The 70,981-nt window shown below is 40.8% G+C and overlaps 3 protein-coding genes across 11 annotated transcripts; 1 reads left to right on the forward strand and 2 right to left on the reverse strand.

Annotated features, from left to right (window-relative positions):
- Positions 1–6,060: 6,060 nt before the first annotated feature.
- FAM200C (family with sequence similarity 200 member C) lies at positions 6,061–12,850 on the reverse strand. Of its 2 annotated transcripts, none has more exons than XM_059919596.1 (2): positions 12,402–12,850; positions 6,061–8,480 (listed from the first exon to the last, which is right to left on the reverse strand). In XM_059919596.1, the coding sequence occupies exon 2, from the start codon at positions 8,428–8,430 to the stop codon at positions 6,649–6,651; it is 1,782 nt and encodes a 593-aa protein (XP_059775579.1). In that variant the 5' UTR covers positions 8,431–8,480; positions 12,402–12,850; the 3' UTR covers positions 6,061–6,648. The 2 variants fall into 2 exon arrangements, with proteins under 2 accessions (XP_059775579.1, XP_059775580.1); XM_059919597.1 differs by having other exon boundaries at positions 12,175–12,850.
- Positions 12,851–13,320: 470 nt separating this feature from the next.
- SLU7 (SLU7 homolog, splicing factor) lies at positions 13,321–31,629 on the reverse strand. Of its 3 annotated transcripts, none has more exons than XM_059917626.1 (16): positions 31,543–31,629; positions 29,313–29,498; positions 28,290–28,443; positions 27,866–27,946; positions 27,406–27,570; positions 25,255–25,323; positions 22,420–22,467; positions 22,095–22,226; positions 21,734–21,831; positions 21,500–21,567; positions 21,226–21,365; positions 20,220–20,381; positions 17,631–17,735; positions 17,401–17,472; positions 17,173–17,286; positions 13,321–16,523 (listed from the first exon to the last, which is right to left on the reverse strand). In XM_059917626.1, exons 1-16 carry the CDS (start codon positions 31,578–31,580, stop codon positions 16,344–16,346), a joined length of 1,812 nt encoding a protein of 603 aa, XP_059773609.1. In that variant the 5' UTR covers positions 31,581–31,629; the 3' UTR covers positions 13,321–16,343. The 3 variants fall into 3 exon arrangements, with proteins under 3 accessions (XP_059773609.1, XP_059773610.1, XP_059773611.1); XM_059917627.1 differs by having other exon boundaries at positions 31,324–31,616; XM_059917628.1 differs by having other exon boundaries at positions 31,530–31,611.
- Positions 31,630–31,658: 29 nt separating this feature from the next.
- Positions 31,659–40,690, forward strand: PTTG1 (PTTG1 regulator of sister chromatid separation, securin). Of its 6 annotated transcripts, none has more exons than XM_059919598.1 (7): positions 31,675–31,727; positions 32,503–32,543; positions 36,174–36,274; positions 36,625–36,809; positions 38,155–38,248; positions 39,680–39,838; positions 40,588–40,690. In XM_059919598.1, the coding sequence occupies exons 3-7, from the start codon at positions 36,184–36,186 to the stop codon at positions 40,665–40,667; spliced, it is 609 nt and encodes a 202-aa protein (XP_059775581.1). In that variant the 5' UTR covers positions 31,675–31,727; positions 32,503–32,543; positions 36,174–36,183; the 3' UTR covers positions 40,668–40,690. The 6 variants fall into 6 exon arrangements, with proteins under 6 accessions (XP_059775583.1, XP_059775581.1, XP_059775586.1 ...); XM_059919603.1 differs by having other exon boundaries at positions 36,628–36,809; XM_059919600.1 differs by lacking the exon at positions 32,503–32,543 and having other exon boundaries at positions 31,659–31,727.
- Positions 40,691–70,981: the final 30,291 nt, after the last annotated feature.

Here is a 70,981-nt window from a genome sequence, read left to right on the forward strand (position 1 = left end):
AAGACTTAGAAGACAAGTGACAAGAAGGTCTGGGGGTGAGATATACAGAAGGACCTCTCACGATGGGCAGAGAATTGAAGATAATTGTGCTCTGGGAGAATGCTCACCAAAGGACTCTGTGCAACCATGAGAATATACTCTGAAGACATACAACTACAGGGAACACAATTAACCAAAGCCCCAGCTGCTGCCCTCTGATGCTCACGACTGCGCCTGGGCAGGTTCACACTTCCCATGGGCTGCTCCCAGAAAATGACTGAGAGTGGCAGGCATACTAGGGCAGGCCTATTCCTGGGATATGTGGGTCTCTGTGACAGCTGACTTGGCTTGAGGACTTCCTGATGGCCTTGCTGAACCTAAATTAACAAAGAGGAAGCTCTCAGTAATCAAGAGGACAAGGTGATGTACTTCGCAGCTATTAGCCTTTCTCTCCAGTCATCCTAATGATTGCCCTGTGGACCCACGTACAAGAATGGCCACATTGGCAAGGATGGAGGCTCAACAACATGGACTTCCCTCCACCAAGATTGACCTGCTGAGTGCCTGACCTGCCAACAGCAGAGACCAAAGCTTAGCCCCTGTTATGGGTACTTGGTGGCAGATTTATTACATTAGAACCCTTCTATCATGGAAGGGGCAGCTGTTTACTCTCACTGGAAAAGACACAATCTGGATGTGGCTTCGTCTTTAGTACTTCTTCCAGCCTTATTAAGTGTCATGGTACCCTGCACCACACTGCATCTTATCAAGCAGTAGCAAAGGAGTGTATGTTAGTCTGCTTGGGCTGCCATAAGAAAATACCATAGACTGGGTGGCTTAAACAGCAGAAACGTCTCAGTTATGGAGGTTGATAAATCCAAGATCAAGGTGTGGTAAGGTAGGTTTAATTCTGAGGCCTCTTTTCTTGGCTTGTAGGAGGCCGCCACCTTTCTGTGTGCTCACATGACCTCTTCTTTATGCACCAGAGAGAGCAAGCCTTTCATAAAGGCATTAATCCCACTGGGCCAGGTTCCCACCCTCATAACTCCATCTAAACCTAACTACCTCCCAAAGGCACATCTTCAGATGTCACACGTTGGAGCTTAGGATTTCACCATATGAATTTGGGGGTGAACACATTCAGTTCATAATAGAGTGTGGCAACAGACTGACACCTATGGCATTTATTGGTCTTGTCATGTACTTCATCACTCAGAGGCACCTGGTCTGTTAGAATGATAGAATGAGCTACTTAATACTCAGTTACTTGCAACTGGGAGAAAAGAATCTAAAAAGATAAAGTTCTATCTTGTAGGATGCAAGTGTGCTTTGAATTGGTAACCTATGAATATACTTTTCTTTTTTTTAATCCCCCAAGCCAGAATACATTGGTCTGGGAATCAAGGGATGGGCACCTAATAATTCACAGTATTTTTGCTTCCCATTGCTGTGACTGTGACTCTTGATATTTTGGAAGTCTCGGTTCCCAAGGGAGGAATGCTTTCACCAAGGGACGTAACAGTGTTTCCACTGAACTGGGAGTTGATACTGCTGCTGACTGTATTTGGCTTGTGCTGTGGGGTTAATGCCAGTGGGCCTGAAGTTGGTCTGGTCAAGGCATGGCGTGTCCTGATGAATAGTGTCGCTTCCTAACCGTGTATCTGAGGAGTTTCAGGGTGGTTTGTATCAATTTGTTATCATTGTTTACTGTAACAGTGAGATAGATGTGACTTCTGGAGACTTCTTCTATACCCCTCAATCCCACACAAAAAAAAAAAACCTTGGTAGTTGGGGCTAGTCATTAGGCAACAGAATAATTAATGGCACTGTTACTAAATTTGAGGACCTGAGACTGTGTTTCCTCACTCTGGAGAGAAGGTAAGAGCATCTGTATCTGTAGAGAGGATAGTTACATCTTAAGAGAACCACAAACCTATGTTTATTGTATAGAAATTCAATTATGGATAGAAGGATGACTGGCCAAAGAGATGGGCTGTGCTGGTTACCCAAGCTCTTGTCTTTCAGCTTCAGACCCACCCTCTATATGTCCTGTAATCTGCTTTGTCATGCTGGGGCTGGGACCTCACAAAGTATATTTCTTTGTCACCTAGCTTTCTGTTAGGCTCTGCAAATAAGGGGTGCAAGAGACATGGTGGAAACCTAGAGGAAGGACCAGGGATTTACTCCCTCCTCATTTGCTTCCTACTGCTGACAGTATACTCTCTGCAGTGGTTCTTCACCCTGGCAGTGAGTTAGTTTAGGAGCAGCAGTTGGTTTAAGTGTTCAGTGTTTTCACACTTCCAGAGCCAGCCTCATCCTACATGTTCAGAGACGGCAGCATCTGCAGGCTGGCACCCATTCTTCAGACTTCTGAGCTCCTAAGACAGTAATACCAGTCAGGCAGGGCCTCTTCCTCAGACACTGGAGTCTCACTTCCATGGGACCCCCTCATCCAAGCTTTCACATTTTAATAATGCCAGCCTCTTTTCTTGTTCATCTAGCCCTAGTGATGCTGTTTCCTGCATTTACTATCTCTGTGACACCTCAGTATCCCCCTTTGCCTATTAAGTTCTCCAATACCTGGCCAATGATTCTTCACTGTAGATTCCTTTTATTTAAAAATTGGTACAGTTTCTGATCTTACTGGACCCTGTTTGATACATGGATACCTATACATTTATATAAACAGATAGCTATAGCAAAATGTTAACACTTTTTGAATCTAGAAAACAGCCATATGGGTGTTCATTGTATTACTCTTCCAACTTTTTGGTATATTTGAGACCTTTCATAATAAAGCATTAGGGATAAGGTCTCCTGAAAATTTGGATAAATATCAGTACCAGAATAAAAAGCCTGATAAAGGGCGAAAGTCTCCAAAATTATAGTAGAAGGAAATGATACATAGAACTGTGATTGCTCCAGAAACCAAGCTGATGCCATTACAAAAAAAAATCGAAACAAAACAAAAAAATAAACAACAAAAAGTCTATTTTTCTGTTTATATCTAGGAAAGGTTCTACTATGTCACACCACCAAAATTAAGCGAATGAAATACGACCTCTGTAGAAAAAAATGAAAAGGTTCTCTAGAGAAAACTTGTCTAACTGTTTCATCTTATAGGGGAGAAAAACTGAGGCCCAGGACAGGTAAGAGTTGTCCAAAATCACACAGTAAAATTAATGGAGTCAAAACTTTCCCATTAGCCATTCATAATAAGTAAGATTGGAAATCAAGTATATGAAGTAAGTCTCTTGGTTGCATGTGACAGGAAACTGCAAAAGAGGGAATTAGCCCATATAACTGAAAAGTAAAAAAGTATGACTGCATTTAGATGTGGAAGCAATGTCATAAGGAATCTCTTTCCCTTTCTTGGCTTTGTCTCTGTTGGCTTCACCCTCTGGCAGCAAGGTTGATCACTGGAAGCTCCAGACTCACATCCTGCTAGTTTAGCAAGTATAGCATCTTTCCCATTAATTCCAGCAAAAGTACTGGAGTTGACTCTAATTAGCCAGGATGGGGCCATACAGACTGACAGTGGGGTAAGGAAAGTTCCTTAAAGAAAAATAAGGGTGCTATTAAAAGAAGCAAGTGAATGATTGAATCAGTGCTGAGCAGGGCAAAATAAGAGATGGGTCTGCCAGACCTCTTGATTCCTATATGCTGAGGGCTATCGAGTTTAACCTGCTAGTAAGTAGCTGAGACAGGACTGGAATCCATTTCTGTGTTAGAATAAGACGTAGACAAAACTGTGAAACGAAAGGGAAATAACCTTAGGTTCTCAGAAGGTACTCTCAGAAGATAAAGTACAAAATACAATGAATTTGACAATTACCTTATACAGTCCTTCAAATTAAGGTAGCCTTCGAAAGCTTCAAATTTTTCTAAATGCTTGGTAGATATTAAAGCCAAGCTTACAATATTTTGGTATAATTTAATGCTAAAGACTATAATATAAATAAACTATAGTTTAGTTAAACTATAAATATCCAGACCCTACTAAAAAAAAAACTGAGATATAATTTATATATCATAAAGTTCACCCTTTAAAAGTATATGTCTATTTGGTTTTGATTCCCATTGGATTGTCTGAAAACACTGACCTATCCATTCACTTCAAGTGGCTTTTGGTGGCTTAGGAAAGCAGCCAAGATGTCAAAAATCCACGTGGTCAAGTCAGTTTAAGGCAAAAAGCCCTTTTTATCTTCTCTTTCCCACTGTTTCTCAATGATTTCTTGCAGTCTGGTAGTTATTGGCTCCATGAGAGTTGTCACCAATTTTGTCACCACCAGAGGCTCAGGTGGGGCATTTTTAATTTGAGCTACTAATTCCTTTTCTAGAGATGTTTAAAATCAGGTATTTGGGAAAATCTGTAGTGAGAGCAAGTTTGCTTTCAACCAGTCATGCACTGAGAGTGACATCTTCTGGTCATAAAGATTATTATTTATACTGTCTTGACTCCTTTTTGCAATTTATCGACGACCTCATATTATGAAAATATAAGAAAAACAATTATGTCTTCCTTGGAAGAAAAAGAAACGAACACATAGGACTTATATATGCCAATATATGTACCACTGTGGGAGATTTTTTAAATTAAAAAAAAAAATCTCAGTTTCCTCTTCATTTTATCAGACACAGCAGTCTCATTCATTTGATCAGGGGAAAATGAACTGTTGTAGAATTTGAAAAAGAATTAAAAACTCGGTTAGCCATTTCCTTTAAAGTGTCCTTTGGGTTTTTGTTTCAGAGCAGAAACTAATGAATTCAGTCTAAGAGAAAACTGTAGTGGACCTAACAAAAGACTGGCTATCTCGGGTCGTTTGCTTTTGGCATTTCATCCTAATCTTGCTATTGTATTGTTAGGTCCCAGGCTTCATTCATACCCTTGCTCCCATTCCTACTTCTTTCCTATCTTTAGATATGCACACATATTAAACTTTAAACATACTCTTCCAGACTTATTCCTGTATTAGCTTTGGAAATTTCCTCCACTGCTCTTGATGTCAGATTATACTGGGAAAAATTAGGACTTACATTTTCTAACTATATTTTTATAGGAAAGAAGGCATGTATTTATATTTATTGATAAAGCATTTTGATGGACAGTGATAAAGTTTAGTTTTGTGCAGGAAATATAAACTTCAATTTGTGTACTCAAGTGGCATCTAAATTTGATAGTTGGACTTCATTCCCCTTCAAGTTTAAAAAAAAAATTTCAAAAGTGCTATGACTACCCACCTTATAAACTTTGTGGATACCCCTGATTCTTTCCATGTGATAGATTCCTAGAGGGAAAAAATCCTCAATCAAAGGGCTATGAAGAATCAACAGAAGAGTGAAAATTAGTACTATCATAACAAAAAAATTGGCAGTAGTAGGAGAGGAGATGGATGTTTTATAAATTCAGTCCTTACCTGTTATCTAGAGGAGTCAACACATAACTTCTAAATCTGATAAATCAAAACTGGCCTATGTATTTGGTATAACATATTACTTAGATATATGGGTGGGACCATAAAATGTTAAAGCAGAAATGGTTAAGGTAACTGGGTAGGAAGGGGACTGTGGCTTTTCATTATAGGACTCATTTCATCTCCAGCCTTGAGCATATTGTACTTGGATAAAACATTAAATTTTGAAATAAAAAATGTTAGTTTATTTACATTTAAAAATAAATCTAGCCAAATTATCATCCAGGAAAGTATATTAACCTAGATTCCCATGGGGAACTTTTTGGTGGCCCTGAATTACTACAGTGACTTCATGTCAATTTCTTTATTATTTATATTCTGATCCATTCAAAAGTTTTGAACTACCTTAGAAAAATGCATACAGCATAAGGTGTAAAATAAGTGAGGAAACTGGGGTAAAGGAAAAATAAGTGTAGGAAAAATAAGATGAGGTGAGAGGATCAAAGAATCCATCGGAACCATATGGAAAGCTGGTTAAGAATGAAGATCCTTGATCTTGTCCAGACCAGTTAAATTAGAATCTCTCAAATAGGGCTCTGGGATCTCCTCTTTAGCAGCCCTGATGACTTGGAGTCTGGATGTAATTTAAAAGAAGACAAAGAGTGACTAACAGGGTATTAGGATGTTTATTAAAGTCATGGAATTTAGAGCATAGGAACTAAGAGGAATGGACATTGTGAGACTAACTCCAAAGAATACATTTAAAAATAAATCTTACATTAACTAGGATCATCCCTTCTCTCATATAACATTTTATAATCCTCTTCTGATTTCATTAACCTCCCCAAAACAACTCTCAAGGACGTGGGAGGACTCAGTCTGTCATTTCATCCTTTGACTTTCAACATGAGATGCATGTTCTGGGAGGTCTTTTTCTCTTGGCTCTATTCGTAGCCTGTTGTACCATTTAGCTTGGATATTCTAGTGCTCGAGTGTCTTTTTTTATGTATCACATCAAAAGGTTAAACAGATACTTAGAAGAATCCTATGTATCAGCAGCACTTAATCTTTTCCGCTGCTTGTGGTTTTATTCTCAAAACATATTTTCACGTCTCACGTGAAAATTAAAAGTTAAAAATGCTAAACTTTTAAAGGATTTGGTATATCATAAATATAAAAGAGACAGAATTATAACTTAATTTTACAATGGAATTAAGAATATATTAAAAATGATACATTAAAAAAGTCTATCAGCTTACAGTGACTTCTGTAGCTGTAGTTTTTGTTCAATGATGTCTGAGAAACGAGGAACTTTTTTTGAAATAGCCACACGGATGTCATCACTCATATTCAAGTAGCCTCTGGACTTTGTTTTAAAATGCAAAAGTGATGAAAATCCCAACTCACAAAGATATGTAGTTGCAAATGGTATAAGGATTTTTAGAGCTGTCTTTGCTAGGCTTGGAAACACTGTGAATTGAGCACACCAGAAATCCTCAAGCTTCATTGTCTCAAATTCCATTAGGATTTGGCCACTAGCTCGTAATTCAGCAAGATCATTTTTCATTAAATAGCCATCATCGACAAAGTCCAAATTAAAAAGAAATGGATCCAGTATCCATTTACTTGCCTCATCAAGATCTCCAACAGAGAAATATCCGTGGAAGAAGTTGCTCATCTGTTGCAGGTGCACTGTTATTTCAGCTGCAATGCATAATGCTTCATTATCTGAAACAACGATTTCTTCAAGAAAAGGAAAGTTGGTAAAATTTCTTTTCTCAATTCGCTTTAGCCAAAATGGAAACTTCCTAACAAAAGCAGACAACTTCTCTCTAGCTGACACTGTGTTCATTCCAGTCCTTTGCATAGATGCACTAAGTTCATTTAGGTGTTTGAATAAATCTGCAAGGTATGCTAGGTGAATTTTAAACTCTTTGTTTTCAAAGCCATCAACTAAATTGCTGCTTTGGTGGTGAAGAAACTGATTTATTTCTTCATACATTTCAAAAATATGAGTAAGTATTTGGCCTCGGGAAAGCCACCTCATTTCAGTATGGAAAAGGAGAACACTATACTCTATTCCAATTTCTTCAAAAAAAGCCTGAAACAGGCGATGATTTGGAGCTCGCCCTTTGATAAAATTTATTACCCTCACCACAGTAAAAAGAGCATCCCTCAGTTTTGTAGGCAATGTCTTTGTGACGAGTTCATGAGGGTTCAACAAACAATGTGTGATCACGATATGAGGTACCTCTTTTTTCATACAGGAAACAAATTCTGAATTTTCTCCTAGGATAGAAGAGGCACCGTCAGTACAAACAGAGCCACATACATCGAGTGCTATCTTATGCTTCAAAAAGAAGTCTCTGAACAGATTGAACACATCTTTTCCTTTCACTGTTAACTGCAATGGTTCACAGAACAGGAATTCTTCTACGATCTCTCTTTCCTTTATGTATCGCACAAATGCCATTAGCTGACTGCAGTCATCCATGTCTGTTGTCTCAGCAAGCTGAATACCCACTTTAAGAGGACTGGCTTTGATATCTTCTAGAACTTGCTGTAAGATATCCTGGCTCATTTCATCAATTCTAGAATGGATCACATCATCTGATAAGGATACCTGCTGAAGCTTCTTTTGTGCATCTGGTCCCAAAACTATTTGTGCTATTTCCAGTGCACAAGGTTTCACTAATTTTTCAGCTATTGTATGAGGATTCTTCTCCTTGGCACATAAATACGCAAACTGATATGATGCCTGTAGTAAGGTATCCTCCTGAGATGCAACTCCAAACGCTTTCAGGGTTTCACTCTGATCAGATGGTGTTGGCACATGTTTCAGGCTATTGAGATCGTGCCCACCTATACCACCATGCTGTCTGTTAAAATGGTCAGACAGTTTTGATGGTCGGAGGTCAGCGTTTGAAAATACAGAGTTACACAATACACACTGTGGGCGCTGAGTTCCATCAACCTCCGTTGTACAGGTGAACCAGTAACGAATATAGTCATCGTCCCATTTGCGTTTCTTCGACATGGCACCCCAAAATTCTCACGTAGTATTCCAGAGGTGTCGCAGATTTTTTGCTTTGGAAGTAAAATATAACCCAGACATTAAAAACCAGTGGCTAACTGAATTAAAACAAAGCCACATCACATGCCATCCTGTCATCTGTGTACATGTCAAGAAATATCCTGCAACATGTCAATTCAAAGTAAGCCATGACAGCATGACAGTCCAACTTAAACATAGCAAACTCACAGCTAAAGCCCTGGAATAAATACCTTGCCAGCAAGTTACATACCAGAGATTAGGGCTTATGCAAATTGTGAATACCCATAAATTCTCTATTGATGAATTGCAGTTATGGCTTAATTTGTTTTCAATGATGTATGTTCCAAACAAATCTGGTACATTTTGTATCCCCAGAAAAGGCATCTCACTACCACCCCTTCCTTGCATCTTATGCCAAGGATGTATGCACACCCCCAGTTATGAACTAGTGAATAGAGAAGGGAGTAATTCACTAAATACTGTAAGGAAGGGCAGATTTTGACATGGTGGCCAGTTCTTTCTAATAGTTAAGGATTAAACAGGTCTATAAAACTATTTGATCCTTGAGTGGCTTTGACTACAACTTAAGCAGAGAATTTCAAACAGGTCTGACCAAGCCACCCTTGACACAGAAGCAGGATACACACTATCAGTCCATGATTCACACTGTCCATATAAAAAAGCAAAACAAGTTGCTCAGGAGAAACACAACTATTCTTGTTACTGAAACTTCAGAAAAAGCTCTCTCATAGAAGAAAAGCCTTCATTACAGTACAACAGGATGTAGAAGGCAGTGGTTCTCTAGTTTAGTAAATGGAGGAATCATATAAGTCTCTTGCTAAAATGCAGATTCTTGGCCCCCATCCTGAGATATTCTGATTCCCTAGCTCTGGAGTAGGGGCCCCAAATCTGTATTCTAAATAATCATTTTAGATAATTCTTATGAATAGTACCTAGAACAGTAATCTCTAACAAGAGATGCCTATCACAATCATTGGGAGCCCCTTTGAAAGTATACATGTCCCTATACCACCTCAGAATTAATAAATCATCATCTCCAAAAGTAGGACAAAAGAATCTAAAATAAAGTTGTCCAGGTGATTCTGATACACATCCTAGTACATAGACAGATTTAGAGAAATGAAACATATCCTCGGGCCAATTCCTAGCTTACAGATATTCTAGGTTGCTAAGTAAACACTAAATGCTTTAACAGGCAGTTACGTTTTCTGAGTTGATGACAACTTCTTATGAAAGTTGAAGGACCTAACATTTCTCCAAAGAAGACATATGGATGGCCAAAAAATACACGAAAAGATGCTCAACATCACTAATTATTAGAGAAATGCAAATCAAAACTACACCTCACCTCACACTGGTCAGAATGGCTGTCATCAAAAAATCTACAAATCTGCTAGAGAGGGTGTGGAGAAAAGGGAACCCTCTACACTGTTGGTGGGAATGTAAATTGGTACAGCCACTATGGAGAACAGTATGGAGGTTCCTTAAAAAACTAAAAAGAGAGCTACCATATGACCCAGCAATCCCACTCCTAGGCATATATCCGGAGAAAACCATAATTCGAAAGGATGCATGCACCCCAATGTTCATTGCAGCACTATTTACAATAGTCAGGACGTGGAAGCAACCTAAATGCCCATCGACAGAGGAATGGGTAAAGAAGATGTGGTACATATATACAATGGAATATTACTCAGCCATCAAAAGGAACAAAATAGTGCCATTTGCAGAGACATGGATGGACGTAGAGACTGTCATACAGAGTGAAGTCAGAAAGAGAAAGACAAATATCGTATAATATTGCTTATATGTGGAATCTAGAAAAACGGTACAGATGAACTTATTTGCAAAGCAGAAATAGAGTCACAGGTGTGGAAAACAAACTTACGGTTACCAAGTGGGGTAGGGAGGGTGGGATGAATTGGGAGATTGGGATTGACATATATACAGTACTATATATAAAACAGATAACTAATGAGAACCTACGGTATAGCATAGGGAACTCTACTCAGTGCTCTGTGGTGACCTAAACGGGAAGGAAATCTAAAAAAAGAGTGGATATATGTATAACTGATTCACTTTGTTGTACAGCAGAAACACAACATTGTAAAGCAACTATACTCCAATAAAAACTAAAAAAAAAGTCATAAATGAAACATTAAAAAAATTTTAATTAAAAAAAAAAAAAAAGACAGTTGAGGGACCTAAAAAGGAAGACATGCCTTTTTTTCTTTCTCCCTCCTGAGCAATGAGTAAAGGTGTAATCCACAGGTAGACTCAAATATACCTTAGAAAACATTTCTATCTCCCACGTAAATAAGTGATCCCCTAAATTTCCAGAGTCTGTGCCACAGAATGTGGCTGAAATAATGTAACAGGAGTACATTTAAATCCAAATGCCCACTTTGGCCATTAAAAAAAATCACAGTAAGTAAGCCAAGAATATTAAGGCACTAGCTTTCTAGAGGCTCTGCCAAGAATGACTAGTTGTAAAGTGCACTTCTATGTAACTAGGAAGTTGATCTGCCATATGGTTGTTATCAGTCAGTTTAAAATTGGAAGATGTCTGCCAGGCAGTAAAGACAGTTTAAAGTTTAGAGTTGATCTTAAGCGTTCCTTTATCAAGTGATGAGACTATGGGCCAACTGTGTTTAGAACCTCTCCTAACTGATAACAAAATGATGATATAAGCATAAAAAATGCTTATCTTTCTGTATTCTGTTATGTATATTTTGGGGAACAGAGGGAGTGAAGGAAAAAGCTTTACTTCAAATGATTTCTCACTAGAAATCATTATAGGATGAGTTTAGAGTCCATTGTTCCCCTCTCTGACTATGCTACTCATGCTACTCAAGTATCTTCTGATTGAAGATTAACCTGTTTGGAAAAGAATTTTTAGAAAAATTCATTTATAGTATTCTTCTCCATCCCCCTCAAGAAGGGAGAATAGGTAGCAAGAATTTTCAAGATCCTCAAAGATGAACTTACCGCCCAAGAGGCTTTCTTGTGTTTTAGAAACTCACAATTTTCACTTGCTCCTTTGTGGTATTTAGCAATCACAATATTCTAAAATATGTAAACATTAAAAAAGCATCATCTTATTAAGGAATTATTGTTAACTGAAACTGTGATAATGGTATGGTTGTGTTAAAAAAAAAGTCTTCATTTGTTAGAGATACAGACTTAGTTATTTACAAGTGAAATGATGTCTGGGATTTCCTTTGAAATACAGTACTTCAGCACACATACACAAACACACACACACACACACACACAATAGAGTGGGAACAGAATAGGATTGGCCTTGAGTTGGTAACTGCTAAAGCTGGATGATGGGTACACATCATTACACCGTTCTCACTCTACGTATGCTGGAAAATTTCCATAATAAACAGTAAAATAAACAAAAAGGTTTACTTACTAAGATAGACATAATTAGTTTTTAGAATGATTCTTTTGAGAGTTTGTTGAAAGCTATCTAAAGATGCAGAATGAAAGACCAGATGTAACAGAGTAAAATGTTTTGCAAATTTATGAAGGGTAGATACGAAAAAGCATCACAATTTAGAGGAAAAACAGTCAGTTACAAGTGAACATTAACATAACAAACACCTGAGGAAGGCTAAAACATCTATTTCGGCAGTGACAACACTAAAGTGCAGTTGTAAACCTAAAACCCCAAACCAAACACAATCCAACTTGTACCTGGCCACCGCCTATGCCCGTCCATGGTAGGTGCGGGTGTCCAGGGAGGCAGAGAATTGAATCATTACATTTTACATAGTTAAGAGCAAAAGCCAGGAGAAAAGGGACGGGAATGCAATAGCTGAGCAAATGCGCCAGAGGCAAACGCCTGGGATCCTGGCTTTGTCACTTAGGCTGGGACCTGTCCAAGCTTCAGTCCCTCAACCGGGGAGGACAATGGTACCTACCTTATAGGGCTGTTGGGAAGTTTAATTATGAGAATGCATGTAAACAACACCAGCTCGTAACTGGTAGGACCTGTTGGTGTATTATAAGGACGGAGCGTTTAGGAGGCGGCCCGGGCGAGCTAAGGACGCCGGCGGCGCGGGAAGAGGACTCTGCTCGGTCTCCACCCGACGTCTCCGAGCCAGAGGAGCAGGCCCAAGGGATGCTCGGGCTTCTTTTAGGCGCCCGTTCAGGCTACACTTCGCTCTCCGCTCAGGCTGGGGCCCAGCCTCCGGGCGCTGGAACCAGTCTAGGCGGCGGTTCCTCGTGTCCGACCCCCGAGCAGGATCCTGCGGGGCGCGGTGAGACAGCAGCACCCGCGGCGTCCCCCCCGCCTCCAGCCGCTCCAGCCGCGCCGGGTTCCATCCGGGTTCTCCGGGGGGCTTCCCGCCCGCAGACCGGGCGAGGCGGATCCCGGCACGCAGGCGCACTGGCAAGCGGCTGAGGGCCCCGCCGCCCTGAGTAAGGAGCACGCGCGCTGGTTTTCTTTTCAGATGGGGGACTTGGAGCTGGGGATTTTTTGCTTATTGTGTCTGCTAGAAAGGATGAATCGAAGAATCTCGGGAATGGAAGGCCCTGTAAAGCCCACATAGTTCTACTTTTTAAAGCACTGCAGATAAAATTTTATATTGTGTCAGGCTTTGAGCTTGGCGATTGTAAAGCTTCAATAATTAACCATTTTCTATGTGGAATCAATGAGGAAAAAGGGAGCGCATTCTACTTACAAATTAAACATTCAGGCAAATGGGACCAGCTGTACATTCCATTAAGATACTAACGGTGGAGGCTGAGCTTGTGTCCTCTCGCCCATGCACGTTGCCCTCCCCCCACTTCCCATTAATTGGAGCATGTGGATGAATTTGCTAAGAATCATCATTCATCTTAGAGAAACGATTTTAAATTTTATTTAAAATTCTTTTTAACAACAGACTCCTAGAGAAATAAACCCATATTAGAGAGATTTCAGAGAAAAACCCTAAAGTAGAAATGAGAAAAAGTTGAAAGAAACAAACTTAAATATAGCCCACTTTCCTATTTTGAGGGTATTTAATGAAATCACATTTTACTCATTTTTGTATAGTTAGTCTTGGGAGAAGCATCCCACAAGGCTAGGAGAGGGGGAAGTGGCAAAGAATGTGGGACAGATACTTTATTTTCAGGTATTGAGGGTGAACCTGATAAAAAGATTGAGAGCCTGCTTAAAGTTTCTGTCAATGAGAGAAATTGCAAAAGACCAGCTTGGCCCAGAAACCTGGGCCTTAAATGCTAGAGAAAGGAGTAGGCTTTAGAGTCAGAGACTTGGGTTTATGTTCTGGCCCCAACACTTTTTACTGTTAGGACTTGAGCAAACCATCTGGACTCATTAAGTCCTTATGCTTACTGTGAAATATGGATATCATCCATTACTCACCCCATGAAATTCTTTTGAGGAGATAACATGTGAAAATTACATTACATAGTTCCAGCACTCAAAAGGCAGTTATAATTGAGATAATAAAATCAAAGTTCATATCTTGAGTAATGTCGTAGATGTTATCTTTTATCCAAAAGGAAACAGAAATAAGACATGATTTCATATATTATAGAATTCTTCCTAAAATCAGAGTAAATTAGGTTTCACAGAAGAGGGAACAGAAGCCCAGAAATGTTAGGTGACACATTTTTTAAAGAGTCCTGAAATTGTTTAAAAAAAAATTTTATTTATTTATTTAGGCTGTGCTGGGTCTTAGTTGTGGCACACGGGATCTTTAGTTGCTGCATGCAGGATCTTTTTTTTTAGTTGCGGCATGTGGAATCTAGTTTCCCAACCAGGGATCGAACCCAGACCCCCTGTATTGGGAGCATGGAGTCTTACCCACTAGAGCACCAGGGAAGTCCCTCCTGAAATTTTCTAATTCAAATGCACAGAAGCTAAGCCAGGCTTCCTGCCAGTCCTATAGATCACTTTTCTGCCAGGTATTTGTTTTTTGTTTTTTTTTTTAAATATTATTTATTTATTTAGGCTGTGCCAGGTCTTGGTTGTGGCACGCGGGATCTTTAGTTGTGGCATGTGGACTCTTAGTTGCGGCATGCATGCGGGATCTGGTTCCCTGACCAGAGATCGAACCTGGGCCCCCTGCATTGGGAGCGTGGAGTCTTACCCACTGGACCACCAGGGAAGTCCCCAAATATTTGAAATAATGCTACAAACCACTCACAGTTAAGTATTCTCAGTTATATATCTTTATTAACAAAAGATAAATAAAATACAAAATAGACACTAATATCAGACTATGTTGAACCATCCTATGTTAAGGTAGGAATATGAAAACGTCAATTTTTGACATTCTTAAAGTAGGTAAGAATTCGATGTATTTGCATTGCTGTTTTAATTTCATACTGGTCTGAATCTAGATACCATGTATATCCACAGAACTTGACAATTTGATTCAGTTACTCTCCCACCAGCACTATTTCTGAGATGCTAACTTAATGCAATATTCTAGTGGGTTTTGGTAGTTTAGAAAAGCCAGTGAGCTGTTAAAAGTCAATATCCTTGTGTCAGGGGTTTTAAACAGGCTGTTTTCACTGATCCCACTCTCACTGTCAGTACTATCTTCACAGTGTTCTTAGAAGAAGGCTAAAAATCGTGGTGATCTCAGTTACTAATAGCCCTACAAGCTATACTTGTAATTCTTTGAAGAAACCTTCAACTTCAGGTTTTGCTTTTTTGCAAATTTTACAGAGACACCTGCTGGCTATGAAGATTAGGTGCAAGAGATATTCTACAATCTTTTAAAAATCTAATATTCGGGCTTCCCTGGTGGCGCAGTGGTTGAGAGTCTGTCTGCCACTGCAGGGGACACGGGTTCGAGCCCCGGTCTGGGAGGATCCCATATGTCGCGGAGTGACTGGGCCCGTGAGCCACAACTGCTGGGCCTGCGCATCTGGAGCCTGTGCTCCGCAGCAAGAGAGGCCGCGATGGTGAGAGGCCCGCGCACCGCGATGAAGAGTGGCCCCCGCTTGCCACAACTGGAGAAAGCCCTCGCACGGAGGCGAAGACCCAACACAGCCAAAAAAAATAAAAATTAAAAAAAAAAAAAAATCTAATATTCATGACTGTTATATAAAGGCAATCACAATTAAAACAGCAATTAGTATCACAGACCATATCCTCTATGCTAAAGAAAAGGATTTCTGTGTCTAAACACTCATGTCCGGAATGGTAAAAGACCTAGTACTAACACTGACTCAAGGGTGAGAAAATAGTTTTTTTTCCATGCAAAGGCTAACGCATTTAGTTCTGAGTATAAGGTACAAGGAAATGTTCTGAAAATCAAAATTTTATAACCAAGTGGAAAACAGAATTATTACTACACAGACTGACATCAGGGATAAAGTTTTCACACGTTCTACAGTCCTTTCAGTAACCCAGAGCTCAAGACAGGATATTAGCTTTAGATCAGAAAAATCTGAGAAGGCAAGAAGAAATGATTATCAAATAACTACAGTTATAGTTACTACTAATTTAAAAAAAATGAAGCCCTTGTTTTGAGAAAGAGTAACTAACTGCCTTCAAAATGAGTGCTAACACTACATAAAGGGCCATAAAAATTGAGGAAATAAAGTTTGAAACTTAATAAATAAATGTTAAGATATCTGTGATAGGTGGAGAGCCAAGACCTTTTTCCACATCACTAATATAAAATTGGAAATAAAATCTTAATCTGCACTTAATGTACCGCTTTTTTTTCTTCTCTGTTTCTTCAGTGTGGAAAGGAATGAATTTACTATAAGTCTTCTGGATGCTTTAAAGTCAGGCAGCAAGGAGAGTAGATACAGATTTTTCTATTGATAATCATCAGCAAGAATCTAAAAGAATGTATCAGCAGAGTCTATCTTCGGTGACCATCTGTGACCAGTTACTACTGTCCGAGGAAGGAGGCCATGGGGTCATCTGGCCTCTGACGTTTCATTCTGTAGGCCTCCATTTCCTCTTCAGTGGGTTCCCGAGTTTCATATATGCTACTGTAAGGCCGCTTCCTCTCATCAATCTGCATGATCTCCTTGACATGAAGAAGACGGGCCTCCTCTGCATTCAGTGCCTATAGTGAGAAGAAAGACATGAGTACCGTGGCTCTACATCAGATCTCTTTTGTTCAAAAGTGGTAGAGTACCAGAACACCCCACTGAGTATGAACTACTACATCAAAAACCTAGACTGCCTGGAAGAGCTTGGGAGTCAGCCCTTTCGCTGTCAAGCTACAACTAATCACTATTTGGCCACAGAACATTCTATGACATTTTCAATGAAATTTCAAAGAAATTTTATTTAACAACAAAAATTGAATGAGGTTTATTTTACTGACAGAAGCCGGCAACTGATGCTTTTTGGTGGAGACTGCAATTCTGACTTTTCCCAACACTTGCTGAAACTTACAAATTAGAGAGCCAGATGGCAAGTCTCTCTGGGGAACATGTCATAACTCTAAAATAACAACTATACCAAGCATTTTTCTTCTGTGCGTTAGTGATATTCAACAAACAGTTCAAGAAGCAGGCTATACCGAGACACACAAAATCTCTATTCGTATTCTACAACTGGTAGGTGACCTGAGCAAAACACCCAGACTAGGGGCTCATTTGCTCATTTTTAAAATGACCTTGTAAATAGGACTAGATAATTTCCTAAGGTCCCTACAAATAAAGAATGCTGCGGTCACTTTTACTATTTATTTAGCCTTCACAAAGTACCTTTTTCAATTTTTCGTGTTTCTTTTCTTCGTCATCACTCTCTGAACTGCTCTTTCGATGCTTCCTCTTCTTCTTTTTCTTCTTTTTCTCCTCTTTTAGTTTTTCCTGATGCATCTGATTGGGAGGATGCAAATATAGTGTTGTTAATGCAAAAACAAAGTTCTAGCACAAGTTTTAAAATACTCCCTCCAAGACTTAAAAATTCAGGACAACTGATCATGGACTTACCTCCATGAGGGTCTGAGGTTTTTTCACAGATTCTTCTCCAATTGTATCATTTATAATACACTCCTCTGAATTCTGTGGAAAAATATATGTAATCTAACTTGAAAGTCATAGTTACCAGTCATCTAAGAAAAAGTTAAAATTTGAAACATAAAAATATATGTTTCATACAAATTTTGACTTAAGAGCTTTGGCTGTTGTTCACCTTTAAGCACTAGAGGACAATTACTTACAGCAGTCTCCTTCCCAGCTTCTCCAGTACAATAGGAAAACTTGAAAAAAGAGTGACAGCATTTGTATCCCCATCGGCCTTCTTTCCAGTAAGAGCCCCAGATATGCTGCAGAGAGACAGAGAGGTTATTTAAAAATGAACCTGAAGGACTTCCCTGGTGGCGCAGTGGTTAAGAATCTGCCTGCCAATGCAGGGGACACGGGTTCGAGCCCTGGTCTGGGAAGATTCCACATGCCGCAGAGCAACTAAGCCCGTGTGCCACAACTACTGTGCCTGCACTCTAGAGCCCACAAGCCACAGCTACTGAGCCCACGTGCCACAACTACTGAAGCCCGCGTGCCTAGAGCCTGTGCTCTGCAACGAGAAGCCACCGCAATGAGAAACCCGCGCACCGCATTGAAGAGTAGCCCTTGCTCGCCGCAACTAGAGAAAAGCCCGCGCACAGCAACAGACTCAACGCAGACAAAAATAAATAAATAAATAAATGTATATTAAAAAAAAAAAAAAAAAATGAACCTGAAACTAGGGTCTCTCATATACTGTTTTTCTTTCTTTTTTTTTGTTAATTCTATCATTAATTAATTTGATTGTTTTTAAAAATTGAAGTATAGTTGATTTACCATGTCATGTTAGTTTTAGGTGTACAGCACAGTGATTCAGTTATATATATATATATATATATATTCTTTTTCAGATTCTTTCCTCTTATAGGTTATTACAAAATATTGAGTATAGTCCCCTGTGCTATACAGTAGGTCCTTGTTGGTTATTCTCATATACTGGTGATAAAAGGAGGAAAATTATGGGGATACTAGGGCTAGCTAACAGGGAGAAGGTGTGGTTACAACTGTCTTACATTCTGTGCCCCCCTAAAATTAAAAAATTTAGGCTATCTGACTTCTCTTGAAAAATTGAGGACTGGGAAATTCTGGGCCCACATTCCCACTTGTCAATAATTGGCTGTTGCTGACCAGTGGATGCCCCTATTAGACAGGGCTTGTGTTCTCTAGTTTATAAAATTTGCCTGGCTCATTTCTCTCATCTATGATTACTGGCCTAGCTCCTATTAGGTGGCTAGGTTTTTGGCTCTTATTTAGAGAGACAAGTGTAGTTTGGGTACTTAAAGTACAGCAAACTATATATGCTTTATCATGCGATGCAATATGACATATACTGTATCACCTATGAAGTGCTCCTGTCAAAATATTTAACTTATATCTAATCAAGCCTTTAGATCTGAATTCCTGTTTATAGGAAATACAGGGAATAGAGGAATAAGTTATATGATATCACTAGGAACCAGTCAAATACAGGATATGAGACAGTTTACAAAATAACTGGCATGATCTGTTAGAGTCACTGTCATGAAAAAGGGGAGGTACATGCTAGAAAAAAGAGAGATAACAACCAAATAACAATCAAAATAAACGTAAGCTGTGACTGGATTCTGTGTCTCACACTCACGCACAAAACAACTATCCCCACTCCAACCAAAAAAACCCAAACAGCTATTTAAAGGCATTTTGGGGTATATTTTGGAAAATGTGATTAAGGACTAGAGATTAGGTGATATTAAGGCATTAATGTCAATTTTCTGAAGTGTGATAATAGTGATGTAGTTATATAGGAGAACATCCTTAATTTTAGGATACATGATACAGTGTTATGGGTGAAATGTCATATCTGTAATTTTCAAATGTTTCAGTCAAAAAAATATACAGTTAGACACACACACTCTTCTAGACAAAGTGTATATGGCAATCTGTAAAAAAAAAATTTGAATCTAGATGGTGGGTATATGAGTGAAAATAATAGTATTCTTTCACATTTTGGGAAAACTCCATAAAACAGCAATTGGTGCAGCCACTGTGGCAAACAGTACGGAGGTTTCTCAAAAAACTAAAAATAGAACTACCATATGACCCAGCATTTCCACTCCTGGGTATATATCTAATAAAAACAAAAACACTAATTAGAAAAGATACATGCACCACAGTGTTCACAGTAGCATTATTTACAATTGCCAAGATATGGAAGCAAACTAAATGTCCATCAACAGATGAATGAATAAAGATGTGGCACATATATACAATGGCAAACTACTCAGCCATAAAAAAGAACAAAATTTTACCATCTGCAGCAACATGGACGGACTCGAAGGGCATTATGCTAAGTGCAATAAGTCAGACACAGAAAGACAAATACTGTATGATATCACTGACATGTGGAATCTAAAAAATACAACTAGTGAATATAACAAAAAAAGAAGCAGACTCACAGATATAGAGAACAAACTAGTGGTTACCAGTGGGGAGGAGGGGAGAGGCAGTATATAGGGGTCGGGGAGTGGAAGGTATAAATTATTGGGTGTAAGACAGGCTACAGGGATGTACTGTACAACACGGAGAACATAGCCAATATTTTGTAATAACTGTAAATGCTGTATAACCTTTAAAAATTGTATTAAACAATAAGACAAAGTTAAAAGGCAAAAAACAGAACGAAACACAACAATGACTTACTAATGAAAAATACAATCCAGAGCAAAATGCTAACAAGGACACAAAAATGATTCTGGTTCAACACATACCGTATGATTGTGGATCTTCACATCCTCCTCATACTTGGAGGAGGCAACAGCCCGCTCCTGTCCTTTGATGACTGTCCCATGTCTTGAGTACTCCACGTAGTCTTCGGTCTGAGCTAAAAGCAGTTCAGCTGGAGGGGCATCCAAGTGTTCTTGGCCACCGTACTAAAAGGACATTGAACATTATTAAATACATTTTACAAAGATTGGCATTCAAATCTCTACTGAAGGGTTTATTTCCAATCAGAAAGATTAGAGGACTATTCTTCATGGGCTTTGTTATACAAAACACAGTGAAAAAAATGTCACCAAATTTTCAAAGGCAAATAAAAGATGTCTCAATTGCTATTCATGTGTTGAGTGTGGTAGGTTACAAAATGCTCATAAAACTCCCCTTATCCTGTGTGCATGCCCATTTGCCACATGACTTTGCTGCTCCTTCCCTTGAATCTGGGCCTGGCCACGCTACTTGTTCTGGCGTATGGAACACTGGCAAATATGATGTAAGCAAAGACCTGAAAAACACTTGTGCACTGGGGCACACTTTGTTGCTAGTTTCTGGTATCCTGAGAATGCCATGTAAAGAAGCTGGGCTAACCTATCAGAGGATAAGAACCCATGTGGGGCAGAGATGAGATGTTCCAGGTGAGGCCTTCTCAGGACAGATGAGGACTGCTAACTGCTAGAAACCAAAGTGAGGCCATTCTAGATCATCCAGCTTCAGATAGGCAGACTCAGACCAGGAAACCCAGCTGACATACAAAATGGTGAGAAATGAGAAATGTTTATTTAAACTATTACATGTTGAGGTGATTTGTTTTGCTGCAAAAGCTCACTGATATAGCTACACTGATACTGTATACCAATTGATTGCATCAGTGGAAGGACAGGACTAATCCTGATGGATTACAATGAACTGTATATTGTATTCCAAATGTAAATCAAATGTTTATTAACTGGTAATTTCTATTTAAGGAATGTTTTCCTTTAGCAGTCTGGTCAAAATTACCTTTTCCAGGATGCTTTCTTTCTGCTGTTCTTTGAAGTCTTCTTTCTTGACTTTGAAGGACTTATACAACAGCTCTAGTTTTGTAGGATCAGCTTGCAGATGCACTTCAGACCCTTTGTCATAGGCTTCCCAAGCGAACACTAGGGTAATTAAAAACATCGTAATGAGCTGTCACCTACATTGTTTTCATGCTTCTTGGAAACAAGCTTTAAAAAATGCCCCCAAATTTCTTACGAGCTGATATAAAATACCTTGACATAGAGAAAACACTTACATTGTGTCTGAGCCATTGAAATGGTATCACCTGTGTATCTAACAAAGTTATCCCCCGCGTAGCTCACTCTGTAAACACAAATTAAAAAAAAAAACTGTTTCAGAGACTGATTTCTTTAAGGAAATTCTTTTCTGACCTGACCATAGGTGATGCTCATTTTAATTCAGATTGTGATTTATGAATAAAAGCTCCCCTCCCCTCCCTTGAAATCTTTACATTGAACTTGGTACTTACTCATCTGGATTCTTTCCTGCATTGGCATAGGGATTCTCTCTCATCGCTCTAGTTTTGGGATCATAGTAAGCAGAATTTGGATCTAAATTCCGCAAATACTAGAAGGAAAAAAATATTTTAAGACTGTGTTAATGTTTACTTTCATCAAAGAAGATTTCAGCAGACTAGTAGGAGGAGTCAATTAAATGTGTGTGTGCATGTCTGGGGTACAGGTGAAGATAAAGAAAACCGGAAGGACACCTAATCTTGGAATGACTCACTAAATTGCCCATATACTACCGAGATACCATATTAGTAGACAAAATTTAGGCTGGGAAGACAAATATTTTTTGAATATGTATGTTGAGTTGGCAAGGCTTACTTTTGCAATATCTTCTCGAATCCTGAGATTCCGGACAGTAATTCGTCTCTTAGAGTCAAAATTCTGTCCAGGCATGTCAATATCATCTGCATATTTATCTTCATCCTCATCTTCACTGTTATGATCTTTTTCCTGAAAGAGGAAGAGAGAGGAGAAAAAAATTTTTAAGAAAAGAGCAGCATCTAGTTCTTGTTTTCCCTTTAACCAAACCCTTACTCACTGTTCTTTAAACCTATTATTATTATGAATTATATATTACTATTAATATTAGCCATCAGAAATTTAAAAATTTAATGTATATCCAGATAGGGCATATATTTACTACCGTCTGAGAATTTGGTTCCTCTTCTCCCCACTGGTGTTTTGGAGAATTCTGTGTCACGAAAGAAGGAAATGAATTTGTAATTGTATTCCACTGAATCAACTGATTATTTAACACTTTAAAAACATAGTTAAAATAATATAACAAATTTAACTGAACAAATTCTCATATTTCTCACTTGCAGCGAGCACATAAGTTTTTAATACAAGTATGTCATTGTGAATAATTTTATTAGGCTGTCTACAAATCCAAAATTTTCATTGATGATAGGACTATAATCACACAAACGTAACAGAAAGATTAAGTTGATCAGTATACCTAATAAATATTCATTTCATATGTGTTCATCTTCAGATATAACATTTTCATTAAACTTCACTGTTTTTCTATTAAGGCCAAAAAGAAAAGTTACCAGGATCATGTAATAAGTATCTTTAGAGCCAAAACAGCCTTTGTAAAATTTAGGCAATGAAGAAATCTACTCAGGTGACAACACGCTGTGATTTAAGAAGCATGCGAAATCCTTGCCTCAAAGACACTTTCTTCATTAGCAGTTGGTCAGGATATTCTCTAACTCCACAAAATGCCAAGAGCAAAGTGCTCAGTACTTCATCGTGTCTTAAAAAGGCTTCACAAGTTCAAAAGAATACCTTATACCATTAGTGGGAGGATGTGGAAACGTGTGTATAAAAAAATATCTATATGGTATACTGGTGGAAGCAAAAATTTGTACAGGCTTTCTGAATGCTAGCTAAGTGATAAGTCATCAAATTTTACATATACATATTCAGTGCATCAACAATTACTTTTAGGAATTTATCATGAAGAAAAAATGTCTATTATATAAAGACTTATAAGAATTTAGTGTTGTGTATTGTACAAATAATTGGGAAAAAACAAATCAACAAGAGATGATTGGTTATATAGATTATTGCACTCAATAAACACTGAACAACCATTAAAGTCATTCTGTCCAAGGTGCAGAAAAACACGTATACTTTGCTACCTTTTTTTTTTTTTGGAAAAAAAAAGAAAAGAGGGAAAGATGGGAATAAGATTACATATTTGTATTTGTTTGTATTTACACAAGAAACTCTGAAAGGATCTGTAAGAAAAATAAAAATGGTTATGGGGGGTGAGGTTTAGAGATAGGGTGGATGGAGGCACATCTATCTTCTTAAATTATTTTGATTACTGAACCATGTGAATTTATATAAAAATAAATGTTATAGGTCTACATTTAATGATATGGAGAACAAGTCCTCACTGCACTGTATATTGTAAAATTGAAGGAGTAGGTGATAAATGAGTATGTAAAGATGAATCCATTTAAAAAACACGTTGTATGATAATCACACACATCCGGGGTGGACTGGGACACTGAAAGGCCTACTTGAAAATGTTAATAGTTAACATAGGGGATATTTTTCTTCTTTATAATTTTCTATGTATTTTTTCTGAATATGTGGTGCCTTCAAAATAGGGAATTTTTTTAAAAAATATTTTTTTTGGAGTTCTTACAAGTTGCTAGTTCAACAAAGGACATTTATATTGCTACACAGACAGCTAAATCTCTATAGTAGACATAGCTCTACTATATGCAGTTAATCTTCATATCCAAATGGGCAAAATTCATACTTACTTTCCCAGTAAGTATGCTTACTGGGAAAATAAATTATGTTTACAAGAAACAACAACAAAGAATATGTTAGAAAAACAGAAAAAGGCCCTCTTCTTTTTTCCAGAGTTGGTAATGATTAACAACAATAGCTACCAATTACCAAGTGTTTACTCTGTGATACGTATGCTAAACCTCCTGGCCAGGGTAGGTGGTGTTATCTCTGCTTTAGAGATGATCAAATGAGGCTCAGAGAGGCAAATTAATTTTTCTAGGACCACCTAGCTAGCCAGGGGCAGAGCTGGGTTTTAACATTATCTGTCTGTTAACTTGTGCTTTGAACCTGCCTGATAGGTAGCCTCTGTGACTGCTCACTTGGTGATTAACTTACTTAGTTGTGTTTTCTTTGTAATTATACTTGCTAAGGGTCCCTTTTAGAAGTTTAAACTCGACAACTCGAAAATGTTTATTATTTACTTATGCCATTAATTTGTTAAAAGAAATTTTCACAACTCTAATAAGTATAATATACTCTGTTAAGCTGACTGACTGGAAAAAAAAAAAGGAAAAAACCTGTCTGCAATACATCTTTTTTGTTAGTTTGAAAACTTTTTGCCTAGATATAAAATTATTACATGTTCATTATGGAGAATGTGGGAAATACTAAAATAAATAAATAAAAAGAAAAATTCACTAATTCTATATTAAATGAGAACTGGTGTTCTGGTCGTCTTCCCTGTGTGGTAATATTGTAATATTTTACATGTGTTGTTAAAATATAAGTGTTAGCCAGTGTTGTTACAAAGTTTTGATAAAAGTCATTTTACATTCTATCATGCAGAGCAAGGATAGCTCACTTCACTAATTCCCTATTACACTATTTCAATTTCTTGCTGTTGTAAAAAGTGCTGCAATGAACATCTTTGTGCATAATGACTTTTCTGAATACTAGAAAAAATTTAGGATGGATGGATTTACTAATTTAATTCCAGAAAAGGTATATAAATGTTTTATGGCAATATCCTCTCCTAAATGATTACATCAATTTATAGTCGCATGAACCCTCTAAGTCAGTTTTACTCTTTCCCCTCGATAGCACTTCTCTCTCCCTAAAATCTTTTCTAACTGGAGAGATATAAAATGAATTTTTTGTTTCAATCTTCATTTTTTGTTTACTAAGAGTTTGAATTTTTTTTTTAATGATCATTTTTATTACTTACAGCCTGTTCCACTAATTTTCCTGAGGCTAATTCTTCTTGGAGTTTTTGGGCTTTCAGCGTTCGTTTTGCCTAAGAAAAAAGAAACATTTGAAATTTACTTAGTCAAGTGAACATTTAATTTTTATATGCGTAAAATGCGTAAGTTTATTGTTTTCAGAAAAGGTCACTGGACAAGGTCATGTTTTGTAGCTCTAGACCTCTGGCTCCTAAAGAGCAGGAGTTACAAGGAATTCCCTGGTGGTCCAGTGGTTAGGATTTCGTGCTCTCACTGCCGAGGGGCTGGGTTTGATCCCTGGTCTGGGAACTATGATCCCAAAAGCCATGCGGTGCGGCCAAAAACTAAACGAACAAAAAACCCCCCAACTCTACTCAGTGCTCTGTGGTGACTTAAATGGGAAGGAAATCTAAAGAAGAGTGGATACATGTTTATGTATAACTGATTCACTCTGCTGTACCTCAGAAACTAATACAGCATTGTAAAGCAACTATACTCCAATAAAAATTAATTAAAAAAAAACATGAATGGATAAAAAAGATGTGTGGAATATATATATACAATGGAATATTTAGCCATAGAAAAAAGAATGAAATTTTGTCATTTGCAGCAACATGGATGGACTTGGAGGGCATTATGTTAAGTGAAATAGGTCAGAAAGAGAAAGACAAATACTGTATATCACTTATACGTGGAATCTAAAAAAATACAACAAACTACTGAATAAAACAAGAAAGAAGCACACTCATAGAGAAACAACTAGTGGTTACCAATGGGAAGAGGAAAGGGGGGAGGGGTAATAGAAGGGTAGGAAATTTAAAAAAAGGGGGGGTTATTATAGGATTATACGAAATCATGTCTGTGAAACTTTTGAAAATTGTAAGGCACTGTAGAATTTAATGACTCTTTCATTCAATAAAAAAAAACTAAATTAAAAAACAAAAAAAACAAGATGAATTGGAAGATTGGGATTGACATATATACACTAATATGTATAAAATAGATAACTAATAAGAACCTGCTATATAAAAAAATTAAGTTAAAAAAACCTCAAAAACAAAAAAATACCCCCCAAAAAACAAAAAATGAAAATGAGTTGGATTCAATCAGCCATATTTAAACAGGAGTTACAAACTTCTGTTTGAACCAGGCATTAATGTAAACTGAGTTAGACACCACCAGGGGTAAACTGCAGAGAACAATCCCTGCTGACGAGGTGCCACCTGACTCCAGATGACTGACCCTTCCAGGCTGGCCCAGGATTACCACGTATTTCACTGTTCAAGAAAAGATAAAATTCAGATTTTTATGTGAAATCCCATGATTTTAAATGTTAACTCTACTTAAAAAAAAAACCAAAAGCAGCAATGTGACTATGGTTTTTAAAAAATGGGAGTGAGTAGGTGAAATCATAACAGAAAAAATTTAGGTTAAGTTAAAATAAAATTCAATTTTCTGAAACGACTTACCCTCTTCCCCTTCCCCCACCCTGAAATGCTATGTGAGACAACTATAAAGCAGGCCCAGGGACTTCCCTGGTGGCGCAGTGGTTGAGAATCTGCCTGCCAATGCAGGGGACACGGGTTCGAGCCCTGGTCTGGAAAGATCCCGCATGCCACAGAGCAACTGGGCCTGTGAGCCACAACAACTGAGCCTGCGCGTCTGGAGCCTGTGCTCCGCAACAAGAGAGGCTGCGATAGTGAGAGGCCCGCACACCGCAATGAAGAGTGGCCCCCGCTCGCCACAACTAGAGAAAGGCCTCACACAGAAATGAAGACCCAACACAGCTAAAAATAAATAAATAAATTTATAAAAAAAAAAAAACAGGCCCATAGGCAAGATATAGTCTAGGGGCCAAGAGTTTATAAAAGAAAGGAAAAAGCTTTGGACACTAATCTGTTCTAATGCTGCCAGTATTTTTCGCAACCTAAGTCATGGAGTAAAGGACAATACAAGAATGAAATAAAAAGAAATTGCTGCCAAATAGGGCTAGCACACTGTCTATTTCACTATTCAATTAGGCTTACGACTACTACAATAATAAAAATGCCATCATTTTTATACTGCTTGAAGACTCAAAAAATAGTTGCTAAATCAGAGATACAGCAAAATGTACATTCTTTAAGGATAGCAGGAAAGCAGTGAACTGTGCTCACCAGATCAACTTTCGCATACTCTTCTACAATTTTCATGTGTTCTTCTGGATTGTAGCCATTCCACCGATCCCTCTTCCCATCATAGTCAAACATCAGCTGAGGCTGGAGGTGTTCATCTGGAGCTATGTTAGTACCTGTAAATTTTGCTCCAACTCGCCTAGGTCTCTGGAAAACAGAATAAGATTAAATCTTTTCCGAAGTATCTATAGCCCAGAGGAAAATTTCATATAATCTTTACAGAGTGGATGTGAACATACCATGGGACTTTATGGTTTATTCAATTATCGTTTAGTCTTCCAGCAAAAGTTTTGATGATGCTAAACTAATTTCATTCAAATTAATTTTTATTTAAATTGTACCTAAATATAGGTAATTAAAAAAACAGAATGAAGCTCTCTGACAGGAATAAAGAAAGAGACTCTCTGACAACAGTTTCCAAAATCCTCAAAGGTGAGCTTACCTCAAAGCAGTCTTTCTTTTTGTGCGTCATGGCTCCACAGTTTTCGCATGCTCCTTTGCGGTACTTAGTAGTTATGGAATTCTATAAATGGATGTAAAGAAAAACAAGGAAATTTTTATTTATCTGAATAAGTTAAAAATAACTTTGGCTCTCATTACTATATTGTCTAGTGAAATGATTTATTCATTAAGAGGAAAACCAGTTAGAATCTCCACTTTTATAAATGAGAAGGTTTAAAGACTTCAGCAATATCAAATTTATAAAATATAGACGCTAAAGTAGTATGTATTGTGAATTTTAATACCACATAAAAGGTCATATAATCTGTTTCTACTTTATGTAGTATTGCTTTAGAGGTTCTTATGTTAAGTTCTTAAAATAAAATCTCCGTTTTCACATGCATATATACAGGTTACATACATACCTCTTTTACACCCCTCTTGTACCAGTCTCCAGATGAGCTGAACTGCTTTTGTTTCTCTGGCTGTGGTCTCTGGTGCTTTAAAGTAGGCCTTTTTGAGGGATCAATATACCATGGCACTGAAGAAATATACTGAGGAATATGAGGATTGATGTCTCTGTAATAAAATAAAATTTTTTTTAACAGAATGAAGTTGAAAAATAATTGATATTACAATTACAAAGGTAGCCTATACAGAATCTAAGAATAGAGATACTGTACTGGGAGGAGAGAGGCAGAATATGCTTGTTATCTCTAAAATAAAAAACAATTAAAAATAAAGAAAACAATTTATATTAGAGTGAAAAAATTTCCAAAAAAGAAACTAAAAATAGTGATATAACTAAACGGGGAGGAGAGATGAAGGAAGATAGGGACCTATGTTAGTGAGATTAATCTTGTATCAGAGCAAGAAGTTAACTAATAATGTCTAGAGTTGATTATAATAATGGTATAGGTATGTTATTTAGAGATGTGGAGGTATCAACCAGAAAAACTCAAAATAGACTGACAAGTACAGTCGTCCCTTGGTATCTGAGAGGGACTGGTTCAGGACCTGCCTCAGATACCAAAACCTGCAGATGCTCAAGCTGCACAGTCGGGCCTCTGTATCCATGGTTTGGAATCCGAGGATTCAACCAATGGCAGATTGTGTAGTACTGCACGTAGTTATTGAAAAAAATCTGAGTATAAGTGGACCCACACAGTTCAAACCTGTGTTGTTCAAGGGTCAACTATAGTCACTTGTGTAGAGTAGGACAGAGAGTGGGAAAACTGAAAAGGACTATAGCTATTCATTACAAGTCCTTCATTATTATTTGATTACTAAACCTTGTACATATGAGTTTGATAAAATAAATAAAAAGAAAAATGATGTAAATGATAAAGATGGCGTCCTGTCAAGGCAAAGGATGAGAAATTGGTAAACTAAGTAGACATGAATTTGAATTCTGAACAGATCTTGCAAAAAAAAATTAAAGTACTTACTTTCCTTCTTCATCAACTTCTGCAGGGGCATTACCCAATTTTCGCTGTTCTTCTAGCTCCTTCTTCTTTCTCCAGTCCTCTCTGGTCATCTTCTTTGGTTCCTCCAAACTCATTTCTTTGGACCCCGAAAGGGTGGCCGCATTACCTGCATCCATGGCTGCAGCTGACATGGTTATCTGGCCTTCTCTATGAAAAGGAAGAAATATCTATTAGTATAAACTTGCCCTTGGTGAATTCACCAGTGAAACTATCAAAAGTACACTCTAATGACACATACTGTGCGTTATACAGAATGTTTCATATTCTAGACATTATTAGTTAACTTCTTGCTCTGATACAAGATTAATCACTAACATAGGTCCCTATCTTCCTTCATCTCTCCTCCCCCTTTAGTTATATCACTATTTTTAGTTTCTTTGTTGGAAATTGTTTCACTCTAATATAAATTATTTTATTTTTAATTGTTTTTTATTATAGAGATAACAAGCATATTCTGTCTCTCCCCTCCCACTACAATATCTCTATTCTTAGATTCTGTATAGGCTACCTTTGTAATTGTAATATCAATTATTTTTCAACTCATGTCTTATTCTTCATAGTATCTGTAAGGGAAAGGTCTCTTTCCCCTCCACAAAAGTCTTTATATACTGTTGCACTTTTTCTCTCAACTCTAAGTTATAAGTGGAGAGAGACATACACATGTATTTAAAATTTCACGAGACTCTTTCTCTCATATATATTCCTTAATTCCTCTCTACTTATGTGTCTCAAACTTTTCTACCACACTAACCCTTAATGAGTACGTAGGGTCCTATCTCTGTTCCTCTTAAAGACTGGATGCTTTAAGATTTACCTATATTCATTGTCTCTATTTCCTCATCTTCTGCTTCCCTTCTCAATTACTCTGATTTACCTCCCACGCCCCTCCCCCCACTCCAAAGATACCACTAAGTTATCAATGTGCCTAGTCCTCTGGACATTTTTCAGTTCTGTTCCTTCCCCTTTTACTATATTCTTATCCTTTCGCTTATGTGACACTATAATCTCCTGGTTTTTCTTGTACCCCTCTCGCTGCTTCTCCTGAATCCTTTGTAAGTTCATCCATTTCTGCCCAGTTATTTTATTTTGGATTCCACAAGGCTCAATCCTGGGGCCTCCTTCATCACTCTAAACTCCACCAGAGGATAAGCTCATCTATTTCCAAGGTTTCGACAGCCACGATATACAACTGTTGGCTCTCCAATTTATTTCTCTACTCCAGACCTTTTGTCTGAGCTTCCAATAAATACATTCCAATTGCTTACTTCAAAGTACCTCCACTTAGATGTCTCTGAGAAACCTGAACTCAACAAATCTTAATTCAAATTCATAATCTTCAACTAAAAAAAAAAATTCATAATCTTCTCTATGAAATCTAATCCTTTTCCACTGTTCCCTCTCTTGATGAAAGACACCACCATCCATCCCTTTTCATAAGTGTTCCAGCTAATTCCCACACCTATTTCATCACTAAGTAATGTTATTTTCACCTTCTGAATATCACTCTAATTCATCTACTTCTACTATCAATAACCTTAGTGTTAATACTTTTCCCTACCAGTCTCTTCCAATTCCCTCCAATCAGTTTTCCACACTGCAGTGTTATTTTTTCAAAACACAAATTTGATCATATTATGTCCACTACACAAGCTTAAAACCCTCCAATGCAGCGCTGTCCAAGAGAAATATAACGCCAGCCCTATATGTCATTTTAAATATTCCACAACCATACTAGAAAAGTAAAAAGAAACAGGTAAAATTATTTTTGCAATATTTAACCCAATATACCCAACATATTATCATTTCAACATAGGAAAAAATCTGTTTAGACTTAGAAAGACTAAGTCTTTAAAATCTGATATGGATTTTACACGTATTCAGACTAGCCAACATTTCAAGTGCTTAAGAACCACAACAGTTAACAGCTACTGTACTAGACAGTTCAGCCCCAATGGCATCTTATAATTCTTACTTTAAAAACCACTGAAGACACAGTCCTGGTCTGACTGGGCACAGGTACTACGACTGAGGCCTAGGACGGCGGCTTCCTTCTAGATCCCCGTTCCCTCCTCAACCTGGCGTTCATCAATCTCGTGAGGATATTTGTAACAGTTAGGAGCCTTTGGTCCACTTCTCGGGGTTCTTCACCCTCACCCACCTCCCTCTTCAAGTTCTCACAATATTTCCCTACCCGGTCCCGCCGCTGGTGACCCCAAGACAGCCGGACATGAAGGAAGCCGACCATCAATGTTTACTTCCTGACCTCCTCCCTCTCCCAGCAGCCCCTGCGGCACCTTCCGGGCGACCCACACATGCGCGCTAAGAACTGTTTGAGTCTCAGGCTCCCAAGCAGAGCTGGTCTCGCGAGATGTTGAGGTGTGTCCGTTTCTTTACTGTGGGTCTGTAGAGTGGGTTAGGTTTGAGCAGCTTCTTTTCCGCTCTGTTCTTTGAAACTTTTTTTTAAGAGTCGCCGCATCATACGACGTAAAACAAACAAATAAAAACTTAGTAGAGCGCAGACAACAGCTTAAGCCTCACTAGAGCGCTGTGAAGTGAAGGGGGAAGTGCGTGAAGTTAAAAAAAAGTTAAAATTAGCATTAATTAGTAGCCAGGTAGTGTAACACGCTGAAGACAAGGTAAACACAAAGTGTCTTCCTCTCCTCGAATTTACATCATACGGAGTGAGAAAGACACTGAATTATTCAAAAATGTATAGTTCTAGAAAGCCGCTATGAAAGGTATACCAGGTACTATGAGAACATGAGGCACTATTCGGTAATTGTGACACCTCGCCCCAATGTGATCTTGTATTTTACCATTAGGAAAAAAATACTATAAAACGATTTCCATTTTAAGAAAACAGTAATATTTATGACATCTCAACCTTCCTTTAAAGTATAATATGAAAAAAAATACTGGAAAATAGTCATTTTGGAGTAGAATTCCCCACCCCCACCCCCCCTTTTTTTTTTGGTCCTATCCTCTCTGTTCCGGTCACGTTTTATTTTTCAAAACGGTATGTGTTCCTTTCAAATGTCAGAGTGACATCCTTGCCTCAATAAGAGATCTCATCATAATATAATCTATTTTTTCTTATTAAGAATGTTCAGTGCCTAGCATAGGAATGTAAATATTAATTTTGATTTTACAGGGCAATAGCTGAAGGGACAGAAGTCAGAAAATAGTCTGAAAGTGAGTAGTCTGTGAATCACTCACACTTTGTTTTTTTTAAATATATATTTTATTTATTTATTTTTGGCTGCGCTGGGTCTTCGTTGCTGCGCGCGGCCTTTCTCTAGTTGCGGCGAGCGGGGGCTACTCTTTGTTGCGGTGCGCGGGCTTCTTATCGCGGTGGCTTCTCTTGTTGCGGAGCACGGGTTCTAGGCACGTGGGCTTCAGTAGTTGTGGCTTGTGGGCTCTAGAGTGCAGGCTCAGTAGTTGTGGTGCACAGGCTTCGTTGCTCCACGGCATGTGGGATCTTCCCAGACCAGGGCTCGAACACGTGTCCCCTGCATTGGCAGGGGGATTCTTAACAACTGAGCCACCAGGGAAGTCCCAAACTTTGCTTTTATCTCCTTAAAACAATTCCCAAAATTTTCTTGGAAGTGTTAAGTTGTATTTAGTTAAAACTATCAGGCACAAGCCAGGGAGCACATCTCTCAGAGGAATTATAGAATGTGTTGGACAAGAGGGAAGAACCTTTTGTAAGGTTCAGGTTCCCCCTGGAGGATTCTGAGGAGGGTCTAGGGAAGCAGGGATCAGTTCTGGATGGGTTGCTGTTTGATCAACTGGGATTGATTAGGATCTGGATGCAGTTATAAGGTGAGGATGGTTCAGCAATTGGGTATCTCCAGTAATGGTCCGGGGTATAGCAGAGTGGGTTTGGGGCATCATTAGTAAGGAAACAGTGGTTACTCAAAGAGGGAGTGGTTGTGCATTTTACAGTTACTGCATGACCTTGGGAGACACAGTGCTTTCTGTTGTAGGGGGAAGACTTACCCTAGGGAGATATAAACCTTGTGCCCCAAAACTTCAGGAGATAAAGAATCCCCACTTGGAAGCTGTAGGTGTTGTTAAAGATAAAAGCCACAGGCCCAAAATGGTGTCACTTGTGCTAAAGCCCATGATACCAAACCTAGATTTAACACCTAACGTAATCACAACTTCAAAATGTAATCCCCAGAAATGTAATCCAATCAATCAGTTTGGAATTTCCTGGTCAGTACTGAAGAGGTAATATGTCACGTGGACCCTTTCTATCATCCCCTCACCCCCACCCTGCCTCTCAGAGGAAGAGGAGGCAATCAGCTGTAAAAACCTTGCTGTTCCTTGCCCCCTTCCCCGCCCCCCAAAGATGTCCCAGCCTAAAAATAATCCTTTCTGTTATTTTGCTAATAGCTTCATGCCCCACCCTTCTTCCTACAAAAACTTTTCAGTTTGTACAACCCCTTGGAGCATGCTTCTGGTTGCTAGGTGGGATGCTGTCTAATTTATGAGTTGTTGAATAAAGTCAATTAGATTTTAAAGTTTACTTGATTGAATTTTGTTTTTTGACAGTGTCATTGAGATTTGGTTTCAAAATGAACACTTTTGTGTACTGATGATGTAATATGGAGCTGAGACATTTAGAAGGAGATACAGGGAGGAAATAAGGGTAGGGGTAGGGATAAAGGAGAAAGGACAGAGAAGGGGCAAAGAAGGTATGCATTTTTTTGTCCTTCCTCTTTTCTTCTTGATGTCTAGCATTTAGTAAGCATTCAATAAATATTTGTTGAATGAATGAGTCATTCAATCAATTTTGATCCTGAAATGCCAGGGAAGAAGGGACAATGAACTGGCATATATTTCGAACCATATCTATGCCAGGTGTAGTGCTAAGCCTTCTGTGAAAGAGTAATGTAGGCTCAACTCCTCTCTCCCAACTTCCCTGCAAGTTAAAAAGTATCTGGTGACCTGTTGGGAGTACGGTTTGGATGACACAGGTCACCCTTGGTCTTTTGAATTGATTCCTTTATCTTGTTTAATATATTTCTATTTACTGTAGAAAGGAAAAGGTCACCAACTTTTTCAAGCACAGTTTCTCCCCATATCTTGGAAATTGGAATTCCTTGTGTATATCTTTATTATTCCTCTGATCTTTTTCTCTTGTTCACTCTCTGTCCTTCCCCCACCAGCTTTGATGAATATATTGTTGAGATGTAAAAAGTTTAAAATAAGTCCCTATTGGGACTTGCCTGGCGGTCCCGTGGTTAAGACTCTGCGCTTCCACTGCAGGGGGCACGGCTCGATCCCTGGTCTAGGAACTAAGATCCCGAACTAAGATCCCGCGTGCCATGCGGCATGGCCAAAAACAAACAAAAAAAAGTCCCTATTAAATGATAGAACTTTAAAGGAAGCCTGAATTTTGTACTCATTAGGTCATTATTTTGTTCCTAAGCCGGATTCTGTATAACAGAGACAGCATCCTAACCTGAAATATTGATGATAGTCTTGCAATTAGGAAATAATCAGTCAATTTTTTAAAAATTGAAGTATAATGGATTTATAATATTATATTAGTTTCAGAATCAGTCCACCTTAATCACAAGCACCACAGAATGACACAAACACTGCCGTTTTATCTACCTGTATTTTCATTTCTTAATTTTTAATTCTTCCCTGCTAGTATTCCGTAGACCTAATATGGGTTTTTTCCCCCACCTGACTATATATTGACTGTATATGTATTTTTTATATCTCTAATTAAAATACAACTATTATGTATCCATCTCCCTTCGTCATTTTCCCGATGACTACAATGCCTTTCCTCTAGTGCTGCCCCTTCTTTTTGATTTGATCTGCTCTATTTACTCTCTGGAAAAATAGTTGATTAGTTGAAGACTTTAGGAAAATAGTTCTGTCACCACCTCACCTTGACTTTTTGAACTTCACAATCTTCTCATTTGAAAACGTCTTGGACACCAAAGTGTCTCAGGAAAAAACAAAAAACTCCAAAAACCAACTCTGTATCTTGGTATTACAATAATCATCATAATTATTTATTTCTTGGAATTGGAGACCATATTTACTCCCCTTCTGTTTCTGTGGGGAGCAGGTTAAAAAACAACTAGAAATCCGTGATCAAGGTGTCAGTGGGTTTGATATGTCTCCTCCCGGGAAACAAGCGACAAAGTTGCCGGGGGAAGCTTTCGGGGCGGAGCCCAGGGAGCTTAGGTTCCTACCATTGGTTCTTCCCGGGAGCCTCCTCCCCACTCCTGCCCCGCCTCCTGGACGGATGAACCAATAGCGGCGTAAGTTGTGGTTTAAACGCCGAGTCGCGCGCGACCGCTGGAGACCGTGTCTAGGAGTTTGGCCGTTGTTCTCAGCGTGGGTGAATGGAGCGGTCGCGAGTGGTTGGGCGGGAGGGGTCCGGCGGGGTAGGAAGCGGGGCTGGGGTGGGGGTCTGGGAAGCGGGGTCCGTATGTCTGGGAGCCGGGGCTGGGGATTGGGGGCTGGGACTAACCCCGGGACGTCTGTAGCGCCCAGCCGGTTGAGCCACGGCCTTTGGACTGCGTCCGCAGCCCACGGCGGTTCGGTTCCGATGGGTAGCAGGGCCTGTGCCAGTCCCAAACCGCCAACTCTTCTGGAACTTAGGGCCCCTGACTCAGGCTTCAAGAGTTAAGAGCTGGATTAAGTGCCTGTCGGCTCAAGATCGGGTTTCTCCCTCTGCTTAGCTCTTGTTTTTATAGACGTGCCCAGGGTAGAAAGTTGGGTCTGTGCTACACCTTAGCTTCTTTCATCTTCCCTAACTCCCAGGGTTTAATGAGTATTTCACACCCCTAGGTAATCCAGAATGGCTACTCTGATCTATGTTGACAAGGAAAATGGAGAACCAGGCACCCGTGTGGCTTCTAAGGATGGGCTGAAGCTGGGGTCTGGGCCTTGTAAGTATACAGGCGGCCATCAGGTACACAGGTATTGTGAATCAGTGGTGGGTGTGGCCTGGAGCTGGGGGAGGCATTTAGTATACTTGACGCCAGCAATTGGAGTCAGGTTTACCCAATACTGCTACTGCCAGGTGCTTGTTATGGGTCTGTTTTTCATGTTCAGTATCTTAATGAGATTATTTAAGAGGGTACTGAACTGAAGTACTGTTAGGCATAGGACCATGCCACTGTCAAAAGGGTGTTAAGTTTGGGTGTGAGAATTAGGCCACGTTTATAGGCAAGGTCAGCCTTCAAGTTGCATAGGCGTTTACTGCTGGAATAATCTCACGGTAAGACTTTTTCTTTAGCAGTCAAAGCTTTAGATGGGAGATCTCAGGTTTCAACACCACATGTTGGCAAAATGTTTGATGCTCCACCAGCTTTACCTAAAGCTGCCAGAAAGGCTTTGGGAACTGTTAACAGAGCTACAGAAAAGTCAATAAAGACGAATGGACCCCTCAAACAGAAACAGACAGCCTTCTCTACCAAAAAGGTAAGTGTTGGCTATAAATAAAGATGCTGTTTAAACACTTCAGCACTTGTGACTCTTAAAATGACTATTGGCATCCTACCTGACTTTCTCCTGTGTGAATAGAAAGAAATAGAGGCTAGCAAACATAGATTAGCAGAAGAGAATCATCATACTGTCTTTGTGGACTTCCCCTGTAACACGAGATCACATTTATCAGTAGCAGCTGGTGAATTTTTTGCCTCACCTGCCCTTAATGAGTGTCTTTAAGCAGATTGATTGGTAGAATGTACTTACAGATTAAAAAGTACTGAGAGGGAGGGTATTTTGCAAGAGGTCACGTTGCTAATATAACAGCTCAGGTGCTGCCATCCTTCTCCCCTCCTTCCAGAGCAAGCACCAGATTTTTAGGTTATAACGCAGTAGCATGTTGACCTTTGTATGTGTGTTTACAAATTGTAGGTTAGTGCATCCTAGACTGAGACGACTTGGCTATGAAAGATGACTTTAGCATGTGGATTAACACTTCATTTCACTAATTGTTTTGTTTAATGTGTATTAGGAAAAAAACAACTAGGACTTGACCTCAAACTGAGACCTACATGTGTGGTTTCAGGACAAGGATGTCTTTTTTAAAAAACTGAGTTGAGTAAGAGAAATGTTAAAGGCAAGTATTGCAAGGATATAGCAAAAGTGATGAGAATGTGACAGAACTGAAATGTGGGAAACCCTGCCTTAGGGATTTCCTCTAGCCCTGCACATGTGACATAAGCATAAATCAAGACTATGCAGGCTTCCATTTTGGCCCATCATCGTGGACTGCTTGCCAGTTCCAGACTAGGGAATTATCCACTGTGGGCTTCTAAAGTCCTTGGCTGTCTTTGGCTGCCTCTTACTCTGTGTATTTGAGGAACACAAACTGGTTTTTAAAATTAACCAAGCAAATAATTTAGGTAACACTGATGGACACACCAACGGAAAATTATATTTCCAACAGCCAAAAATGGCTTCCAGGATTAGCTTCTATTCTGGGTAATTCATGCCCATTTTCTCCTTTGTTAGGTTGGGTGATTGAGTCAATTAGTTCTGAATTAACTCCGCTCTGCATTTTGATAACTTATGCTAACAGGTGCTGATACTTATATTTTAGAATTAACTTTTGAGCCATGATATTAGAATTGCTTGCTGAATTGTATTTGTAATTTTGAGAATGAAGGATTATGGTTTCTTAGAAGTCAGCATGAAATTGAAAACAATTTAAAATGTGGTGAAGCAGTCACATGTCTTAAAAAAGCCCTATGATCTCTTGTACTAATCAGTTGACAAGGCTTCCACTCTCACTAATGTATGTTTTCTTGGGTTGTTTTAGATGACTGAGAAGACCGTTAAAGCAAAAAGCTCTGTTCCTGCCTCAGATGACACCTATCCAGAAATAGAAAAATTCTTTCCCTTCAACCCATTAGGTAATATCTTTTGGTATTGCACAAATGCTTTAGCCTTGAGTTTCTCTTAGGATCCAATTCAACTGTAACTTGATATAGCTATGAATAAGACATGTGATCCAAGACTATAACAAGGCTGTCTGAATCTGGGTTGCTTTGAACAAATAAATACACTTGTGGATTTATTTGTAAGGTATAATCTTAGGTCAGTAGAGGAATCCGAGCTAAGATGTGGAAAACATTGTTCCTGTCCTCAAAAGCTAACCACCTAGGGGGAGATTAGACCTGTTCAACGTTAGGGGACAGTCTTCTTAGCAAACCATTTAGAAAGAGGGCTCTATGTCAAGTTGAACAATGCCTGAGGGCTTCCCTGGTGGCTCAGTGGTTAAGAATCCGCCTGCCAATGCAGCGTATGCAGGTTCGAGCCCTGGTCCGGGAAGATTCCCCCATGCTGCAGAGCAACTAAGCCCGTGCGCCACAACTACTGAGCCTGCGCTCTAGAGCCCTCGAGCCACAGCTACTGAGTGCGCGTGCCTAGAGCCTGTGCTCCGCAATAAGAGAAGCCACCGCAATGAGAAGCCTGCACACCGCAACGAAGAGTAGCCCCTGCTCGCCACAAGTAGAGAAAGCCCGTGTGCAGCAACGAAGACCCAACACAGCCAAAAATAAATCAAATAAAAAATAAATTAATTAAAAAATGTAGGTCATGTTGAAATGTTTCATTATGAAGTATCAAAAGCACACTCATTAATATCACCGCTGACCTCATTAGAAAAGTCTTCAGTATTAGGAAGCTGTTAAGCTAATGATTACAGATGAGTTTACTGATATTCCAGTTTTTTTTTCCCCTTGAAATTTTGAATTTTATCATCGGCAACAAATACCGTTTCCCTTTAAGTGGTAGACTTCTTTCATTCCTCGGAGAAAAATGTTCGACACATATCCAAGGCTGAGTTACCACAGTTTGTCTTTCAGTTCTTCCAAGTAAATGGTGTACAGGAATAAGGCCTCTGGTTTAGCTTGCAAATCAAATAATTGCACGAATCTTTTTTTCTTGGAAAACACCATGGTCCTTCAGTATGCGGTAGATGTGTTTTATGGCATACTTCACATCATATACAGAATACTAAAAAGACATGTTCTCAAGGGTTGAGAGCTAATAAAATTAATACTGTTTACTGCATGTGGTAGAGTAACATTATGTGAAACGCTTTTTTTACTGCAAGTGAATGGCTGCGAGGAATATAGTGACTAGTAAGCATAGTTTATTGCCACTGCCTTGATTCGTGCACAGCACTTTTATCCACCATTGCTTTTGGACCATCATTGTAAATGTCAACACAGTGGAAAAAGGTATTAATATTATTATAAAAAATAGTTTGAGCTCATGGGCCCTGTGAAAGCTGACCACCCTGAGGAATGCTGCCCTGACAAAGTACTTTTCTGTGGCAGATTTCGAGAGTTTCGACCTGCCTGAAGAGCACCAGATTGCACACATGCCCTTGAATGGAGTGCCTCTCATGATCCTCGATGAGGAGAGGGAGCTTGAACAGCTCTTACACCTGGGCCCCCCTTCACCTCTGAAGATGCCTCCTCCACCCTGGGAGTCTAGTAAGTGAATGAGTGCCCTTCTAGAAGGTCTGTAAACAATCTGTGTCATAACACTTCCATTACCGTGGGGACAGGTTGTGCAGAAGGTTAGCCTGTAAGTAATTTCTATCCTTCAGACTGCAGGGATAAGGTTTCAGGATAATGAAAACTATTCTCAACTGGTACTGCTTTTTAGTCCCAAATGCCCAGTTAAATTGTCATTCTGGAATCTGGACAGTCTTAGATACAAGCAAAACCAGAGGAAATTTAGTGTGTAACTTCTTAGGTTATAAGCTGAAGTATAATAAACTTGCTTGGAATGAGAATTCCAAGCTACACCCAAAGCTCGTGTAGGATCAAGACCCACGTAATAGCATCGATTGGCAAACCTTTACTGCAGAGGGTTTGAGGTCTTGGTTCGAACTGGTGGTCAAAAGCCATCAGTATGTTTTCTATTTGTTCTGATGGAATACCTCACACTATTTGCTAAATTGCATTAATGATAATTGTTGGCCCTTACTTGGGTCTCTAAGAACGATGGAATTTCGGGTACTTCTATGATTTATCTCATAATGGAGGTTAATTCTGTGGCCACAGCCACATTCCAAGAAATAAGTGAGAGCGGGTATGTGTGTGTGTAGGTGGGGCGGGGGTAAAGATTCATTAGACAAAGGGAAAAACAAGAATTCATGATAAAGAGTGTCAACTAGTGTGTGTGTTGATGGACACGAGAATTTGCAGATATTGAACAAGAAATTCCTGTTTTCTAGATCTGTTGCAGTCTCCCTCAAGCATTCTGTCGACCCTGGATGTTGAATTGCCACCTGTTTGCTATGACTTAGATATTTAAATTTCTTAGCACTTTATAGTCTGTGGGTATGTATTAATAGTTTGTATTAATAAAGCAATTCTTTGTTTAACAAACTCTTCCTAATATTGTGGTTGGTATTGTTTGGAATTTGCTTAAAACAGTATGAAAACTAGTAGATGTGTTTAACAGACAAGAGTCTATAATCTGACAAGAGAAGTTTGTCCGAGTTAAAAAACTTTCCCTGAAACCCTCTGGTTTGTTTTAACAACTTATTTTAGAAGCTGCCACTGTTTTCCCTGAAACGTATACCCCTCCATGTGTACTTTACTACCTTTCTGTGGCCATTAACTAGTGACAGTGATTAGATCTCTTAATAGGAAGAGCTACTTCCAGCTCATTGTGTCTGTTGCTAGGCATTCTTTATTTCTGGTTCTGTTTAGTTTCTAATGCCTTCAATACTCTGTATTCAGTGATCAGAATTTGAAAGGCTCTGAATTTCCTGAGAATTCTGCCTCCTTGAGCTCTTCAATTGGGTTCTTTGCAGATAATTTACTGATAGTAAGATCTACTTTCTACCTATAGGAAACTCTATTTATTTGCTAACTCTGTGTTGGGAATTGTTTTTCAGTCTTTAATAAGCATTATTGTGTTTCATGTTCATGACCCTGTCTTTCAGATGAGGACAGTGAAGCTCAGAAGTTCACTGATAAACCAAAGACACGAAGAGCTAGAAAATGATAGAACTGGTATTTTGATTCCATAACTGAGATTGGAATCAAAATATCAGATTGCTCATGGATTTTCTTTTTTTTTCTTTTTTTCTTTGGGCAGAGGGAGTGGATGATGTTTAAAAAAAATTAATTGTTGCCACCATTTTAAATTAAGAGTTTCACACATCTCTGGTTTTAGATCTTAGCTTCTCTTGGAAAAGCAGACCTGTTTATAGTAGGCCCTTGTTTCCAACACTTGGTACAGTGGCTGCCTTTTAGGTGGAGTGTGGGTTTTCTGTCCTCTGAACCCTATGTGAGATGGTTTGAGGGGAGAACTGAAGTATTCCTCTTACTCTCTTCTGTGACTCAGCCTATTTAACTCACTTAACTTGCCTGGGCCAGGCAGCCAATTGAATTTGATCCTTGCTAAATACTAACTTATATAGGAAGGCTTTCTCCTGAAACATCTGTAGCATCTATAGTCAAGTTAGAATGTGAGCCTTTTCTTTTCCATCGTTATTAGAGGAATCTGCAAGGTATTAGGCATGAAACACTAGGAACACATATAGACTCTGATCCTGACTTTAAAACTTCTTTTCTTAGTTTTATTTACTTAAGAAAAATGAAAAAAATTTTTTTGGCTGCGCTGCTCGGCATGCAGGGTCTTAGTTCCCCGACCCTGGATTGAACCCGGGCCCCTGCAGTGGAAGTGCAGAATCTTAACTATTGGACTGCCAGGGAAGTCCCCTGACTTTCAAACTTTGACCCTGTAAACAAAGCTGAACCAGTCTGGATTTCTGAAATTAGTAGAAAGACTTCTAAAAGAGAACAAAGTAAGACAACGCGGCACTGGACTTTAAGGGAGAGGATTAGACCTCATATCCTCAGGTATAATAGGGCCACTTTGAAAAGCAAAGCCTAGTTTTGAGCGACTTTCATACCCTACAATATATTTAGAAACTTTGGAAAGTGGTTTGTTGTGGTGCAGGGAACAAAGGGCTGGGAGCAAGGCAATTGGTCAGTCCTTTACCAGTTAGTCACTGTCCTTGGTCAGACCTGGGCACGAGTGATCTTCCCTTCACTGCTGTTAGTCAGACGCAAAGTGCTTAATGTTTGTTGACTTTGAGAATTTTAAACAGATGCTTTTCCATTAATATAGATAATTCCTTTTGTGGGTATTGTTGCTGTTTGTAAACAGTTTATTAAGTAGCATGTGTTTGGCTTTATTACTTGAGAAAGCTTATGAGAAGCCCTGTTTGGAAATCTAATCTGTCCAAGCGGTAATACTGTAGGATTAAAGTTTCTTTCAATCAGACAGTTCCCCTGCACTGGACTGAAACGTGCTCTTATCTACGTAAGGTTCATCCACACCTAACTTCTTCTTTTTTTTAAAAAAAATTTGTTTATTTTATTTATTTATTTTTGTCTGTTTTGGATCTTTGTTGCTGCGTGCGGGCTTTCTCTAGTTGTGGCGAGCGGGGGCTACTCTTTGTTGCGGTGCACAGGCTTCTCATTGTGGTGGCTTCTCTTGTTGTGGAGCACGGGCTCTAGGCGTGCGGGCTTCAGTAGTTGTGGCATGCAGGCTCATTAGTTGTGGCTCACGAGCTTAGTTGCTCCACGGCATGTGGGATCTTCCCAGACCAGGGCTTGAACTCGTTGCCCCTGCGTTGGCAGGCGGATTCTTAACCACTGCACCACCAGGGAAGTCCCACACCTAACTTATTCTTGCATTGACATTTTTCAGGTTTCAAATTCCAGTTAACCTTCAACAGGGACACAAAGCCTTTAAAATATATTAATGCTAATATTCTCTATTAGGCTAATTCTGAACTAACCTATATAGGAAGGTGAGTCCCTATACCAAAAGGGTTCCAATACTATGGCGGAAATGTCCTAAGTTGACTTTGTTCTTTCCAGTAGTTTAATCATTTACCATTTATTGAGGCCCCATGTGCTAGGGACCAAGCCTACACCTACCATGGTTGAGTAACAACATTGCCTCTGCCCTCAGGTGCTTGGCATCCAGTGGGGAGAGAGGTATCAAATGCCATTGTGACAAAGGAAGATGCACATGGGGGTGGGGAGGACCAGGAGTTGGGGAGCACTCCCCAGCCCAGTCTAGGGAAGGACAGGGAAGGCTTCCTAGGGGGGAACGTGTGGATGGAGACTTGATGGAAGAGAAGCGTTCTGGGCAGAGAGAACAGCTTTTGCAGATGGCAGGAAGCAAGATAACACAGCTTGTTAAGTGAAAACTGCCTTTCTGTTTTTTTTCCTGCTTTAGGTTTGAGCAAGGAGTGTGTTTGGCAGCAAGAGAGTCTGGACAGTGAAGCAGGGGCCATATGGCTTTATGAACTGTGCAAGGGGTTTAGAGTTTGTCCTGGGGGTGTTTGGTGCCATGGAAAGGTTTCATTTTGTTTTTCATTTATCATTTATTTAATAGTATTTTCCTGCATAATAAAGCAAACTAAAATGTACACACTTATTTTCAGCAATAGTTATACATATATCTTAAACTGTATACAAACTTAGAAATATTAAATATCATTACAGAAAAATTTGAAATTATGACAAGATATATAGCAAAAACCACTTATTGAAAAGAGCATACATGTGGTAGTTAGTTGGTAAATGCTGCCTCTGTATCAGTATACACACTTTGAATATCATCCTTCTGTGCTATTGATGTGTTTAATTTTTTTCTTGTATCTGCAAATACAAATTTCACTAATATTTTCCCCTTGAAATAGAGAAACAATTCTGCACGTTCCAGGGACCCATATTGAGAAATGCTCTTTTGTATATACCATCTCAAGTCCTTACAAGCTCTTTATGCTCTTGTAGAAATCATACATACTGTTTCCAAGGTGCACTCTAAATTTTTAAAAAAAATTTTTGTTTTATATTGGAGTATAGTTGATTAACAATGTTGTGCTACTTTCAGGTACATAGCAAAGGGATTCAGTTATACATGTATCTATTCTTTTTCAAATTCTTTTCCCATGTAGGTTATTACAGAGTATTGAGCAGAGTTCCCTGTGCTATACAGTAGGTCCTTCTTGGTTATCTATTTTAAATATAGCAGTGTGTGCATGTCAATCCCAAACTCCTAATCTATCCCCTCGCTGCCAACCTGTAACCATAAGTTTGTTCTCTAAGACTGTGAGTCTGTTTCTGTTTTGTAAATATGTTCATTTGTATCATTTTTTTAGATTTCGCATATAAGCGAAATCATGTGATATTTGTCTTTCTCTGTGTGACTTACTTCACTTAGTATGGATCTCCAGGTCCATCCATGTTGCTGCAAATGGCATTATTTCGTTCTTTAAAAAAAAAAAAAAATTAATTAATTAATTAATTTGGTTGCACCTGGTCTTAGTTGCAGCAGGTGGGCTCCTTAGTTGCAGCAGGCGGGCTCCTTAGTTGCGGCTCGCCTGCTTCTTAGTTGCGGCACTTGGGCTCCTTGGTTGCAGCAGGCGGGCTCCTTAGTTGTGGCTTGCCATCTTCTTAGTTACGGCACTTGGGCTCCTTGGTTGCAGCAGGTGGGCTCCTTGGTTGCAGCAGGTGGGCTCCTTAGTTGGGGCACGAGAGGCTTCTTAGTTGTGGCATGCAAGTGGGATCTAGTTCCCTGACCAGGGATTGAACCCCGCCCCCCTGCATTGGGAGCGCAGAGTCGTAATCACTGTGCCACCAGGGAAGTCCCTATTTCATGCTTATTAATGCCTGAGTATTAATGCCTTATATACTCCATTGTATATATGGACCACATCTTCTTTATTCATTCATCTATCGCTGGACATTTAGGTTGCTACCATGTTTTGGCTATGGTAAACAGTGCTGCAATGAACACTGAGGTGCATGTATCCTTTCGAACCATGTTTTTCTCCAGATACGTGCCCAAGAGTGGGATTGCTAGATTGTATGGTAGCTCTGTATTAGTTTCTTAAGGAACCTCCATACTGTTCTTCATAGTGGCTGTACCAATTTACATTCCTACCAACAGTGTAGGAGGGTACCTTTTTCTCCACACCCTCCCCAGCATTTATTGTTTATAGATTTTTTTTGATGATGGCCATTCTGACTGGTGTGAGGCAATACCTCATTGTAGTTTTGATTTGCATTTCTCTAATAATTAGTGATGTTTAGCTTCTTTTCATGTGCTTTTTGGCCATCTGTGTGTCTTTTTTGGAGAAATGTCTATTTAGATCTTAGGCCCATTTTTTGATTGGATTATTATTTTGTTTTTGATAGCAAGCTGCACGAGCTCTTAGTAAATTTTGGAGATTAATCCCTTGTTCGTTGCATTGTTTGCAAATATTTTCTCCCATTCTGTGGATTGTCTTTTTGTTTTGTTTATGGTTTCCTTTGCTGTGCAAAAGCTTTTGAGTCCCATTTGTTTATTTTTGTTTTTATTTCCATTACTCTAGGAGATGGATTGAAAAAGATATTGCTGCGATTTATGTCAGAGAGTGTTCTGCCTGTGTTTTCCTCTAAGTGTTTTATAGTATCTGGCCTTACATTTAGGTCTTTAATCCATTCTGAGTTTATTTTTAAGTATGGTGTTAAAGAATGTTCTAATTTCATTTTTTTAAAGGTAGCTGTCCAGTTTTCCCAGCACCATTTATTGAAGAAATTGTCTTTTCTCCATTGTATAGTCTTGCCTGCTTTGTCTTAGATTAATTGACCATAGATGTGTGGGTTTATTTCTGGGCTTTCTATCATGCTCCATTGATCTATATTTCTATTTTTGAGCCAGTACCATGCTGTCTTGATTACTGTAGCTTTGTAGTATAGTCTGAAGTCAGGGAGTCTGATTCCTCCAGCTCCGTTTTTTTTCCTTCAAAACTGCTTTGGCTATTCGGGGTCTTTTGTGTCTCCATACAAATTTTAAGATTTTTTGTTCTAGTTCTGTAAAAAATGCTCTTGGTAATTTGATAGGGATTGCATTGAATCTGTAGATTGCTTTGGGTAGTATAGTCATTTTCACAATATTGATTCTTCCAATCCAAGAACATGGTATATCTCTCCATCTGTTGGTATCATCTTTAATTCTTTTCATCAGTGTCTTAAAGTTTTCTGCATACAGGTCTTTTGTCTCCCTAGGTAGGTTTATTCCTAGGTATTTTATCCTTTTTGTTGCAGTGGTGAATGGGAGTGTTTCCTTAATTTATTTTTCAGATTTTTCATCATTAGTGTATAGGAATGCAAGAGATTTCTGTGCATTAATTTTGTATCCTGCAACTTTACCAAATTCATTGATTAGCTCTAGTAGTTTTCTGGTGGCATCTTTAGGATTCTCTATGTATAGTATCATGTCATCTGCAATCAGTGACAGTTTTACTTCTTCTTTTCCAATTTGGATTCCTTTTATTTCTTTTTCTTCTCTGATTGCCATGGCTAGGACTTCCAAAACTATGTTGAATAATAGTGGTGAGAGTGGACATCCTTGTCTTGTTCCTGATCTTAGAGGAAATTCTTTCAGCTTTTTACTGAGTATGATGTTAGTTGTAGGTTTGTCATATATGGCCTTTATTATGTTGATGTATGTTCCCTCTCTGCCCACTTTCTGCAGAGTTTTTATCATAAATGGGTGTTGAATTTTGTCAAAAGCTTTTTCTGCATCTATTGAGATGATCATATGGTTTTTATCCTTCAGTTTGTTGATGTGGTGCATCACACTGATTGATGTGCAGATATTGAAATATCCTTGCATCCCTGACATAAATCTCACTTGATCATGGTATATGATCCTTTTAATATATTGTTGGATTCTGTTTTTAGTATTTGGTTGATGATTTTTGCATCTATGTTCATCAGTGATATTGGCCTGTAATTTTATTTTTTTGTGTTATCTTTGTTTGGTTTTCGTATCAGGGTGATGATGGCCTCATAGAGTGAGTTTGGTAATGTTCCTTCCTCTACCATTTTTTGGAAGAGTTTCAGAAGGATAGGTGTTAACTCTACTCTAAATGTTTGATAGAATTTGCCTGTGAAACCGTCTGGTCCTGGATTTTTGTTTGTTGGGAGTTTTAAAATCACAGTTTCAATTTCATTACTTGTGATTGGTCTGTTCATATTTTCTATTTCCTCCTGGTTCAGTCCTGGGAGATTGTACCTTTCAAGGAATTTGTCCATTTCCTCTAGGTTGTCCATTTTATTGGCATATAGTTGCTTTGTATTTCTGTGGTGTCTGTTGTAACTTCTCCTTTTTCATTTCTAATTTTATTGCTTTGAGCCGTCTCCCTCTTTTTCTAGATGAGTCTGGCTAAAAGTTTATCAATTTCATTTATCTTTTCGAAAAGCCATCTTTTAGTTTCATTGATCTTTTCTATTGTTTTCTTCATCTCTATTTCATTTATTTCTGCTCTGATCTTTATGATTTCTTTACTTCTACTAACTTCGGGTTTTGTTTGTTCTTCCTTCTCTAGTTGCTTTAGGTGTAAGTTTAGGTTGTTTATTTGAGATTTTTCTTATTTCCTGAGGCAAGCTTGTATTGGTATAAACTTCCCTCTTAGAAATGCTTTTGCTGTGTCCCATAAGTTTTGGATTGTTGTGCTTTCATTTTCATTTGTCTCTAGGCATTTTTTGATTTCCTCTTTGATTTCGTCAGCGATCCATTGGTTGTTTAGTAGCATATTGTTTAGCCTCCACGTGCTTATGTTTTTTATAGTTTTTTTTTTTTTGTAGTTGTTTGTAATCTTGTAGCATTGTGGTCAGAAAAGATGCTTGATGTTATTTACATTTTATTAAATTTACCAAGGCTCGCTGTGTGGTCCAGCATGTGATCAGTCCTGGAGAATGCTCCATGTGCACTTGAGAAGAAAGTGTATTCTGCTGCTTTCGAATGGAATGTTCTGTAAATATCAATTAAATCCATTTGGTCTGATGTGTCATTTAAGGCCTGCGTTTCCTTATTGATTTTCTTTCTGGGTGATCTGTCAATTGGTGTAAGTGGGGTGTTAAAAGTCCTACACTATTATTGTGTTACTGTCGATTTCTCCTTTTATGGCTGTTAGTATTTGCCTTATATATTGAGGTGTTCCTATGTTGGGTGCATATATATTTACAATTGTTATATCTTCTTCTTGGATTGATCCCTTGATCATTATGAAGTGTCCTTCTTTGTCTCATAACAGTCTTTATTTTAAAGTCTATTTTGTCTGATATGAGTATTGCTACTCCAGCTTTCTTTTGAGTTCCATTTGCATGGAATAACTTTTTCCATCCCCTCACTTTCAGTCTGTATGTGTCCCCAGATCTGAAGTGGGTCTCTTGTAGACAGCATATATACGGGTCTTGTTTTTGTATCCGTTCAACCAGTCTGTGTCTTTTGGTTGGAGCATTTAATCTGTTTATGTTTATAAAGATAGTTATCTATATGTACTTAATTGCCATTTCGTTATTGTTTTGGATTTGTTTTTGTAGGTCTTTTTTATCCCTCCTCTTTTGTTCTCTTCTCTTGTGATTTGATGACTAACTTTAGTGTTGAGTTTGGATTCCTTTTTCTTTTTTGTGTTTGTATCTACTGTAGATTTTTGGTTTGCAGTTACCATGAGGTTTTGTTATAGCAGTCTGTATATAAACAAGATTGTTTTAAGTTGCTGGTCTTTAAATTTCAAATGCATTTCCAATATCCTGCAGGTGTGCTCTGCTCTTCTCACAATTGCTGGTTTTGATATCATATTGGTGTGCAGATGATTTCCTACCTTTACTGTATATTTGCCTTTACCAGTGGTCTTTTCCATTTGTAATTTTCTTGTTTTTAGTTGTGACCTTTTCTTTTCCACCTAGAGAAGTTCCTTTAGCGTTTGTTGCAAAGGTGGTCTGGTGGTGCTGAATTCTCTTAGTTTCTGCTTGTCTGTAAAGCTTTTGATTTCTCTGTCGAATCTGAATGAGAGCCTTTCTGGGTAGAGTATTCTTGGTTGTAGATTCTTCTCTTTCTTCACTTTTGCCACTCCCTCCTGGCCTGCAGGGTTTCTGCTGAGAAATCAGCTGATAACCTTATGGGAATTCCCTTATATGTTATTTGTTGCTTTTAATATTTTTTCTTTGTCTTTAATTATTGTCAATTTGATTACTCTGTGTCTCGGCATGTTCCTCCTTGGGTTTATCCTGCCTGGGACTCTCTTTGCTTCCTGGACTTGGGTGACTGTTTCCTTTCCCATGTTGGGGAATTTTTCAACTATTAGCTTTTCAAATATTTTCTCAGGTTCTTTCTCTCTCTCTTTTCCTTCCGGGACCCCTATAATGCGAATGTCAGTGCATTTAATGTTCTCCCAGAGGTCTCTGAGGCCATCCTCATTTCTCTTCGTTCTTTTTTCTTTATTCTGTTCTGTGGCAGCGATGTCCACCGTTCTGTCTTCCAGCTCACTCATCCATTCTTCTTCCTCAGTTATTCTACTATTGATTCCTTCTAGTGTATTTTTCACTTCAGTTATTATATTGTTCATCTCTGTTTGTTTTTTAGTTCTTCTAGGTCTTTGTGAAACATTTCTTGTATCTTCTCGATCTGTACCTCCGTTCTTTTTCCAAGATCTTGTATCATTTTTACTGTCATTACTCTGAATTCTTTTATATATTCTTATATTTATAATATAATTTATAATGGGAAAATATGATACAGTTAAACACTGGAGTAAAATGTGCTCATTAAAAAGGACAAAGTAGATCTACATATGTAGACATGGAAAGATAACCATGGAACTTTTTTGGTGTACCATGTGGGTTGTAGAACAGTCTTTAGGATCACTTTTATTTAAATACCTGAGACAGGAAAGCATAGTGGTGAGGAGTATAGCCTCAAAAATCAGATCCTGGCTCAGCAACTTATTCTGTGACCTTGGGCAGGTTGTCAGGAGGATTATATGAGCTAATGCATGAATACCCAAAATAGGCTCATCAAGGAGTAAATTTATTTCTTTTATTTTTGGCTGTGTTGGGTCTTTGTTGCTGTGCGCGGGCTTTCGCTAGCTGTGGCGAGCGGGGGCTACTCTTTGTTGCGGTGCGTGGGCGTCTCATTACAGTGGCTTCTCTTGTTGCAGAGCATGGGCTCTAGGCACGCGGGCTTCAGTAGTTGTGGCTCGTGGGCTCTAGAGCACAGGCTCAGTAGTTGTGGCACACGGGCTTAGTTGCTCTGCAGCATGTGGGATCTTCCCGGACCAGGGCTCGAACCCATGTCCCCTGCATTGGCAGGCAGATTCTTAACCACTGTGCCACCAGGGAAGCCCCGGTAAAACTGTTTTAACATGTGTTCTTCCATTTATCTTTACAACAATCAAATGAATCCTTATGTTACAGATGAGGAAACGAGGCTTCCAAAGTTTGTGACACAGCTGACAGGTTGTTAGAGCCTGGAATCAAACTCATATCTGTCTGGCCCCAGTCTCTCTCTCTCTCTCTTTTTTTTCTTCAGCTTTATTGAGGTTACCACTGTAGTGTTAGCTAACACCTCCATCACATCACATGATTACCTTTTTTTTTTTTTCTTGTGGTGAGAACATTTAAGATCTACTCTTAACATATAATACAATATTATTAACCATAATGCCATGCTGCACATTAGATCCCTGGAACTTATTTGTCTTAAAACGAAGTTCATACCTTTTGACCAACATCTCACTCTACTCTGTTTCTATAAATTTGGCTTTTTTAGAATCCACATATAAGTGATACCTTACAGTATTTGTGTTTCTCTGGCTTATTTCACTTAGTGTAATGCCCTCAAGGTCCATTCATGTTGTCATAAATGACAGGATTTCCTTCTTTCTCACAGATGGATAATATTCCATTGTGTGTGTGTGTATGTATGTATATATGTATATCACATCTTTTTTATCCATTCATCTGTTGATGGACACTTAGGTTGTTTTTGTATCTGCGAATAATGTGTTGTGAATAATGCTGCAATGAACATGGGAGTGCAGACATCTCTTTGAGATCCTGTTTTCATATCTTTTGGATATGTACTAGAAGTAGGAGTGCTGGATCATATGGTGGTTCTATTTTTAATTTTTGAGGAATGAGGTAAGACTCTTAGTAGTCTATTCACTGTTCCCTGAATTCCGAGGTTTTACAGTCTGTCTGTTGGGAGCAGACGCTATTCCCAGCCCTGTGTGAACTCTGGGCATTCTTCCCTCTAATCCTTTCAGGTAGTTTTCTTGCATGCATGCAGTGGACACTGGAGGGGGACCCTCTGCAGATTTCCAGGGTTCTCTCTCCTCTCCAGTGCCCTGCCCTGCAAACTCTAGCTGCCGTGGTATTCCCTGACTTCTGCTCTGTCTCTTCAGCTCAGAGAGCTGGCTTGGCTCTCCTTTCTTCCCCACTTTGTGGCCTCAAACCTCTCAAAGCAATACACTGGGGCAATCCTAGGGCTCACCTCATTTGTTTCCCATTCCTCAGGGATCACTGTCCTTTGTTGCCTGATGTCTATTCTCCTAGAAACCATGTTTCATAGATTTGTCTTGGTTTTAGTTGTTTCAGGCAGGAGGGTAAATTGGTCCTTGTTACTCCATCTTGGTTGGAATTGAAAGTTCCCTCCAGGTGTCTTTTTTTTTTCCCCCTCAGGTAAAAATTAAATGGTGAATTAACCATTTTAAAGTGTACAGTTCAGTGGCTTTTAGTACATTCAGTGTTAGGCAGCCATGACCACTACCTAATTTCAGAAAATTTCATCACTCCAAAAAAAGAAACCTATGCAGTCATTCCTCATTTCATTTACTGTTTAATGGTGCCCACTGCCCTCTGGATAAAGTCTGCGGGGCTCCCAAGGCTACTCGGTGGCTCCCAGGGAGATGATGGTGCGGTTCCTTTCCTGGAAAGCGCTTCGTATTGGCCTGGCTCACGCCTGTCCGTCCTTCAGCTCTCCTCCGAGATACTTCTCCTACCAGATGCCTTTCCTGATACCCTGAGATTGAGAGAGGTTCCTTCCTTTTTGCTCAGTTGGCCCCAGACTCTTAAACTTCTGGCGCTTACCACGCTAAGCTATGTCTGTCTGTTTGTCTGTCTGTCTCTTCTGCCACCCTGGGAGCTGGCTGATGTCTGTCTGCTGTTGTGTCTTGCCTGGCACGTGGTAGGTACTCAGGTATTTGCTGAAATGAATATGTCCTCAGTCCCTGATTCTTAAGAGTTCCAGTGACTGCAGCGTGTCCAATGTTAGCGTCATGCAGTCAGGGCTGAGGAGCCTAACCCCATCAAAGGTTTCTGCAGAGAGGCGGTGGCAGAACACAAGTGTGGGGGGCTGCCCCCCCCGCCAGCGTAGATAATCATTTGTGTTCCGAGAAGTTCCCAGCCATCAGGGTGGAAATGTGAACCCGTTTTCCTTCTTCAGTAATTACTACCAATGGTGTTTTGTTGACCTCTTCTCTTGGCTGGGTGTGATGGGTGATGCTTAAAAGAATCTCAACAGATTCCTTAGCTCTCTGGTTACTTTTGGTTAAAATGAATTTGGGGCTTGGAATATAAGCCTCAGTCCTGTTCGTTTCAAAACTTCAGTCTCAAACTCATTTTGAGCTCTTCTCCCTGTCCCCCAGCACAGGCTAGAGCTGAGACTCAAGCATGTGCATGTTCAGCTCTCCTCCCACCTCCCCTCCCTTGAAGCTGCCAGGCCACTTGGGGGCCTTCTGCAGCCCAGTGCCAGGGTGGGCAGCTGGAGGGAGAAGGGACTCTGCTCGTGGGACCAGATGCATGTTGGTTATGAACAGCGTCCTGGCTTTGCTCTGGGTGTGGGGCTGTGTGTGATCACACAGTCCTCTATGGCTGTGGACCCCCGGCCCTCCTGAGAAAGGCAGCCATGCCTCTTCCCACACTTCTCCCAGGTGGGCCTCCTATTGCTTGGTCCAGGGGTCACCCATGGCCTCTGCCCTTCTGTTAATAACCACTGGGGTCCTTTCCACAGGAAAGCGGTCACAGTAATAACCATGGGGCCCTTCGAGGGCTACAGAGAATGGGATGGGGTGAAGGTTTCCCAGGCACACCACATCAGAGGCTCTTCAGACCCTGTAGTCCTCGGCTCCTCTGGCAGGTGAGACATCTCTGGGCCAGGAGCAGGCACCAGTGTTTGAGTTCAAGTCCCCACATGCCAGTGATCCCCCTCCTTCCCCATAGTGCAGTGAGAAGACAGAAAAAGGCACCCACCATATTCTCAGATACCCAGAATGCTCCCCACCATGCTTGGCTCTGCTGGGGGCACCAGGGGGGCCTATAATTTCTGCAGCTCAGCCGGTGTGCACCTGGGGGACAAGATGCCACTTTCTCTTTCTTGCAGGTCCCCCAGTCTTCATATGTGATTTGTTTAGAGCTACTCTTAGCTACGGGGGTGGGGGGAGGAACCACACCCTCCCACCATGGACATGGGTTTTCCCTGCAGACACCCAAAAGCTAACTCTTATCAGGCTTTCCTTTCCTAATGGTTGACGCTCACCAGGGCTGGTTCTGGCATCTCTCAGCAAGCCCAGAACGAACTTTAGAACATGTTGCATTTAGGGGCTTTTGGGGACCTTAGCCCCATGTGCTCAAGCAGCAGGAGCAATGAAATAGCAGATCTTCCATCCCTCTCTAGCTCGAGTGAACGCCTGCTGAGGGGTGGTTTATCTTTGCAGTCTCCAAGTCCACAGCCATGCCTGGCGTAGACAGTCAGTCAGTTTATGGGAATGAGTTACAGCAGGAAGCACGACAGCCAAGTGGCTGCCTGTGTCCCTGCGTGCACAGGCTCCCAGGAGGATGCGTGCTTATATTCCCGATGAAGGGGCCTCTTTCCCGTAAGAGGAGCCCGGATGGACGAGCCACTTCTCTTCCCGGAGCACGAAGTGGAACAAACTGCAGGCCCTGCCTTCCTCTGGTGCCCGAGGAGTGGGAGGGGGTTGCCACGGCAATGGCAGGCACCATACTTCCTGCCCATCTTGCAGCACTGCTGCAGAGGTGCGAGCTGCCTGCCGTTGGTATGCTGCTCAGACCCCAGGCCCCGGCTGGCTTCTGGTGTCCTGCACACTTGCAACTGACACACCAGAGGGGACAGCCCACCGGGGGCACTGTGGGGACACTAACCCAGGGGTGTAGTCAGGGGCGGGACACGTAGTTAAGAAGCATCTTTGTCTTCCTGGAAAGAGCAAAAGCTAGTTGAGCACAGTGTTGTGCATTCCTTGGCTGAAAACTGGGCGTGTAACTAGAGCAGTCAAACCAATTATATTTCAGTCCTGCAGAAAGACTGAAGGAGGCAGAGGGGTGAGGCTGGTGTGCAGAGATGCTGAGGGGGGCGGTCAGATGAAGAGAGACAGGGAAGTCCCCAGACTCATACCTTGAAAAGGAAACAGAACTGGGAACTCAGAAGGTAGCAGACCTACCACCACCCAGGGCTTGGCACCCAGCCGGCACTCACACTCAGGCCTGTTGAATTTTGTAGGAGGGACGTGTTCCTACGACCTTGCGTAATTAAAAATTTACATAATTGAAGACTAATCCTCACAGGGATGCTATATTCGTGTTCTTGGGCTTCCATAAAAGAATACCATAGACTGGGGGCTTAAACAACAAAACTTTATTTTCTGACCATTCTGGAGGGTAGAAGTCCAAGGTCAAGATGTTGGTAGGTTGATTCCTCCTGAGACTTCCCTCCTCTGGCTTGCAGGTGGCTGCCTGCTCTCTGTGTCCTAACATGGTTTTCCCTCTGTGTTGTGTGTGTCCTAATGGCCTTAAAGTCATATGGCCACAGTCATATTGGACTAAGGTCTACCCTAAGGACCTCGTTTTAATTTAATTTGCTCTTTAGAGGCCCTATCTCCAAATGTAGTCACATCCTGAGGTACTGGGGGTTAAGAATTCACCATATGAATTTCAGGTGTGGGGAGGAGCGACCCAGTTCAGCCCATAATAGATAGTGTGTGTTTCTATTAAAGAGGCAAAGCTAAGTGGTAGTGACATAAACATAACTTACACTTCATTTTTAAACCTGTTAAAACTTTGAAAAATGATTCTTGATAAATTCTGAAAAATTGGTAGGTGCTTTGCAGTTTAAAATTTTATGTAGAAGATGACTTAATAACCTTTTATTTTTAGTGTTGGAAATCTGCATAATCCAGTTTCCTTTTTCATGCAGAAAATATCTGTTGAGTGGTCACTATGCACCAGGCACCGTTCTAGGTACTAAGGATATAGCATTGAACAAAACAGATACAAATTTCTGCCTTCATCCTAGCTGGAAGAAATAGACTATCTGCAAAATAATAGTAAGTTTCACCATATGCTATAAAGTGATAGGTGCAATAGAAAAAATGAAGTAGGGAAGAGGGTATGTCCTTTGCGTGGGTGGGTTGAAATTTTACATATTATAGATGGCCACATTGAGAAGGTGCTTTTGAAAAAACATTTGAAGGAAGTGAGGGAGGAGCCCTGAGGACATCCAGGGTTAGGACTGTCTAGGCAGAGGAGAGAGCGAGTGCAAAGGCCCTGAGGTAGGAATGGACTTGGCATGTTTGAGAAAATGCAGAAAGGTCAGAAGGGCTGGGGGGCGTTTTGAGTAATAGGGAGAGGATTGGTAGACAGTGCCAGAGAGGTAGGTCGGGACTAAATCATGTAGAATCTTGAAAGCCATGGAAATTAGTTTGGATCTTAAGTGTAGGTCCCTGGGGGACCAAAAGATTTTCGGGGACAGGGTAGTGCTGAGCTGGGAAGATGGGGAGTGGGGTGCCTGAGGATCAGGTTATGGAGAGTTTGAAGTTATTGGTAGTGATGGTGTCCAGGAGATGACCGCAGGAGTGAGTGACTCAGGTAGGTGGAAGCCAAGCTCATTGTAGGAGAACTGTAAGGGAATTTTGAGAGCAGGGTCTTGGAAGGAATAAACAGAATGAAGGAGTGGTTTTAGAATGATAGTGAGCCAAGAGTCAAATTCTTCAAGGAGGGAGGGGTATGACCCAGGTATTTGCAACAAGACAGGCAATGGATGGTGTAGTCTGATGGCGTGAGGTTGCGAGCTGGGGTTTTAGGACGGGGAGGGCATGTGGTCTGGAGGCAGCAGTGGAGCGGAGGCCGCCTCTTCACTGATGCTCATGGGAGGCCTGGGAGGGATGGCAGCTGGGGACCGCAGCTCCCTCTAGGTGTGAAATGTGATTGACTTCTAGGATATTGCTATTGATGCCTTTATTTATTTAATAAAACCTAAATGGGATTATTACTTCTTAATATTAGGCTTCTTAGTCTAGATGAAATTGAGAGAGGATTTTTCAGAAGTTCTTTTCCTTAAAAATGGAATAACAGTTAGGAATTAATCGTTTATGCTCCTTGGTCTTCAGATGGAGGTCTTCAGAGCCTCGCTTGACTGCTTGTAGGATTCTGTCCCGAGGTTCATCATTGCCTTGACAGGCTACGTCCAGAGCACAGTGGGAGAAAAAGTTGACTTAGAAGACGTGCAGTTGCCAGGAAAAGAGCAAGAATGGAGGGGAAAAGGAAGAAAAGGCATTCGAAAAGTCAGTAGGAATGTTTTGGGTGGAATGAACTTCGGGGAGAAGTGACTCATTCGCCCTACAGATAGGAAGTCACAAAGCAGTGTTCTCCAAGGGTGCCTGGGACCCAGGGGCCACGAGACCCTTTTAGGGGTGCGTGAGGTCAAGACTCTTTTCAGGAATAGCACCAAGATGTTTTTTGTCCTTTTCATTCTTTTCCGCAAGCATATAGTGGAGTTTTGTAGAAATTATGTGAAGTGTGATATCACAGCTGATTGAATGTAACAGCTGATAGAAGAATCCAGCTGTCTTCATGTAAGCCAGATATTAAGGAATTCTGCAAAAATGGGGACTTCCCTGGCGGTCCAGTGGTTAAGACACTGCGCTTCCAATGTAGGGGACGCAGGTTCAATCCCTGGTCGGGGCACTAAGATCCCACATGCCATGCGGCCACCCCCCCCCCCAAAAAAATCCTTAAGACACATATTAAAAAAAAAAGAAATCTGCAAAAATAAATAACAATGTCAGTCTCACTAAATGTTTTTTTATTTGAGAAAATACTTTTCATAAAAATATGTTAATTATATTAACATTAAAAGGGTTATTACAATATTTAAATCAACTAGTAAATATTTTTAAATTCCCATTTTAATTTCTAATGCTGTATATATTGATAGATATAATCCTTATAGACAAAACGAAGGCTCTTTGTGGTCCTTAATTTTTAAGAGTGTAAAGGAATCTTGAGACCAAACAGTTTGAGAACTAGTGGATAAGAGGCCAGCCTCTGGAGTTAGTGTGCTTGGGTGGGAATCCAGGCTTTGTGATCTCAAGCGAGTTACTTAATCTCTCGGAGACTTTAGTTTCCTTGTCTATCAGGTAGGCCACCTTATACAGGTATTGTGAACAAGTGAAATAATGCATTAATACCACTTTTCACAGTTTTGGTTACAAGAGTGATCATTTCAAAAATGTTGATTATTACTTCATCAAACAATTGACTGAATGCATAATTCTTGGTAAGTGCTGGGAGGATGTAAAATGGCATAAGTCACAGCTCCTACTCTGAAGGGGTTTGCTGTCCACCAGGGTAGAGATTTCTGGATTTGTAGTCTGCACCTTTGAGTTCAATTCCCAGCTCTTGACTAGCAACCTCACCTTGAGCGAGCCAGTTCCTGTGGGTAAAGTAAGATAATAAAGGCATTGTGGGACTTCCCTGGTGGCGCAGTGGATAAGACTCTGTGCTCCCAATGCAGGGGGCCCGGGTTTGATCCCTGGTCAGGGAACTAGATCCCACATGCATGTCACAACTAAGAATTCACATGCCACAACTAAGGAGCCCACCTGCCGCAACTAAGACCTGGTGCCACCAAATAAATATTAAAAAAAAAAAAAAAAGGCATCCGTGAGGGTCCACTGAGGAGATGGTAAATTCCTGCTGTATCTTCCAGGCACTGCTGTCCCCTGACGTAGTTTAACACTTGGATTTGTCCTTCTCCTTGAAAATTAACGCTGTCCTTCCTGCTTTCCATTTCCGGAACCTGCTTTTCTTCCCGAGATATGTAACTCTGCCACTAGAGGGCACCTCCTGCCTTCTTATTCATTCATCATCTGCTGTTTCTTATTTGGAAATGTTCTTTTAGCTGAGGTGGGCGGCAAGTCCCGATTTTGTCTTCAGGACACTCTCAGCTTGGTGAGTGTGCTGAGTTCTGTCTGAAAATCCCGACTCTGTGTTTATCAGTCGATACAGGTGTACTGAGACTTCTTTAAATAAAACTGGAGGGAAGGCGTTGGTGGAAAGGAGATTGTGGGTGTCACCGCCACCACCTGACATTACAGATCATGGACTCCGTGCCAGGCGGTGCTCAGTGCTTCATGTGCATCGTCTCATGGACTCTCAGAGCAACACTGGCGGGCGTAGGTATGGGCACTCGTTTTTAATAGTTGGAAGCCCGGGCTCTGATTGGTTAAGTAACTTGTGTGAAGTCCAGTGTGGTACAGCTGGTTCAAATCCCGGTGAAGTGTGCTGATAGCAGAGGAGGGTGAGATGGCTGTGAGCTGGAGGGAGGGAGGTTTGGGCCTGCAGGGAGGCAGGATTTGGACAGAAGAAGACCAGAGAGAGTTTGGTCAGGCAGGGGAAATGGTCTCCAGAGGGACTTGCGCTGCCTGTGAGCCCTGAAAGCAGGGAGCAGGTCTTACTGCTCTAGGGTGGTGATTCTCAACCTTGTCAGACACAAACACCCCTTTCTGTAGAAAGTATTTTATAACAACCATTTTACTATACTGAAGTGAAATTCAAAGGCAGTATATATCTATGTTTACATATATGCTTACATCTAATACAAAGGACAGTACTTCCTGTCAATTGAGTATCAGGCTGGCCGGTGTACACAGACCAGACCATGGAAAGTGCCAGCATAGATCCCCAAATGGTCCACTAGGGGGCGGCGTACTTCCTCCACGGCTGTGAGCCGCTCCCCCAGTCGACTGCCATCGAGTTGCCTTTGGGCTGCTCCCCTCTCCCGTTGCAGCGGCCTCATGTCACACTCCTCCTGGGGTGGCGTGATTGTCTCCCTGAGGGCCCCTTAGTGGTCAGGGGGCAGGCGGGGAGTGAAGAGAGGAAGTCACAGAGCATGGAACTGACCCCCAAGTGGGTGTGCTAGATTTCTAATCACATGAACGTGCCATGATTAGAGTCATGTGCTTTAAAGTTTTACTTTTGATGTTGAGTCATTTGCTTAAAAAGTGATTATAAAGTTACACGTTTGTCTTATTTTCATTAAATTATTTTTGAGGTTACTTTGTATTATAGCAAGTGGTAACTATTCATTTAATTTTTTTCTTTAGTGCATTTAATTTTTCTTTAACCTAAATACATTTATTTATTTATTAATACATATATTTAAAGAGAAACCTTAAATGAATATATAAATGTAAAACTTATATCACTTGGCATAATTAGAGGGTAACCTGAAAATAAAAAAAAAACCCAAATAAATAAAACAATGTTACTACATTCTTGCTGTACTTATACTTTGGTTTTCCACCAAAGGTCCAGTCTCTCTCTATAAAAAAAGGAGTTTAACAAGTGTTAAAGACAAGAGTCAAACCAAACCAAGACTAGCCTTAAAGTAATCAGAGAACTAAAAGAGAAGTGAAAGGGAATATTCTTCTCACTATTTAAGAGAATCCATGTTATTTAAAGCTTTATCTGTACTCCTAAAATCATCTCGCATACAACAGTGGATAAAATGTCTCCCACTCTGGAGACATTGGTACAGCACATGGCTTCCTGGACTTGGGAGTCAAGGGACCACTTACTAGCTGTGTGTCCTGCACATGTTGCCTCCCCTCTCTGGGCCTCTCTGTCCTCATCTGTGAAATGAGAAGGTTAGAAGACATGATCTCTGAAGTTCTTCTGGATCTAACAGTCGAAGACTCTGAAGCCCTGATTCTCATCAGCAGGAGATCTAGGACTTAAGGTGAGCATCCTCTTGTTTTGTGCTTAGAACCTTTGAAGGGGGCTGGGGAACACCATGGATTCTCAGAAATTCCAACTAGCACCCTTTCTCCCTCGGGGCAATTTAGCCTGAGGTAGCAGAGCCACTGAGAGTTTAGAACCTGGAGTCCAAGAGACCTGGATTTAAATCCCTGCTCGGCCTCCTACAAGTTTTGTGACTTTGAGCAAGTTACCTTTTTTGTCCCCAGTTTCTCTAGCTATAAAATAGGGGTGATAGTATTTATCCTTATTGTGAAGATGAAATTATAATGTCAAGTGCTTACTACAGTGCCTGGCCCGTGTCTTAGCAGTGATTCCTGTTTATTATGATAATTCCTAAGATGTATTTGCTCATTTTTAATGAAACTTGGTGGTATCCTGGAAGTAAGCCATTGGGGGAAACTGTTTGGTGGCCCTGTTCCCAAAATCTTTAAAACTGATGAAATGAATATTATAGACACCCAAGAAGGGGAGGGCTTGTCTGAGAAAGGTGAGTGTGAATGTATAAGGCTGTCCCACCTACACATGGCCTTGGTGGTAATGGGAGGGCCAAGCGTATTTGTGTGGGTTTTAGGACTTAGAAAAAAATAATTTTTTTTTTTTTAAAGCATTAACTGAGCAGCTTGTGGCTTTCCAGCCCACAGGTTTCCTGCGTCTCGGCCTGGCCCCTTGGTGCAGGTGCCTGTGAGTGTGTGCGTGGGACAGGGGAGAGTGGGAGGGATGGCAGAGGGACAGAGTTTCCCTCTGGTGGCCCCTGATCCACTCTACCACCACGACAGGCCTTTTCTGGCCCACGTGGGGCTGGGCCAGGTGGCTGGGGCAGTGGGAACCTGTCGTTTGGAAGAGCGGCATTTCTCGTCCTGGGGACATCTATCTCTGAGGTCTTGCTGCCACTTCTGGGACATTCCTGACCAGGTGGAATTCTCCTGATGACATTTTTTTGGGATGATCATGTGACGACTACTCCCTAAAACATAGAGAGTTCTGTTATTTGAGCTGTGGACCTGGATTTTCATTCTGACCTGACCACTAACGGGCTCTGTGACCTTTCTGAACACTTCTCTTTCTTCCTTTCCTTATTTGTAAAATGAAAGATTAGATTGTACCAGTGGTTTTTAAGTGATAAGTTACTTGTGTACGTGTGGGGTAGGTATCACAGAGCCCTTGGACAAGCTCATGAGAGTTATAGACCCTCTCTGCAGAAAAATGTAGGTGCCCACACATTTTATATAAAATTTCAGGCTGTTCCGAGACACCGCCGGAAATCCCTCCATGGACTCCAGGTGGCAAACCACTGATTCTGGGCTTCATCCAGCTTACAAGCTTCTATGAAGCCCTGCCTTCCGAGTTGGCTTTCCTGCTGAACCCAAACCAGACGCAGAACTTGTCCATTTGTAAACATGTGTTTAGTACACTCTCCCTCACAGTCCAGCAAAGTCCAGCAAAGTCAGTCTCAGCTCAGCAGGGCCGTGCAAGCGCTGTGCTCCCAGGGCCTTTTCATGTGGCCCTGCAGGTTATTCCCTGCACAAGCCATCCCCAGTTGATGGGCAAGCCTTTTCCTAATCCACACAAAGGTGGGTCTTGGGCCAGTAATAGCCTTTGCAACATACACTTGGACACCAAAATATAAGGTCCAGCAGGAGACTCTCCACCCAAGGGCTTGGCCTGAGGCTGGCTCTCCCTGTTTGGGCTCAGTAGACGGTATTAATTAGTGGCTGAAGAGAGGGGTCATCGAGAGACTAGAAATATGCACTTAAAGAAGACTCACGTAAGACTGAGATCCTTGAATGAGTTAGGACTTTTGTGGAAAGGAACTGCATTCATTGGAGTTCTTAGTTGCAGACAATAGAAACCAATTCAGCTGACATAAGCAGGAAAGGAATTTATTGAAAGCACATCAAGTGGTCCACAGAAGTGTCAGGAAAGCTACAGAATAGGCACGAGATACAGAGCAGTGACAATGGGGGTGAGGCCTCAGCCAGAAGAGTGGTCTGAGTTGATGATGCAGCCCCAGCCTGGCCATGGATGCCACTGCCGTCAAACAAACCCAGCTTATGTTGCTGCCACTGGTGACGCTGGATGGAAGATGCAGCTGTCGCCAGCAACCGTTAAAATGAATCCTCTGGGGTCCCGTTTCATTGCAACATCTGATTGGTTGCACCTGGGCCATGTGCTCGACCATCCCGGCTGCAAGGGATACTGGGAGAGCGAGTGACTGACGTTTTCAACTTCTTTGTTTCCCACCAAGACTCTTAATTGGGGGATTTCCCCAAACCATCGAAGGCAGCCCTCCCAAATCAACAAACATTCTGCAGACACAGCAACCAGCTGGAGTTAGCTTCAGTAAAGAAAGCTGAAGGCTGTGGGGTGTTTCATGAAAGCAAGGACAGGAGGGAAGCCAGACCGTGAATGGCATGGAACCAGGAACTTGAACATCAGCTTCCTCCAGCTCTTATCTCTGCTGCTCTGGGCTCCTTCTTCATTTTCTCTTTCTGCTTTCTGACATTTTATTTCCTCAGTCCAGGAGGTAGGATCATGTGGTAAAAATGGGGTGTTTGGAGCCTCCTCCTGTGGCTCTAAGGGTCCCTCTCAGGAAGGAGAGCTTGGCATTCACTCTGAAGGGCGGCTTCCACCCCCTTCGTGCCTTCATTCTGGCCGCGCAGGATGGGTCTCCACTGTTCTGCACGGTTCTCCCCCTGTGGGGGTCCCTTTAGATGACCTGAGCGCACCTCCTCATGTTTCTCTGAGGCTTTGGTTATCTGCTCAGATACTCCCAGAACGTCAGGTCTTCCTCATTTTACTAATGGAGGGTCTAGGTTCTCAGAAATTAAGTGACTTAAGACTCTGACCATCCCATGAGTGAGTTGGTGCATACACACAGTGCTTCGAAGAATGCTTAGCGTGTGGAGAACTCAGCAGGTGTTAGTGACATCACTAGGATTTCTTTTCTTCTAAAGTACATTTCTTTCCTCTTCTCTCTCTCTCTTCCTTGGTGCCCTCTGTCCCTTCTTTCTTTCCTTCCAAAACTATGTGCTGAAGGGCTGTGTGCCCAGTACTATGCTAAGTGCTGAGAACTCATCTGTGAACAAGACAGACAAGACTCCTGCTCTTATGAGGCTTTTCGTTCAGTAGAAAGCAAGTAAACAAGGTGATTTGTGCTAGTGGTAAGTGCTCTGAAGGAAACAGACAGAAGTGACTGGGGCTGGCTCTCGGGGAGGGCTACTTTGACGTGGTGATGAGGAGGGCAGAGGCCTCTGAGATGGTGGCTGTGAACCAAGGTAGGAGGACGAGGGCTGGTGGAAGAGGGAGGAGAGCATGTGCACCAGCCCCGAGGCGAGAACACACTGAGAAGCCAGCCCGCCCGTCCTGGTGGCGGGAACACGTTCCGGGCGAGAGTGAGGGGAGATGAAGGTGGAGAGGAGGGCAGAGGTCAGATCAGGAAAGGCCTGGTAATGACGTGGTCATGGGAGCCATGTAGGTAGGACAGTGTCATGATATGATTTAGAGTAAAAAAAAAAAAAAAAAAAATTAATTTTTATCAGAGAACCACAACCGAACCAAACTAAACAAGAACAGTAATAACAAAGATACCCAACTGGCCTGTACTCTTCAAAAATGTCAAGGTCTGCAGACATACAGAATGGACTTGAGGACATGGGTGGGGGGAGGGGGAAGCTGGGGCAAAGTGAGAGAAGCATCGATGCATATACACTACTAATGTAAAATAGTTAGCTAGTGGGAAGCAGCTACATAGCACAGGGAGGTCAGCTCAGTGCTTTGTGACCACCTAGAGGGGTGGGATAGGGATGGTGGGAGGGAGGGAGACGCAAGAGGGAGGGGATATAGCGTATATGTATACATATGGCTGATTGACTTTGTTGTACAACAGAAACTAACACAGCATTGTGAAGCAGTTATACTCCAATAAAGATGTATAAAAGAAATGTCAAGGTCAAGCAAGACAAAGAAGGGCTGCACGTTGAATTTGCACATTGAAGAGATATGGCCATTAAATGCAGTGTGTCGTTGGGACCAGATCCTGGATTGGGAAAAAGTTGTTCTAAAGAATACTGTTGGGACGATGATGAAATTTTGAAATGTACTGTTTTTTTAGATAAGAGTATTGCATCATTGTTAAATTTCCTGGATTTGTTAACTTGGCTGTGGTTAGGAGAATGTCCCTGTTTTTAGGAAATAAATACATGTGAAAGTGTATAGGCGTAAAAGGGCATGATGTCTACAATATACTCTCAAAAGGTTCAGGATAAAACATATGTAGAGAGAGTGATAGAGCAAGTACGAAATGACATTAAAAATTGGTGAATTTGTGTGAAGAGTATCCTTGAGTTCTCTAACTATTCTTGCAACTTTTCTGTAGGGTTGATTATTGATATGGTTAAGTTTAAGTTTATCATCTTATTTTTTTTCTATTTCATCTGTTCTTTGTTCCTCTTTTTCTGTCTTTTGGATTGAGTATTTTTTTTTAAATGGACTTCTTTGTTGACTTTTTAGCTATAACTCTGTTTTTTGGTGGTGGCTTTAGAGTTTATAGTATACATCTTTAACTTATCACCGTTTACTTGCAAGTGATATTATATCACTTCACATATAGTATAAGAGCCTTGAACAATATACCTCCATCTCTCCCCTCCCACCCTTTGTGCTATTGTTGTCATAACTTTGTACTTTCTAACATGTTATAAACCCTATATTACATTGTCATTATTTTTGTTTAAACAGTCAATTATCTTTTAAAGAGATTTAAATAATAAGAAAATATTTTTCTTGGTGCTCTTCATTCCTTTGTGTAGATCCGTATTGCCACCTGGTATCTTTTCCTTTCTGCCTGGAGAACTTTAACGTTTCTTGTAGTCTGGGTCAGCTGATGATGAATCCTTCCAGCTTTTGTATTTCTGAAGAAGTCTTTATTCCGGATTCCAGGTTGGCAGGTCTTTTTCTTTCAGTGCTTTAAAGATGCTGCTCCACTGTCTTCTCTTCTTGCATTTTTTTTTCAACTCGGAGAAATCTGCTCTTATTCTTATCCTTGTTGCTGTGTGGGTAAAGTCTTTTTTTGCCAGATGCTTCCACCACTCCTCCCTTATCACTGATTTTGAGTAATTAGGTTATATAATGTGCCTTCGTGTAGTTTTCTTCATGTTTCTTGTGTTTGGGGTTTGCTGAGCTTCTTGGATCTCTGGGTTTCTAGTTTTGTCAAATTTAGAAAATTTTCATCCATTATTTCTTTAAATAGTTTTTCTTCCTGCCTCCCCCACCCCCTTGGGACTCATAGCTCACTGATGCTCTTTTCATTCTTTCCAGATGCTTATTTGACAGGCCATTTCCAGTCCTCAGCCCCAGAGATGCAGATTCCATTACTTTGGGTTGGGGTTTGGGAACTAGTACCGTATTTTCAAACCAGTCCCTGGGAGATTCGGATGCATCTGGTCCATGACCACATTTTTGGGCTTTTTAAAAATTAATTTTGTTTCCTAACTTGAAATGTATTTTCAAACTTAAAGAAAAGTTTCAAGAATAGTTGTAAAAACTTCTGAATGCTCTTTAACCAGATTTACCAACTGTAAACATTTTGCCATATTTTCCCCCCACTCTGCCAACAACAAACATGCTTTCCCCCCCCCCCTCAGGACTATTAGAGAGTAATTTACACCAAGCCCCTTTACTCCCAAGTCCTTCAGTGTATATTTCCTAAAACAAGGCTATTCTATTACACAACCACAGTAGAATGATCAAATTCAGGAAACTGAACTTTGATAAAATACTGTTATGTCATCTTCAGTCCATATTCTCATCTCACCGGTTATCCTTATAGTGGCTTTATCCAGCCCGGGACCCTACCTGAGGTCATGAATTCCACTTAATTGTCATGTCTCTTTAATGTCCCAAGGACCGAAATGTGAGAAACATTGTTTTAAAGCTAGTTGGTAGTGGAGGAGAGAGAATAACACTCCCTGAAAGCAGCTGAAGCCCAGGAATGGCAGGGCAGAGACCTGAGGGCAAGGACCTCCTGCTGCCATGTCTGTGGGGCCTCTGTGGACCCAGGGCCAGCGTGTGGAATGCTCCAGCTCTTCCTGCTGCCCCACTGCGGGTCTTAGCTTCCCCTGTATGAACGACCTTATTAATTCCCTTGCCCTTTCTGCCCTACGTCCATTGCTTAAGGCAAACAACTACATCTCTATTATGTGCAACTGAGAGTGAGAAAGGAAAGAAAAAGTGAATGGCGAGGAGGAGAATGGGAAAGATAAGTAGAAAAATGGAATAAACCAAGCTGCCCTGCCCATAGACCCACAAATTGCTGGATGACTTTGGGCAAGTTAGAAAATATTTTCCAGCATCAGAACCAACATCAAAATAAAACGGGCTCTTACTTTCTGTGTCCTGAGATTGAGATAATGTTGTAAGGCCCTTGGAAATTGTTATTATTGTCAGATGAAGGATGGGAGAAATCTGCAGACAAGGTTATATACTTATGACTGTCCCACCTCGTCATACCAGGGTATCCACCTTCACGTGGATTTTGCACAAGTTTTGTTTTTTGTTGTTGTTTTATTAAAGGGAGTGAAAGGGGGAACTCAGTGCACATGACATTGATGGGGCTGAAAAAAAAAAACCCCTATTTAGAAATCTGATACAAAAGCAAAGTCATCATTTTCAAATCCAAACTTGGTTCCGACTCATTGGCCAGACTCGTGCTTCAGCACAGGCTTTGGGGAGACGCTCCCAGGCCCACGTACCCGGAGGCAATTCTCCAAAGTGTGCAAACTGGAGCTGCAGGGGCAGGGTTTGCGCTGCGTCAAGCTGGCACTGAGAAACGCCTGGGGAGTGATACCTGTGCACACAAGCCTAACACCTTACATCGTGATCTGGTCCTACTGTGGCCTCCTTTCTGTCCACTCCCCACCTCTCTGTCTCCATCCAGCCATGCTCCACCTCTTCAGCTCCTCCAGATCTGGCGACCATCATGTTTGCTGTCTACTCTGCTTGGAATATTCTTTTCTGGATGTTTTTCTTCTTAAATCCTGTCTCTCTTTCTGTTCTCAGCTTTGAAGTCACTTCCTAAGCCTTCACTGCCACCCAAGCTTGGAGTAGGTGCCCCTACCTGAAATCCCAACATGCCACGAACTGACCTAGCACAGTTGTGATTGCCTGTTACCATGCCTGGACTGCACGGTAGATGTTAAGGCCTGTGAGATCAAGCACTGTACTTTCGTTACTGTTAGATTCCTGGCTCATATCATAGTCCTTGATGTACAATAAATGCTCGATAAATATTTATTGGATGAATTAAAGAGAAGCTGGCTCAGATCTGATAGTTTGGAAATTAAAACAAAAAGGGTGAATTGTGTCTGGCAACATCATACAAACTCACATGCACCCCCGTTTCTCCCTCTAACTGTTACGGAGAGCTCGGATTTATTGCGTTACCTGGGAATCTGGAGTTTGCCTTTAGCTGCTTCTTCACCTTGCCCAGCTAGACATCCACGTGGTCACCAAACCCTAGATAGTCCACATCCTGGGGTCTGTCAGGGTCCATCTTCTCATTTCCGTTCTCACTGCCAATACCCTCATAACCTCTGTGTTGTGTCAAGCAACTCCATTGCTCCTCACCTTTCAGTATCTACTTTGTTCTGGAAGCTCCTCATCACAGGGTTTGAAACCTTGCCCTGACGGGTCCACTGGTCTCCAGGGATGGAGTTACTCACACTGGGCTCTTGGCCATTCCTCAGGCATTTTTATTTCTTTATTCTTTCACCCATAATGCTTCCTCAGCAAGGAGTCGACCCCTACCCCCCATACCTGTTGAATCTGCCTACTTAACCTGCGAGGCTTAGCTTAGATTCTCCTTCTGCGCTTCTTAAGAATAAGGATATCCCTTACACTCTGAGTCTGTTTCGCCTGTGAGTTCATATAGAATCTTTGGGTAAGGAGGGATAGTGCGTTATCAAGAACTAAGAGGTTCCTGAGTTTGAGAGAATCAGTGGCTGGAGTTCATATAGAGAAAGACAGCTGTCATAACCATGACCTGTGCGCATCACCATTAACAAGGACCAGGGCTGAGCATCTCACCTGCCTTGTCTCCTTTAGTCTTCATCACAGCTCTTGGGGGGTGAGGGGCGGGGAGTCGGTTCTTTAAATATCCTGATTTTACAGATAAAGAGACAGAAGTTCAAGGAGGTGACCTGATTTTCCCACAGCCGCCCAGCAAGGACGTGGTGGATCCTTGGTGCGCCTGGAGTCTATTCCGCCTCTCTCCAGAGCTTGAGCTGGTGCCTGCTGCGCCCTCCTAAAGAGAACAGCCACTCCCAGGCACCTCTGCGTGGCCAGATACATCGCTTTGCACATAGTAAATGCTCCATCAGTCTTTCAAATGAATGGATGCTTTCTAATTGGTATCGACAGATTATAATCTTTCATTATCTTCTATCATTCACATTGATAACAATATGGTACCTAAATGCAACCCTTTTGTCTATTTAAATAGAAGCTCTGCATGTGAGTGATAAAAAAAATTAAATAGTACAAGAGCGTATAGAATGAAAATGAAGTTTCGTTCCCTCTCAGGCCGCCTAGTCTAATCCCCAGAGACAACCACTGGTAATAGTTTCTTGTTTATCCTTCTGGAAATATTCCACGTATAAATCATATGTGAATATAGATTTCTTTAAAAGAAACACAAATAGAAGCCTACCGTGCATTGCTCTGCACCTTGTTTTCATTTAGAAGTGGGTTCTGGAGGATGTTCCATTCCTCACATGCAGACCTACTGCAGTCACTTTAAGGGCACCTAGTGTTCTGTAGAACGGATGTGCCTGAGATTGGTTTAACGAGTGCTATGTTGACGGATATTTAGTTTATTACCCCTATTTTGCTATTGCAACAGTGCTGTGAAGAATACCCTTGCAGGGCTTCCCTGGTGGCGCAGTGGTTAAGAATCCACCTGCCAATGCAGGGGAGACGGGTTCGAGCCCTGGCCCGGGAAGATCCCACATGCCGCGGAGCAACTAAGCCTGTGTGCCACAACTACTGAGCCTGCGCTCTAGAGCCCGCGAGCCACAACTACTGAGCCCACACGCCACACCTACTGAAGCCCGCGTGCCTAGAGCCCGTGCTCCGCAACAAGAGAAGCCACCTCAACGAGAAGCCCGCGCACCGCAACGAAGAGTAGCCCCCGCTCGCTGCAACTAGAGAAAGCCCGCACGCAGCAACGAAGACCCAGTGCAGCCAAAAATTAAAAAAAAAAAAAAGAATACCCTTGCACACACTTCTTTGCCCTCACGGTTACATGTAAATGTGTAAGAGGTACACATTAAGAGGTAACTCTGGGCAGTTTCTCCCCTTTTAAAAATAGGAGAGCAAGGTACAGAAGTATTTAGGAATCTTCTCAAATGAAGGGAGGGAGGGAGGGAGGGAGGGAGAAAGGAAGTCAGAATATTCTACATTTTTAGAACAGGGTCAGATTGGAAGGTTAACATGGAAAGATGTCCCCCGCCATACACTGTTAGTAAAAATCATAAATTAACATTAAAAAGTTCAGATGTTTTTCCACAGGGACCACCTTGTGGTTTTTGTTGAAGGATCTTTTGCTTTTAAGGCATCCCTTTTTTGGTGTTCCTGCTTTTTTCTGAGACCCAAAGCCTGGGCTTAGCCTGCCTGTGACAGTGGCCGGAGTGAGGAATGGGGCAGCACAAAGAACAGGGGTCCCTGGCCCTGGGATTGACCAGATTCAGAACTCAGAGTGCAACAGAGCCCAAATTCACAGCCCTTGTACCAACCGCCCACCTGACAGATGAAAAAACTGAGACCCAGAGAGATGTCATCTGACTGTCAGAAACTAATTGATATCATCTTGACACAGGTCTCCCAACTCTCAGACTAGTGGCATTTTAAAGTAAGTGAAACCTTAGGCAGATACCCATTAACAAATATAGCCCCAGTGCTTCATTTTTATTTCACAAATGCAAACAGGCAGCATCAAGACACTCATGAGCCTGCTCTGGGTCGATGGCATGTTAAATGTCGGCTACCCCCTGCCCTGAAAGGATGCATCGCCCAGATGGAACTGTGGTTTACGATGTCCTGGTAGATGTGGAGAGCAACAGTCAGTGGGTCTCAGGGGCCTAATGTGTGCTGACACTGCCCATCATTCAGACCCTTGGATGTTCTGGAGGATGACGGTCAGCTGCCTCTTAGGTAATATTTCAAGGCTAGCCCTGGTATTATCTGTCTTGTGCCCTGTTGATGTGGCTTGGAGAACTCCCAGACACCACACTGATCTAGGTAAGATCTGAGCTGGCAACACTTCCTGTCGAAAGAACCTTGTAAGTCAGAACTTTCCAGAGAGCACACAGTGTGGCTTTGGTGGCTGATGTGAGTCCTTGGGGACAAGGAACCTCCTGGGTGCTCCTTGGTGTTTACAGGCATGCAACTCTCCAATTTATTTTTTCTTCATTCTGGCCCAAGTGCAGGCAGTGTGGTGTGGTGCTGGAGGGTAAGCTCAGGAATGAGGAATGTCTGGGTTCAAATCCACTGCGCAGAGCAGTGTGACCTTGAACGAGTTACTTAAATCTCATTGTGTCTTCAGCCTGGACAGGTGCACGATTCTCTTGATGCTGTGTCCACCTGTGAAAGTAAAGGAGTTTGGACTAGAGTGATTTATTAGTGGCTTTATAGGATTTCACTTGCATTAAAAGGCCACTG

The sequence above is a fragment of the Balaenoptera ricei genome, chromosome 3, assembly GCF_028023285.1.
Source record: "Balaenoptera ricei isolate mBalRic1 chromosome 3, mBalRic1.hap2, whole genome shotgun sequence".
In the NCBI taxonomy this organism is placed as follows: domain Eukaryota; kingdom Metazoa; phylum Chordata; class Mammalia; order Artiodactyla; family Balaenopteridae; genus Balaenoptera; species Balaenoptera ricei.

Excerpts from the sequence above, each read along its gene's own strand:
- FAM200C (XM_059919596.1), bottom strand. The coding sequence starts at position 8,430 with ATGTCGAAGAAACGCAAATGGGACGATGACTATATTCGTTACTGGTTC.
- SLU7 (XM_059917626.1), bottom strand. The coding sequence starts at position 31,580 with ATGTCCGGCTGTCTTGGGGTCACCAGCGGCGGGACCGG. Across the intron at positions 25,324-27,405 it reads AGTATGCGAAAGTTGATCTG|GCAAAACGAACGCTGAAAGC; the intron begins GTGAGCACAGTT and ends CTTTTTTCTTAG. Across the intron at positions 21,832-22,094 it reads TTCGAGAAGATATTGCAAAA|TATTTGCGGAATTTAGATCC; the intron begins GTAAGCCTTGCC and ends TTTTCCTTCTAG.
- PTTG1 (XM_059919600.1), top strand. The coding sequence starts at position 36,184 with ATGGCTACTCTGATCTATGTTGACAAGGAAAATGGAGAACCAGGCACC. Across the intron at positions 36,275-36,624 it reads GAAGCTGGGGTCTGGGCCTT|CAGTCAAAGCTTTAGATGGG; the intron begins GTAAGTATACAG and ends CTTTTTCTTTAG. Across the intron at positions 38,249-39,679 it reads CTTTCCCTTCAACCCATTAG|ATTTCGAGAGTTTCGACCTG; the intron begins GTAATATCTTTT and ends TTTCTGTGGCAG.